General features: G+C 39.9%; 1 protein-coding gene across 3 annotated transcripts; it reads left to right on the top strand.

The window, feature by feature from the left end:
* Positions 1-28,273: 28,273 nt before the first annotated feature.
* Positions 28,274-58,302, top strand: SPTSSB (serine palmitoyltransferase small subunit B). 3 transcript variants are annotated; one of them, XR_007155631.1, is made up of 3 exons: positions 28,274-29,171; positions 39,380-39,475; positions 45,393-50,767. XR_007155631.1 is itself a non-coding variant. In XM_047875218.1 (3 exons), the coding sequence occupies exon 3, from the start codon at positions 56,746-56,748 to the stop codon at positions 56,974-56,976; it is 231 nt and encodes a 76-aa protein (XP_047731174.1). In that variant the 5' UTR covers positions 28,279-29,171; positions 39,380-39,471; positions 56,713-56,745; the 3' UTR covers positions 56,977-58,302. The 3 variants fall into 3 exon arrangements, 2 of the variants coding, with proteins under 2 accessions (XP_047731174.1, XP_047731173.1); XM_047875218.1 differs by lacking the exon at positions 45,393-50,767 and adding an exon at positions 56,713-58,302 and having other exon boundaries at positions 28,279-29,171; positions 39,380-39,471; XM_047875217.1 differs by lacking the exon at positions 45,393-50,767 and adding an exon at positions 56,713-58,302 and having other exon boundaries at positions 28,286-29,171.
* Positions 58,303-72,089: the final 13,787 nt, after the last annotated feature.

The raw sequence follows: 72,089 nt of genomic DNA, 5'->3' as shown, positions 1-72,089 counted from the left end.
GAAGAAGCCCCTGGAACAGGACACAGAATGGTTAAATGCAGTAAAAACAAGACTTCAACCCCTGGTTCCAGGGAGAGGAGTGGTACCAGGAGCAGAAATCCTTTTTGAGTTACATAAATTTGTTCCCAAGAGACTGAGACCCTCTGGTTTTCCCACACAAAAATCATAGTGGCCAGAGATGTGAACCCTATTTTCCCCAGCTGTTCATTCAACAATCATTGATTTAGTACTCCTTATGTGCTAGGCATTAAAAAGTCAGAAATAGGGGCACCTGAGTGGCTCAGTCAGTTAAGCGTCCAACTTCGGTTCAGGTCATGATCTCACCTCCATGAGTACGAGCCCCATGTCAGGCTCTGTGCTGACAGTTCGAAGCCTGGAACCTGCTTCAGATTCTGTGTCTCCCTCTCACTCTGCCCCACCCCTGGTCCTGTTCTGTCTCTGTCTCTGTCTCTGTCTCTCTCTCTCTCTCAAAAAATAAACATTAAAAAAAATTTTTTTTTAATCAGACATCATTAAATGAGGTCCAGACCTCCTAGGAATTCATCAACCAGTTCCATGACTTACAAGTAATTATTTTGGTTTCCTCATCTCTCAAATATAGAACTGCCACTCAATTTACATTCATGATTCCCCCCATAACCAATTATTATGCAGCTATCATGATTTAAATGCATGCTCTCTTGGAGGTATCACTAGCCACTGCTAAGATGTGAATAATTTATTATGCTCCCCTTTCTAGTTGCATTGTCAAGGAGAACACAGAGCTTAAAGAACACCATTTCAAATGGAATTTCAAACATCACAGAGGACCAGAGGCAATGGTCCTTCACAGCTTTTAGCAAAAAGTATCCTTCTCTGCTCTTTCTCAAATGGAATTTTGTGCTCCAGCAGGAGCATGGGCAGTACACTAGGCTGTACTTGGAGCCACGGGTAACAGGGCACGTTATTCTGGAACATCTATTTTACTTGAAGCTTTGGGGCAATTTTATTGACTGGAAGTAGCTTATATGGAAACACCAAAAGCACTATGCAATTCAATATAAATTTTGCACAAATTTTTCATTGTAAACAGGAGAGACTTAAAATAAATTTAATGCTGGGGCACCTGGTTGGTTGGGGCGCCTAAGCATCCAACTCTTGGTTTCGCCCCAGGTCATGATCTTAAGGCTCGTGACATCGAGTCCCCCATCAGGCTCTGTGCTGACAGTGCAAAGCCTGCTTGGGAGTCTCTCTCTCTCCCTCTCTCTGCCCCTTCCCACTCATGTTTCCTACCCCACCCCCTCAAAAGTAAATAAACATTTTTTAAAAAAATAAAAATAAATTTAATGCTGGGCTGTTGGGAGCATGTGAAAGAGACCTAGGGGAAGGGAGAGGAAGGTAAATAAATTGACTCTTGGATACAGTCCAGGGTAAAGCTTGGGAATCCTGGCTTATGCACCCTAGGATGAAAAAAAAAACAATTCAGGACCACTCAATGAGACCCAAAACTCAGTCTTCCTAGGCATCAGTACATTACTAAAATGTCCTTCCTTTTCCCCTATTTTCACTTTCAGTAGAACTTACATGTGCTTTATAATTCTGAGGCTATAGAGGCTAGAAGTCACAAACTCAGTAACCGAAACGAAGGAGCAAGCTGTGAACCAATGACAGCGTCAGAGCTGATACTGGTGTGTGTGGGGTGAAAACAATTGTGAATATGGACACCATTGTCTGCAGACCATAGCCAACCCCCCTCTCCCAACCAGTGATGGTTCACTGGCGTGTACCAGTCAAAATGTCAAATTCAAGGTTTGTACACTCTGTCTGCTTTTGGTCTCCCCCCACCTTGCATGGCCTTTTAAGAACTCAGGAGCCCAAATTCCTTGCCCTTCTAGGTTGTCTATGTAAATCTTGACACAAGGGAGCCATCTCCATAGTAACCCTAGATAAATCTAGACATCAGAGTGGCTTTGATCCCTTAGACAGAAATGAGAAAATTTGGTTCAAACTGCCTGACTTTTGATTCTAAAGATGATGAATTCAAAAGATAAGACAAAATTATTTAAGTCTGTCCTCTGTGGCATCTAAATAAAGTGGACAAGTGGACGTATGATTTTCCCAGAGTTTGTCAGCTCTTGTGACTGATGGCTGAGATCTTTTGTGGCTTGGATGCAGCACCCTGGGTGTCTTCAGCAGGCAACAGCTAAAACATCGCACAGGTGAGAAAGGACCCCCCTAGTGAGGCTTAGAGCAGAGCAAGCCTTAATCCTCCATTTAGAAACATTTGCAGGGTAGAGAAGAGAGCAACAGCCTTCAGTGCCCACAATGAACAGGAAGAGAAATGAGCGCTGGCAAAAGTAAGGGTCTCAGAAGACTGGTTTTCCCAGACGTCTGCACTCCTTCCTATCCCTCTACTAGAAGGCTAAATTTTAGAAGGTGCTTTAACTCCCTGGAAATCTTGAGTTGGAAAAGTAAGGTGTGGGGCAGTGTAACCTGATCCCTTGGCTCCCTGCGGAGCTTGCTCTCGTAGGTCTCCACATGGGTGCAGGGAGATCCAGTCTCAGAAGTTTCAGGTCTAGTCCCTGACTCCACCCTGTCCTGCCCCAGAGGATCCTGGCAGTCATTCCGGCAAGGCTGGTCTCTAGGAATGCAAATCTCCTTCTGCTCCCGAAAAAGAAGGACCATGGGTGGGAATGGCAGGCTGACTGTGGACACGGCTTAGTTTATAACTTTAAAATATTGAGATATATGCTATGCAGCCTGCTTTCATGCTGCTGAATCTGATCCGTAATCAATTTCTAAGAAATACCAAGTCAGGGAAACATGTTAAACCAAAGCCCAGTGATGCAAGCAGCAAAAATCCAAAAAATGGAAACTCTACAGGACTAATAACAAACAAATTGCAAGAGGGAGGGGGAAAAAAGGCCATAGAAACTATAGATTAAAAGAGACTTGAGAAACCATTCAACCAGGTACCCTGTGCAGCCCTTCAGAAACGGAGGGAGCTGTTACAGTCATTCATGAGCTGCTCGAGGTGATTTTAATACTGACTCGATATTTGGCAAATCTAAGGTATTATTGTTAATTTTTAAAATATGTGGTAATATCAAGGTGACATTTAAAAAATTATCTTTTAGAAATATATATTGAAATATGAATGGATGACATGATATGACATCTGGGATTTCAAATAATCTAGTGGCCGCGAGAGGAAGTGGGGGGATAGAGATGAACTCAGATTGGTCAGAAATTGACCCCTGTTGAGGCTGGATCATGGGATATGACAGTTCCTGATACGACTGTCTCTAGTTGTACATAGGTTTCCCTTCTTCCCTCCCTCCTTCCTTCCTTTCCTCCAGCCACGTCTATACATGAGACTAAAAGTAAAATAGGAGCACTTTGTGCGAATAAATGCAACGTCTTTTGATATTTGAGGAACTTAATCTTTCGAGTCAAATGCTTTCCACATGTTAAATGGAGGCATTACCTATATCAAAACATTTGCTGTATCAAGACAGTGAACGAGAGAAAGCAACTCTGAATCCAGAATGAGCTTTAATTTAAATCTCACCTTACCAGCTGGGCGACCTTGAGCAAATCATTAAACCTTGCAGAACCTCCCTGGCAGTTTTCTCACTTATCAACTGGTAATAAAACCACTTTGTTTGCTTTGTTGTGAAGATCAGCAAGAATGTTTGAAAAGTACCAGGAATGTGATAGGTTCTTAGCACACAGAGTTTACAATTGATTATAGACACTGTTGCTTTTATCATTTCTGTGAAGATTTAAATTCTTTGAAACAGAAGACAGAATTCTTGGTTTTAAAACTTCCACAGTTCACCATTTTATTAAAGGTTTTGTTGCATTTATATGTATGACTAACTCTTCCTTTTAGTCTGAGATAGCAGCTATAGAAAACAGCAAGCAGTTTAAAGTTCAATATTAAATGTTGATCTGATAATGAAATTGTCTTTGACCATCACATTTTGCCTTATTCTTACACCAGCTTCCGACTGAATATTTTCTGCGTATATACTTATCCATAAGAATAAATTTTGTCGGTTGGCATATGCAAAATTCATCAGCTCTTGGGAGTGTAAAGAACGAATGTAAAGGAGTATTTATCGTTAACCCCCCACACCCTGCCTCCCCTCCTGGAACATGGGAGAAGCGTCCCTTCTCCATGGAAGCCCCATCCCTCCACTGCAGCTCGGCTTCCCTCTCCTCTTTGTCTCCTCAAGGGCGTGACTCCATGATTTTCCCTTCTCTCCTCAGCGTCTTCTGTTTCTCCCTCACTACTGGATAAAATATAAATGATAACATCTATTTAAAGAACCCAACGCTCCCTTGACCCTAGGACCCCAGTCAGCCTCTGCCACATTCTTTGGCTTTCTTTAGAGCAAAATTCTAAAGTCCTCTCTCTCTCTCCACTCCCTGGCCAACCCCTCTAATCATCTTTCATCCCCACCACTCCCAAGAAACAAGTCTTGTCAAGGACTTTCAGTCACACTCAACCCAAAGACTGGGTTTTTGTCTTCGTCCAAACTGACCTCTCACTGCATTTTGATGCCGTTGTTCACATTCCTCTTCCTGATAAGCTTTTTTCTCTTAGGACCTGAAGCTCTTCACTCTTTCCCTATTCCAACCTCCTTTTCCTTCTTCTATACCCATCTGCTAATCGTAGATCCCAGGCCTAAGTCTCAGCCTTCTTCTCTTCCAGGCTTTCTGCTCCCACCAGCCCCCAACCCCAACCCCACCATAGATCTTTTCTAGGCCCATGATTTTAAATGTTATCTATTCACTAATGACAACCTTATTTTTATCTCCAGTCCTGACTTCTCTCCTCCTTAAGCTCTGATCCCATATATACATCTTTTTAAATTCAAGTATAATTAACATAGTGTTATATAAGTTTCAGGTGTACAATATAGTGATTCAACAATTCTATACATTTCTCAGTGCTCATCACAAATAAGCGTGCTCTTAATCCCTTTTACCTATTTCACCCATTCCCTGACCCCCCCCCCCAACCCCCCCCCCCCCAATGCAACCACTAGTTCTCTGTATTTAAGAGTCTGGGGTCTTTGTTTGTCTCTTTTTTTCTTTGTTCCTTTCCACAAATACAATTATTTGTATAACATCCACTCCACATTTGGGTGTCTAATTGGCATCTCAAAGCTAACATTTCCAAAAGAGACTCCAAATTTTACCTAAGCCCCACCTCTTGATTATGAGCATAGAGGGGAAAAAGATCTAAGGCACCAGTTGTTTTGCAAAAGTCACTATAAAAATAATTAGGTTTGGGGCACCTGGGTGGCTCAGTCGGTTAAACACCCAACTTCGGCTCAGGCCATGATCTCGCGGTTCGTGAGTTCAAGCCCTGCGTCAGGCTCTGTGCTGACAGCTCAGAGCCTGGAGCCTGCTTGGGATTCTGTCTCCCTCTCTCTCTACCCCTCCCCCGCTCACACTCTGTCTCTCTCTCTCTGTCTCTCTGTCTCTCTCTCTCAAAAATAAATAAACATTACAAACATTTTTTAAATAAATAAAGAAACAAAAACATTTAGGTTCTGTAACTCATTCAACAAATATTATATTTTAGACACGGAGCTGAGTGCTGAAGATCCAAGAGGGATGAGACAAGGATCTCCACCGTCGAGAAACTCAATATAGTATATAGCCATTGCTACTTACCAGTTGTCTAAACTTGGCAACTTCTTGCCTTGGGTTTTCCTCATCTGTAGCATAATAATAATAAAAATAATAATTATACTTTTTTCATATGATCATTACGTGAACCAAATAAAATACTACAAATAAAAGTGATTTTTCCAGTGTCTCACACATGAAAGGCACTCAATAAAGGATACCTTTTTAAAAAGTAACTAAAAGCATATATGTCCTGTTATCTCCTGAGATTCAAAGTGTCCTTCTCTTTATACCTCAAAGGGAGACAGACATATAAAAAATATGGAAATTATGTAATCCACTTGAGAGTAATACCTAACTGAGTATAAGTTCTGAAAGAAAATGTCCTCCAACAAAAAGCCCAAACCAAACAATTGCTACATAAACATCCACCGCATAGGACACCTTTTTCTCTATGCTTTTCCCTTTAACTTATTCATCTTTGTCTTCTGGTCATCTCTTCCCTCTCAAGTGTTTTTCATTTAAAAAGGCAGGCCAGGGGCACCCGGGTGGCTCAGTCGGTTAAGCGTCCGACTTCAGCTCAGGTCATGATCTCGCGGTCCGGGAGTTCGAGCCCCGCGTCGGGCTCTGTGCTGACAGCTCAGAGCCTGGAGCCTGTTTCAGATTCTGTGTCTCCTTCTCTCTCTGGCCCTCCCCCGTTCATGCTCTGTCTCTCTCTGTCTCAAAAATAAATAAAAAAGCGTTATAAAAAATAAAATAAAATAAAAAGGCAGCCCATATTGAGAGGCATGTTCTTTCTTCCTCCTACACGCAAGGGATCTGTTACGTTAAAAATCTGAGGCAACAGAGTGATGGTGTTCAAACAGCAATTATGGAGAACCATAAATGAACCATATCATTTCACTTCCTGCATAAGTACTTTGCAGGCACTCCAGTTTCCACACATTAGGATTGTTCTTGTTCCCCAACCGCAGGCACTGAGTCTTTAGAAGTGTGTCCTTTCCTTGGGAACACTGAGGGAGACATTACAGGTAAGTGCTGTGAAACAGGGTTGTTCTACAGAGCAGTGGTATGTGTTCAGTCACTTGAGATGAGCTATTTTCAATCCTGGTTGAAAAAAGCTCAGTAATGTCATGAGCTGTTTGAAAATTCCTTTAGACGCTCTTACCAACCAAGCTAATTATTCAACCGTAGTTTCTTCTATGCCTTATTCCAATTTTTGCTAGAGTTTAATGTATCCCATACTTAAGTCATCCACATCTCAGTCTTATAGGTTGTAAGGTTTTCTTGGAAGCACACTTAACCTTAAATTACATAGTACGCACATGAGTACTATTTTTTCTTTACCAAAATCTTTGCAGGCATGTAAATTATTGGCAAATTGAACTCCTCAAATTTCACATTAAATCCTGATGAGTGATAAAGAGTGCTATTTAAGGGTTACAGGAGAGAAACTGAAACCCAGAGACATTACTAAATCCATAACAGGGCAGGAATGGGATGATGGAAGCCGAAATAAAACGCTTTCTCCTTTTGCTTTTCCTACAGGCCTTCTTTAACCATATGCCTAGTCAGCACCCTAAACAAGGGGCAGCCTCCTGAAGATGTTCGCATTTTTCTTGAGAGGGGATGACAAAGTGTCTCCAAAGGCTACATTTAGCTTTATTCACTTTCCCAGCCCTCTTAAAGCAAATGAGTCCCTCTGTGCCCCTCCTTTGATTTATTTTGGTGAAGACCTTACTGACAAGTAAACTTTCTTGTCTCTGTTCAGAGTCTATAAATAATGAATTACTGTCTTCAGAGATAAAAGGAAGGATTAGTTCACAGCAAGGTCAACAGCACATTGTAATGCTCCCTTAAGCCCACCCTTGATAGAGCATAGAAAGGTCAGGTCATGTGTCAGAAACTTCTTCATCAGGACCTGGGGGAAAAGCACCAGACTACCTCCCTTATAGAAGGGAACAGACTCAGGGAGGTTGACTTGCCTGAGCACTCACAGCCAGCACGTGGCAGAGCTGAAGTGTAACCGAGGCCGGTCCTATTCCACATCCATCCCCCTTCCCCTCTGCACCATAGAAGACAAGGCTGCTCTCCTGGAGCATCTTTGGGAGGGACATCTGGAGATCTATAATCTAACCCATCCAGATCCCCTGTTCTGGTCCAACCCTTGGGCCGGCCTCGGAAATCCATTTGCTCCTTCTGAGACACTAAGGCTTTGCCAAGGGCTACCCCAGATTAGGCTGAATTCCTGAATTTTGATGTTTTGAGTCTTTCTCAATCAAATATGAGTCAGGGTCAAATCAAAGCAAACTGGTCTTCGAAAATGGAGGGCGGGGGCACCTGGATGGCTCAGTCAGTTAAGTGTCTGACTTCAACTCAGGTCATGATCTCACATTCATGACTTAGAGCCCCACATCGGGCTCTCTGCTGTCAGCACAGAGTCTGCTTCGGATCCTCTGTCTCCCTCTCTCTCTGCCCCTCCCCTGCTCAATCTCTCTCTCTCTCTCTCTCTCTCTCAAAAAAGATTAAATAAATAAACATTTTTTTTTAATGGGAGGGAAACAGAGGTCCTGGAAGCAGAAGGCCAAGTTTTCTGCCTGGAATCATCATTTGCTGGCAGTGAAAACATATTGCCCCACTGCTCTGAGTCCAAGTTTCCTAATCTGGAAAATGGAGATAGTAAAACCTCTGCCTATCCCACATTATTGCACTGAGAATCAAAAAAGTAATGGAAATAGCCCAGGTGTCCCTCAATAAGAAAAAGGATAAAAGAAAAAAAAAATGTGGTGTATCCACACAATAGAATATTACTCATTAACAGAAAGAAACAAATTACTGATACCTGCAACAACACAGATGACTGTCAAAAGCATTACACTAAGCGGGTGGGGGAGGGGGAAGCCAGACACAAAAGCCTGAATGACCCAATTTATATGAAGTTTTCTAGCAAGAAAAGCTAACAAGTGATGACAAAAATCAGGACAGTGGTTGCATGGGGCTGGGTGGGGGGAATTGACTGAGAAGGGACATGAGGAAACTTTCTGGGGTGATGGAAATGTTCTGTCCCTTAACAGAGTATATGTGTTTGTTAAGACTGATAGAATGCACACTTAAGACCCATGCATTTCACCATATGTAAATTGTGGCTCAATAAAAAGGATAATAGCATTTAAAATTCTATAAATAGAAAAGCTGTGTACAAATATAAAATGCCACAGTCCTCTTTACATCACTTCTTGGTCAAACAACCACATCTGAGTGACTTGTGGTTGCTCCCAACAAAAATGCATTTAATTGAGGTTGCTTTCTTTTAATACCCAAAGTTCATGATTGGATCAGAACACAGGGATTTCTGAGAAAAGCAAATAGCATACAAATAAAGGAACACTAAGTTTAGAAATAATGAGTCACATTCTAATAGCAACGTGGTGGCATATGGGCCATTCCACAGCATATACACATTTCCTCTAAATCAGACTCCTAGATTTCCATAGGAAAGGGAAGTCGCTGTTTAAAATTTAGTCAAGATAGCAAGCAGCAATGAAAAGAATAATAGCCATTTGTATTGAGTATACCACCAGCCTCCTTTAGAGTGTTACTGTTTCTGCTCACAACAGCCTTGCAAAGCAGATAGCATTGTCTCCATTTCACAACTAAGAAAATCAAGGCTCAAGAATGGCAGTTACTTACAGTAAGACACATACCAAGAAGTCAAATCTATGTGTGTCTAATTCCATAGCCTCTTCACTCTATCCTGACAGATTATCAGATTATATATATATATATATACATATATATATATATATATATGTGTGTGTGTGTGTGTGTGTGTGTGCGTGTGTGTATAATTTTATATCATTATGTAACAGTCAGAATAGGAGTACCTAATATTTATTAGGTAAATATATTACCTCACTAAATGTTTGTGTAAATCTTACATTTAACACTAAATGCTTGAAACAGAGTAAGAGGTAGACATTATTACTAGCTTGATTTTACAAATGAAAACAACTGACCATGGGAACTAAAGGAACTTTCTGAAGATCACATATGTAGCCAGGATTTGTGCCCAGACAGCCTGGGAAAGGGCTCATGCATATTCCGGCCATTGCATTATCTTTCCTCAATGCCAGTTAAAGGGTGGCTTACCTCTGAGAAACCCAAAGTGCAAGGCATAATACAGTAGGATTAAAACTTTTATTTTGGAAGAGAGTAACAAATTTTTCAAGTTTGCTAGGAAAGATCTGCAACCAGGTGCTAGTCCTAGACTATAAAACAATTGCACATCTCCTACTTCTAACTCCTAAGAGTAGTGGGGGCTATCAGTATTTCTATAGTAGATGCAATGACAACAGAACTTTATAAATCTTTATCAACAAGTATTGTAAAAAGCTCACCAGGATTGACCATCTCTTGGCAAATTACATTTATCCACTCTAATGGTTCACCCCAACACCTCCCAAAGTTGTGTTCAGATTCTCAGAGTAATGGCTCACTGTGCAGTAATGGAAGATAGAAGGAAGAGTATGAGAAAGGGAAGAGAGACTGTGAGCTTAAGAAGAAACCCAAATGTTTCTGATACTCTCCTTCCTCTTTCTCCTCCTGGAGAATTATTGACCTAAGTCTTCTATTCCTATCACAGGGCTGCCAAATGTTAGCATGCATCAGAACCACCCGGAGCAAGGGAAAGTTCTAACAAGTCCCCAGGTGAGGCTAATGCCACTGGGCCAAAGACCACACTCTGAGAACCACTGACCTATAATATTCATCGCTAACCACTGCCCTATAATATTCATTGTTATGGATCTTCTGTTTAAATATCTCCAACCACAATGGACACCGAAGTGAAATTAACACTGCCCACTCAGCAAAGCTTCAGGAAGTTAGAATTTTATTTACTTTTCAAAATATTAAATTGAAAAGCATTCTGTAGTAACAAATTCTAAACACATATACTTCTGAAGTAAAAACAACAGAAATTTCCATATTTCACCAAAAACTAAGAGGGCACACTTCTTCTTCTTTTTTTGTTTTACAAACACCAAAAGCCCAGTTCAAAACTGTTTACATATGAAACCTCTGCAGACACAGAAGCTAAGGTGCAGCTTCTGCATAAACATGGGCAGCCCGAGTCTCAGTTGAGCTCATTGAGCTTAACAAGTCTCTAGCTCCAGTTCACAGTCAGAAGCAGAGATCAATAAAGCTCCATAATGCTTGTCCGTTAGTCTCCAGACTTTCTTTGCACGAAATGATAAAAGATGAGCAAGGGTCAATAGTGCAATAGACATAACCCATCCTTGCAGACTCATTAGAGCTCACTACAGTTACATTGAGTCAAATAGCACTTTTTAAGGGGGTTTCTGTGTTTTTCTGGGGTCACTTTGGAGAGATCCCCTTCCCTTGGTTTATCAATTCACCAAATCCTAGGTAGGAAAGGGACCTTAGAAATCTTGTGGCTTAGGGGGCGCCCAGGTAGCTCAGTGGAGCCTGGGGCCTGCTTCAGATTCTGTGTGTCTCTCTCTTGCTCTCTGCACTTGCCCCATTCGCGTGTGCACACGTGATCGTTCTCTCTCTCTCTCTCTCTCTCTCTCAAAAATAAACACTAAAAAAAAAATTTAAATAAATAAATCTTTTGGCTTAACTTCCCATCAGCCTATATTGCAAGAAACTTTCCTACAAGCTTCTTAGGAGATGCAAATATTTGCAGTCTCCAAAAAGATGAAGACAGAGAGTGCCTGGGTGGCTCAGGCCATTGAGTATCTGACTTCAGCTCAAGTCATAATCTCATGGTTTGTGGGTCTGAGCCCCACATTGGGCTCACTGCTATCAGTGCAGAGCCCTCTTTGGATCCTCTGTCTCCCTCTCTCTGCCCCCCCCTCCTCTCAAAAACATTTTTTTTTTAAAGAGGAAGACCGAGATCTACATGAGTAACTTTCAGAGTAACTTTACCTCATCCCTGACCTATTCACATGATATGATTGTTGTTTAAAATAAATCCTCCAAAACCAAAACCTCCAGACTGCTCAGCTAATTTACAATCACAACAATGAAAAGCTCCATGAAAGGAGGAAGTCACCCTGTGTTTGTCACCACTGTAGGCTAGAATGGGCACAGCTGGACCTGGGTGCTCAATCAGTGTTCATTGGGTAAAGTAATGAATGAATGAAACCATCATAGGCACCCATAGCTGTAACAATACTTTGTAACTTTCCAGAATAACCCTAAATCACTTGTTCTATTGCTAAGATTCCTACAAGACTGCAAAGACACAAGTTTTAGCTTCATAGAAGAAGGAACTGTGTTTTATATCTAAAATCCTAGTTAGTGATACCAAAGAGACATGTTAAAATAGAGGAAATTTAGTGTGTTAAGCCATAAATGCAGATATGAAACATTAAATTAAATATTAGTGTTGTGAAATTTAAAAAATTTTTAATTTTAGTTTGATCCTAGCAAGGCTTTCTGTATATATGAACATGAAACCTACTCAAAAAAGGAAATTAAAGCTTTTATTAACCCATTTAATCCTAAATCATAATTTTGCTACTTAAAAAAAATCTTTCATAAACTTCACTATTAAGGAAGTAAGAAAAATAATAACCAAGGAGTACCTGCTATGTGCAAGGCAATGGGAAACTTTTTTTTAATATGAAATTTATTGTCAAATTGGTTTCCATACAACACCCAGTGCTCATCGCAACAGGTGCCCTACTCAATACCCATCACCCACCCTCCCCTCCCTCCCACCCCCCATCAACACTCAGTTTGTTTTCAGTTTTCACAAATATCATCTTATTGGGGCACCTGGGTGGCTCAGCCTACTAAGCGTCCAACTTTGGTTCAGGTCATGATCTCATGGTTCATGAGTTCAAGACCTGTGTCAGGCTCTGTGCTGATGGCTTGGAGCCTGGAGTGTGCTTCAGATTCTGTGTCTCCCTCTCTCTCTCTCTCTGCCCCTCCTCCCCTCCTCAAAAATGAATAAATTAAAAAAAAATTTTTAATATCATTTTATTCACCACATCAGTAGGTACTAACTTTCACATAGCCAGGTAATGTAGATATCTAGATATCCACTGAAACCAACAGTAAGCCAATCAGGCAACTTTTGTGTCAAATTTAAATTAAATGATCCAACAGCTAAGTTGAAAAGTAAATTTCTAACGCCTTACCCATGCATTAAATGACTAACTAGACTTGGAAAGAAGAAACATTAGCTTTAGTAAACAAGAGTAGGGAAGGTATTTCCCGATTAAGTCAGGAATACTATTTAATATCACTAGAAAGGACAGGCATTTCAAGGGACATTGATTATTTCCTCGTGAACAAAGAAATAAAGTCAGTCAAAAGGGCTCCAAGTGATATTTTTAAAAGGATACAGGGAGGGTAAAGACAATCATCCCGTCCTTCGTAAGAGGTATAGGAGGTCAAAAACCTAAGCAAAGGAGGGCTCAAAAGCAGATTATTTACTAAGATGGTGAGAAAGCAGAGTGTCCTCTCAGAGCATTTGCAGTAAATATCCCCTCCTGTCTCTCATTCTCTATCTGTCAATCTCTCTAGCTGAGCCACTTTTCATTCTCTTGTCATTTGGGGGAAGAACCGTCTGTGTGTGTCTCTCCCCATCTTGGTGACACCCCATCCTCATCGTCTTCCCTCCGTCTCTCCCCTAGTGGCCGTGGTATAGAATTGAAGTCTTCAATTTTATAGCCCTTGATTGGAAATTTTTATAGTTCTCCCTTAAGAATGGCTCAGCTTTTTTTAAATGAGCTCCAGTCTTATTTAAAACTTCAAGGTTTATAATTACTAAAATTGTCTTGAAATCTGCTAAATCCAGAAAACCTTGTTCTACGCCTCCATGAAAGATAATTTTAAGATGAATTCAGGAAAAGCAGCATTTCTGCAGATCCGGAGAAGGAATGCATACACACTGCAGGAGGGTATGTATCTACGAGTGCTCGACCTCTTATAAAGCCAACCATTGACTTAAAAACAAAAATAAAAGTCATCATAAAAAAAAATTCGAGTATAAAAGGCTTGAGGCAGATAAAATGTACCATCTCTGAGGTATACTGACTCAAACTATTACACTATTTCCGTGTAAAGAATGAAAACCTGAAACAGAAAAAAAAAATGATTTTAAAAGAAAAAACCAGTTTATCTTAATATAAGACAATTTTCTCAAATAGAGGGAAATTCCTAGTGCTCATTTTGTTTCAGCTATTGATCTACCTCTTAATTGCTCCTTCCTTTGCTATTATTGATTTCAAAATCAGAAGGAGGGCTTAGCCTATATATTCATTTGTTTATCCCTCAAATGCCTGTGGGGAGAAAAGCTGCTGACAGAAGAGATAGTATCTCCCTGCCCAGCAGCTTCTGAACTTAAGAGACCCCGCCTCGGAGCCCAATGTCTCAAAAAGGAGGACACAAAGGTTGATGTATTGTTGACTGAAACTTGTCCAGCTTGTAAAAAACAAAGAACAAAAATCTGTGCTCCAAGACTCCTTGCAGCTTCAGAGTCACTGTCAGGTCCTACCATGGGTCCAAATTCACAGCTCTGTTATTTCTTCCTCAAAAGCAGGTCTTTTGTTGTTGCTAAGTCCAATGAACCCAAGTCTGGCTCCCTTCTCCTGGGACTTGAAAGATCCTTAGTCCTTAGAAGGGCTTAAGTTTGAGTTCGTATTTTCCAAAGACCTGTCAAAGAGACTTCTGAGTAAGCCCTCCACAAAACTGTGTTGCATCTAAACAACGACCGCAGTAAAAATAACTTTACCCTTATAACCTGGAATTGATGGTGTATTATTCACACAACAGTTTGAGGAGAATGCCTAGGTAACCTCTTACTCAAAACTGTATCTCAACTTTCCTTAGCAATAATGGCAATATGAATCTTTTCTTTTTAAAAAACTATAAGCCTCCTTGAAATTAAGATGAAAAAATAAACTCTTGCAGTTTTTATTTAATATTCTCCTCACTTAAATTTGGATACTTACCATAGAAATGTAGCTTCATGATGAAAGCTTCATCTTCCTACTATTTGCCATGTCTGAGATTTTCTTTTTTTAAATTGTTTTGATGTTTATTTATTTTTGAGAGAGAGAGAGAGAGAGAGAGCAGGAAAGGAGAGAGAGAGAGAGGGGGAGACACAGAATCCAAAGCAGGCTCCAGGCTCCCAGCTGTCATCACAGAGCCCGATGGGGGGCTTGAAGTCATGAACCTTGAGATCATTACGTGAGCTGAAGTTGGACGCTTAACTGAGTCACCTAGGAGCCCCAGAAATTTTTTAATTTTTTTTTTCAACGTTTATTTATTTTTGGGACAGAGAGAGACAGAGCATGAACGGGGGAGGGGCAGAGAGAGAGGGAGACAGAGAATCGGAAACAAGCTCCAGGCTCTGAGCCATCAGCCCAGAGCCTGACGCGGGGCTCGAACTCACGGACCGTGAGATCGTGACCTGGCTGAAGTCGGACGCTTAACCGACTGCGCCACCCAGGCGCCCCAGAAATTTTTTAATAGAAATGCGGGACTGCCCTATCTCTTCTAAATAAACTCTATTATCTATGCTAATAGAAGATAGGGATATTGCAAAATAAGACTCCAGTAATTCAAATATTTTACTGTAAATATTCATGTTACCTCCCACCTGTTTTTTTTTTTAATTTTTTTAAATGTTTATTTATTTTTGAGACAACGAGAGACATAGCATGACGGGGGAGGGCCAGAGAGAGGGAGACACAGAATCTGAAACAGGCTGCAGGCTCCAAGCTGTCAGCACAGAGCCCGACGTGGGGCTTGAACTCACGGACCTCGAGATCATGACCTGAGCGAAGTCGGCTGCTCAACCGACTGAGCCACCCAGGTGCCCCTACCTCCCACCTGTTTTTACCAGAGCTGATGGCAAATTAAAAACAAAAACACAATAAAACAAAACAACTTTTTAAAGACTACCTCTTACTCACTAGCTAGGTCACTTCCCAACTAAGGAACTTGCTCTCTCATTCCAACCTCAAATTCAGAATTCAAGCTTGTGGCTCAGCAAAAGCACAAGTTTTAAAGACCTCTAAAATGATTTAAATATAGTGAAATTAAAAAAATGTTGCACCCACATGTTATGCCCAGGGTCTATTCTGTAGCCTTCATTAAAACGTTTACTTCTTTATTTCATTGGATAGACTCTCAAACAATCAATAAGATAATAAATATGTGGCCAACAGCAGTTCAACTTACTTCTTTATCTGCAAATTCTTTTTCAGGGAAAAATCTGAAAATCTACTTACATTTTTCTACAGAGAAGAAATATCACAGGTTTTAATGTGGCTTCCTTGGGGAATACCTCCTGAGGTATTACTTCCTTGGGGAAGTATTCCTTTGGGAATACTTCCTGAGGTCATTTCTTTTTGAACCACTTACAGTTGAAAATTTCTCCATCTTGGGTCTAGGCAGCCATCATCGTTCATCAAGTTTAGACCTGAAAGGCATCAGTCAATGATGGGAGTTCCTCCCTATGCCACAATGTCTGAGATCCTTGATGACAGGCATTTCTCTTAATTCACCTCCTGTTTCCAGCGTCGGAAACTCTAAGTGTAATGATCAGTAATATCTAGCCAGGTCTAACACTTTACTTTTTGTCCATTTGGTTGCCTCGCCTTGACAACGTCTTCCTGGTCTATAAATGCTAGATACCCTGCTCTCCTTTCAGTCACTGTAATTTATTTTTATCCTTTTGTTATTATTTTACTTTTGTTTCAAGTTTTTATTTAAAGTCTATTTGGTTAACATATAGTGTAAAGTTAGTTTCTGAAGTAGAATTCAGTGATTCATCACTTACATAACACTCAGCACTCATCACAAGTGCCCTCCTTAATATACCCATCACTCATTTAGTCATAATAATTTAATACCTGTTTTATCTCATGCACTTCTCTATTGGATGCTCAACCAAACGCTTAACTGGATGCACAAGTCTAATGAAGAGACACAACATTCTAGGAGATGTCAACTGGTAATAGAGATCCCTCCACTCTGAAACACAAGTAGAAAAGAGTGTCTAGAAGGTTTGCTGTATGTTTAACTCCATCTCTGGTAGTCAGACTTTAATTAAGTCAAGAGACTTATATCTTCACATCAATGAGTCACTGAAATGTGACGTGGTGATAACTGTAAGCCTTTTCTCCACTTTGCTAATTGAAAAGCTCAAAAAAGAAATACATCTTCTGAATGCAACCCTTCTTTTAGCCCTAAAGGATCTGGATGATATGACAATATACATTTTTTATGTAATTCAGTAAAAGTCACATACTGCCATCCTCTTTTTCCCCCTGATCTTTTCCATGTGCTTCCTGGTTTAAAAGCTTTCAGGGGTACCTGGGCGGCTTATTTGGTTAAGTATCGGGCTTCGGCTCAGGTCACGATCTCATGGTTCGTGAGTTTGAGCCTCGTGTCAGGCTCTGTGCTGACAGCTCAGGGCCTGGAGCCTGCTTTGGATTCTGTGTCTTTCTCTCTGCCCCTCCCCTGCTTGTGCTCTGACTCTATCAGTCTCAAAAATAAGTCAACATTAAAAAAAATTGTTTTAATAAAAAAATAAAAACGTTCAGTATTAATACAATAGTGGGGGGAAATGTTGAATGTTGCTCTAATTTTATATTTGACATGGTCCAAGTATGTTTGGCCATGCCAATTAATCTTCTTGGCCTTCATATATTATCTATTAGTTAACTTTCTTATTAAATAGGGTTAATACTTATTCTTTTTTTTAAATGAGATGCTATAATAAAAAAGAACCAATATTCATAAAGTTTTTAAAAATATAAAATATATTTTCTCAATTCACTTCAATAAGCACAGGGATTGCCAACCACAATTCAAGACACTAAGCCAGGAAGGAGGGATACAGAGCAGAGTTGACCAAGACATAGTTCCCAAACATTGCTAAACATCATTCATACTTGGGGTTTAATATCAAGAGTTTAACAACAACAATAAAAGTACAATACTCATACACTGAAAACTACAAAACACTGTTGAAAAAAATTAACAAAGATCTAAATAAATGGAAAGACGTCCCATGTTCATGGATCAGAAAACTTAATATTGTTAGGACGGCATAATCTCCAAACTGATCTACAGATTCAATCTGTAGAAAGGGATAGAAATCCCTGTCAAAATTGCAGTTGTTGTTTTCAAGATGTTGGCAAGCTGATTCTAAAATTCATATGAAAGGGGAACCTGGGTGGCTCAGTCAGTTGAGCATCCAACTCTTGATTTCAGCTCAGGTCAGGATCTCAGAGTTATGGGATTGAGCTCCATGGTCAATCCACTACACTCTGGGCATGGAGCCTGCTTGGGGTTCTCTCTCTCTCTCTCTCTCTCTCTCTCTCTCTACCCCATCTCTCTTTCTCTCTCTCTCCTCTGCCCCTCTCCCACTCACATGCTCTCTCTCTCTCTAAAAAAATAAAAATTAAAAAATTAAATTACATGAATATAAAAATGCGAGGGATCCAGAATAGTCAAAACAATCTTAAAAGAGAAGAACAAAATTGGAAAAACATTTCAAATTTTCAAAACTTAGTACAGTAAAGCTATAGTAATCAAAAGAGTATGGTATGGCATAAGGCTCAATATATTGATTAATGAAATAGAATTGAGTGTCTAGAAATAATCCCTTACATTTATGGTTGTCAACTTGGGCTGCTATAACAAAATATCATAAACTAGATGGCATATAATTGACAGCAATTTATTTCTCACAATTCCAATGGCTGTAAGTCCAAGATCAGGGTGCCAGTATGGTGGAGTTTTAGTAAGAGTCCTCTTTCAGGTTATAGACTGATGACTTTTTGTGTTCTCAAAGGGTGGAAAGAGAGATACCTAGCTCTCTGGCCTCTGCTTAAAAAAGAACTAATCCTATCCATGGGGGCTCCACCCTCTTGACCCAATTACTTTCCAAAGACCTCAACTCCAAACACCACTATTTTGGGGATTAGATTTCAACATATGAATTTGGTGGGGATGGGGGGACACAAATATTAAGTCCATAACAATGGTCCATTGATTTTGACAAGAGTGCTATGAAAATTCAATGGGCAAAAAATACTCTATTCAACAAATGGTGCTGGACCAGCTTGATATCCATATGCAAATGAAAGAATGTGGATACCTACGTCACACCACACACAAAAATTAACATAAAACAGATCATACACCTAAATGTAAAATCTAAAACTCCTAGAAGAAAATATGAATAAATCTGCATGACCTTGGATTAGCAATGGTTTCTTACTTACACACCAAAAGTATAAGAGATCAAAGAAAAAAGATAAATGAGACTTCATAAAAATTTGTTTAAAAATGTTATGCTTCAGGGGCACCTGGGTGGTTCAGTCGGTTAAGGGTCCAACTCTTGATTTTGGCTCAGGTCATGATCTCATGGTTTGTGGGATGGAGCCCTGCATCAGGCTCTGTGCTGACACCACAGAGCCTGCTTAAGATTCTCTCTCTCCCTGTCTCTCTGCACCTCCTCCCCTCATGCTCTCTGTCTGTCTGTCTCTCTCAAAATAAATAAATAAATATTTAAAAAACACAAACTTTTGTGCTTCAAAGAACACCATCAAGAAAGTGAAAAGATAACCCATAGGATGGGAGAAAATGTTTGCAAATCATGTATCTGATAAGGGACTTGTGTACAGAATACATAAAGAGCTCTTACGACTCAACAATACAAATACCTAATTAAAAAAAAATTAAAAATGGGCAAAGAAATTGAATAGACATTTCTCCAAAGATGTACAAATAACCAGTAAGTACATGAAAAGATGTGCAACATCATGATCCATTAAAGAAATGCAAATCAAAACCAAAATGAGATACCACTTGACACCTCCCAGAATGGCTAAAATCACAAAGACAAACAATAACAAGTATTGGCCAGGATGTGAAGAAATCGGAACCCTCATATATTCCTGGTCAGAATGCAAAATGGTGCAACTACCTCAGAAATCACTTTGTGATTCTGGCAGTACCGTGATGGAGGCAGTACCTCAAAAGTTAAACACAGAATTGGTATATGACCCAGCCATTCCACTCTAGGTATGTACCCAAGAGAAATGAAAACACGTGTTGATACAAAGAATGTACACAAATGTTTATAGCAGCATTATACATAAAAATTCAAAAGGGGAAGCAACTGAAATGCCCATCAAATGATGAATGAATAAAATGTGGTATGGCCACACAATAGAATATTATTCAACAATAAAAATGAATGGATAACTGACACATACTACAGCATGAATGAACACTGAAAAAGCTATGCTAAACTGAGGGTTGATGGGGGGTGGGAGGGAGGGGAGGGTGGGTGATGGGTATTGAGGAGGGCACCTTTTGGGATGAGCACTGGGTGTTGTATGGAAACCAATTTGACAATAAATTTCATATATTGAAAATAATTAATTAATTTAAAAATTAAAAAAAAGAAAAAGCTATGCTAAATAAAAGAAACCAATCATAAAAGACCACATATTGTATGATTTCATTTATATGAAATTTCAAGAATAGGCAAATCCATAGAGATAGAGTGCTGGTTAGTGGTTGGCTAGGGAGGAGGTGGGTGTAAGAGAATAGAAAGTGACTGCTAGGGGAGCCTGGATGGCTCAGTTAAGCCACCGACATTGGCTCAGGTCATGATCTCACAGTTGGTGGGTTCAAGTCCTACGTCAGGCTCTGTGCTGACCGCTTGGAGCTTGGAGCCTGCTTTGGATTCTGTATCTCCCTCTCTCTCTGCCCCTCCCCTGCTCATTCTCTCTCTCTCTCTCTCTCTCTCTCTCTCTCTCTCAAAAAATAAAATGAACTTTAAAAAAAGTGCTAATGAATATGAGATTTATTTGGGGGGTCATGAAAATATTCCAGAATTAGATAGCGATGATGGTTGCACAACTCTGTGAACATACTAAAAACCACTGACGTGTACCTTATAAATGAGTGAGTTATACGGTATGTGAATTATATCTCAATAATGCTGTTTTTTAAAAACAAAAGATAGAAGAGTAGGACAGCCATTTAAAAAATAAAATGATGGACATCAATATAAACTTTTGGTTCCTATTTATGGTAAGATTCTGTTTTAATTTACACAGGCAATAGCATGTTGTGACCTGCCTGATTTTAAAAAGTCTAGTCTTGCTGGGAAGAATTTCTTAGGTGATTATTACATGGTTTGTGAGATGCTTCACCAAATTCCCCCAATGCCTCCCATAAAGCTGTCATATAAATTTAAAATACAGGTCACTAGGTCACTAGACCAAATACTGAAGAGTGGGACAAACTGCCCACAAAAGGACCTTGGCTTCATTTTCAGTTGCCATTATGTTTGCATGAGCTTCTTTGCCTATTGTTGTTTACTCTTGACACCTGAATTTTCTTATTGCCTTAGTTTCTTTTTTCTTATTTTCACTCTGGGTTTGTTCTTTTTATACTTAACAGCAACCCTGACCCCAAAATTAAATTTGATGGTAACTAAAATAATATCTTTACAATGAATGCCAAATTCGCCACAGAAAAATCTCACAACCCTAGAGCAGCTATGAATTTTCATAGTACATAAAAGTCAGAGAAAGATGTTTTGTTGAAGAAGGGTGACAATTCACTCAGTGGGGAATGGGGCAGTGATGGGGTTGGAGTTCTCCTTTTCTCATTACACAGCTATTAATTACAGCTGAAGAGTCTTACTCCAACTAATTAAGGATAAGTCTGAGAAGATTGATGTTAAATCAAAAGCCTTAAAAAAAAAAAAAAGGCGGCAATGAATCTCTTAGCAAAAGACAGGCAAAGTAAGTTTGTTCTGGGCAGAGTTGCAGTTACAGGTCAAAACCCAAAGTAAAACAGTTGGATCATTCAAACATTTTGGCCACTGTGCTGATTAATGGTCAACTTGACTGGGCCATGGGGTGCCCAGAAGTTTATGCAAACATTATTATGAATGTGTCTGTGAGAGTGTTTCCATAGGAAATTATCATTAGAATCTGTAGACTGAATAAACGTGATTGCCCTCCCCAATGTGAGTGGGCCTCATGAAATCAGTTGAATACCCACATAGAACAAAAAGGTGAGGTAACTCCTCCCGTCTGACTGCTTGAGCAGGATGTTGGTCTTTTCCTGCCTTAGATTCAAATCAAGAGGTCAACTCTTCTTGAGTCTGGAGACTGTCAGCTTTTGGACTGGAATTTACATCATTTGCTCTCCTGGGTCTCCAGATTTCCAACTGCAGAGCTTGAGACTTGTCAACCTCCATGTGAAAGTGAGCCAAATCCTTATAAACTTTCTCCCTCTCTCCTCCTCTCCCACCCCCACTCTCTCTCTCTTCTGTTCTCACTCTCTCTATAATTGGTTGTGTTTCCCTAGAGAACCCTAATACAGTCACTTTAGACCAATATGTATTTCAGACATTGAGAGTTACATCATTACCAGCCTTAACTGATGAATCAATCTCTCTCATAAAACAGGAAATTGTTCTAAGTTAATTTCTACTTTTGAAATCTGAATTATTTAATTTTTTTAATTAACTACTGTTTTACTAAAAGTCTTTTAAACAGATGAGGAAGTGAAGTGCTCTGTGTTTGAATATGTGATACTGAATTAAAATATGTCTTATGTTGGTCTGTTACATTAAGGTAAGCAATGGGTTTCCCTGAAAAAGTGGTTCATAGAAAACACAGTTGAGTAAGTCGTAGTTGGCACAAAAGGAGAGGAAGGGAAGAAGATAGGGAGGTAGGAGAGAAAAGGAGGGATGGAGGGAAGGAGAGAAGAAGGAGAAACCAATCATATTCCTAAAAGACTAGGTTCAAGCTGTATGTGTTATAAAAGAAAAGATTTTAATAAGTAAAATAGATGTATTAAGCATTTTCTAAGGTCCAGATACTTAGCTAACTGCTTTATATATGTATTATAATCTCATTAAGCTCTCAAAATAATGGTAGGGAACACTTATGAGACATTTACTCGGGGCCGGGCACAATTTTGAGTGCTTTCTGAGTGTTAACTTAAGTAATTGAATATGTTTATTATCCTTTATGGCAGATGAGGAAATTGAGGCTTTGAGGGTTAAGTAAGCTGTTCTCATTCACAAGTTACGTGGTCATGTTGGGATTTAAATATGGGAGGTCTGGCTCCAATATCTGTTCTCCTAACCACCACAACATGGCCACCTTCTCTGAGAAAAGTGATATACACAAAGTCATGGGAAGATTGTTTACACTGAGCCAACAGAGTATAGGACAAAAGACAGGTTTTGAAATCCAGCTCTTAAAGTTGTGTCACTTCCGAAGAGGCACAACCTCTCTGATTCTTGCTTTACCATCTATGAAAAGGAACTAAAACCTCCTATCCTGCAGACTCGTGGCAAGACAAAGATGATTTATGGAAACCTTGGTAATCATAGTTCAATAAATTATAGTCATTATCATCATTATTATTGTCTTTATCATTATTATTATTCTCTTGAAGCTTGACAGAGAGCTCAAAGACCCAAGCCATACAACTTTCCTGGTTGGTTGGTTGTTGGTTGGTTGGTTTGCAACCTAAAAGTTCTAATTAATGAAGAAAATAAAATTCTATGTAGATAGAGGGAAACACAAGAATTGATAGTAATGGAGGATAGCAGGTACATCTTTATAATCACATAGCCAGGATGGGAAAAAATGTTTTCATTTAACAGAAAAACAGAATTACCCACTTGTTCTGAGAACACAAGGATAACTATACAATCACTAATGACGTTCCTTATACTAAGCAGACGGAAACGGAGATCGTTCCTTTAATTGATTAATATATTCCAGTAATTTATCCAAGCACCTGGGTTTAACCATGATATGGTTCTGGAAACAGTAGCTGGCTTAGCCAAAAGTGCAGAGTCGGTACAAAGCTAGTTGGTGACTCTATGCAAGCTTCACAAACCTTTAGAATTCTACTAAGTGTTACAAAGAGTTCTACTCTGGGACAGTAAGTGCATTTTATGTCATCATAAAAATAAGTGATGCTAATCTAACACTGTTTTTAAAAAATAAGGGTTAACCTGCACACTGTGAAAGCAAACCAGAAATAAGTCAATAAAATTTGTCTCAAATTTCTGTTTTTGCATTTATTTATTTATTTATTTATTCTTATTTATTTTTGAGACACAGAAAGAAAGAGTGCACGCAGGGAGGGACAGAGAGACAGCAGACAGAATCGCAGTGCAGAGCCCTATGTGGGGCTCAATCTCACAACCATGAGATCATGACCTGAACCAAAATCAAGAGTCAGACACTTAAGTGACTGAGCCACCCATGTGCACCCATTTTTTGCTTTTAAATACCCACATCTGTTACTGGGTTTCCTACTTATTCTCCTCCTGATAATAAGATGAATATAAGAGAATAGGGGTTAATAGTTAAAGGGAGATGTTGCTGATGTAGTTGGCTGGAACTTTGTTTTTTTTGGTCTTAATTTCATTGGCTTTCCGTTGTCCTCTTTGTCTTGTCCACATGGTTGTAGATACACATTGGATAGTGTTATGTAAAGACAGTGTTTGAAATTGCTTTAGAATAGATCCTGTAGGAAATCTTTTGTTAAGCTGGTCTTACAGCAGCTCTGGGGGTTTATGTATTGTTCTTCTGGGGTCTCTTTATTGCTAAGAAGTATCCTTTTAAGGGCAAGCATGGTGCCTATTATGATACATTTCATATGTTTGTGACAATTAATGGGACAGCCACATTCATTCCTTAATGAAATACTCTGTTTCCAGTTTTTAGAACAAACTACTGACTCTCATTATTAATATGACTTTTATTCTAATATTAAAATTGAGAATGTTTAAGGGTTAGGATCTTCTGACAATGAAAGACTTCAGCTTAAGCATATACATATCTGTAAACTTGGAATCAGTAAGCTGGAGCAGCGTCGCTCATGCTGCTAGAACATAGCTCCATAGGTACTCAGAAAATGCATTAAATTAAGAAGAAAGTAAAGGAAGGAAGGAGGGGAGGGAGGAAAGGCAGGCATGGAGGCAATCCTGCTTTTGACATGCACCTTATAAGAGAGCAGCTCGTTTTTAATTCAGGGGGCTCTTTCTAAAGTATTCCAAAGGTTCTCAGTCATGATGCTTGGATTTCTGAATGCTAAAGAGTCATGAAGGAGGTGGCTGAGTCACTGAAAGGAAGGGAAGGAACATACAGTCCCACTAACAAAATAGGAGAAATGTCATAGCACATAAGAGAAGTTCTGAAAGATGAGTATTTAGAGAAGGCAGAATGGAGGAAGGAAGCCAAGAGGAGAAGGGGGGGAGGGAGAGATGGAGAACTATATGAGTACTTTGTAAATGGTGGTTCATTTTATTCTTCAGAAGAACCCTATGAAGCTAGTACTATTCCCACGTCACAGATAAGAAAACTAAAATATAGAGATACTAGATCATTTGTCTCAGAATATAGTCTGTTGGTAGAAAAGATGGAATTTGAACCCAGGAGTATTTGGTCCCAAAGTCCATAACCCTTTCCACCATGCCACGGTGGTTAAGTTTGGAAGCCTGAGAAAACTCACATTTCAAACTGTTAATCTTGCTCCCCCAGAAGTAAGACTATCCTCAGCAGATGCACACCAGATCTCGCACCTGACAGCTGGCTGTTTTAAGTAAAATCTCACAGAGAGGTCCTCTCTCCTCCCTGGTATGCTGAACTCCAGATATATTCCAAACAACCTTTCTGGATCAATCAGTACAGCTTTTACCAAGTGATCCCATTCCCTTCCCTGTAATATTTGTCCCCAAACCTCCCAGGTTACCAAAGGGAATATACTCTTATATTACTTTTAACTTTTATTGCCTCTAAAAGATTTCTACCTCAGCAAACATGGGCTCTTCAGTTATGCAACAGTTGCTTTATGATAATGATGACAAAAGGCCTGGTTCAAAATGTTCAGTTGATACAATTATCATTACTTCAGATTCTTCTACTATTATATTCTAACAATTCTTACTGGTTCTTTAAATTTTATTCCCCTTTCTGTAAGCTGTGGGGTGTCTTAACCATTTCTTATCTCACAATTTGTATTATCAGCATAAAGGGAGAATCCTCTTCGTGGGGAAAGAACATCATTTGAGATTTTGTTTTTTAATATCCTCCTTGTCTGTGGCTATATTTCATCTTCCCTTCCTAATGTTACTTGTGTCTTTGTCTCTTGATTTTCTCAGTGAATAAGTTTTTCTTTTATTGATCAATTCTCCTGGATTTTTAGTTTTCTATTTCATTAATTTCTGCTCTAATCTTTACTAGTTAACATAATTCTTTTGTAATTTTTTCCTAAGTTTCTTGGTTTGTACATTGTTTTGCAAAAAAATACACTTAAGGTTCATGATTTCTGCTTATCTATACTCTCATGACTTTGTTACGTATGATTTTTTTTCTTCTGTTTTTAAAGATTTTGTGGGAGCCTGGATGGCTTAGTCGGTTAAGCGCCCTACTCTTGATTTCAGCTCAGGACATAATCTCACAATTCGTGGGGTTGAGCCCCAGGTGAGCTGTGCACCGACAGCACGGAGCCTGCTTGTAATTCTCTCTCTCTTTCTCTCTCTGCCCCTCTCCTGCTTGGGCATGTGCAGCTCTCTCTCTCTCTCTCTCAAAATAAATAAACTTTAAAAAAAGATTTTGTAATCTCATTTGTTCTTCTCTTTAATCTATATTTAAAGTATTTTTAAATGTCTAGTTGTATATCAACGAGGGGGAATTTTTCTTGTTAATTTTATCCTCATTGTGCTTTGATAGATGATGTGATCTGTATTATTTCTGCCTTTTAAAATGTGTTGATTTTGAGAGCACCTGGGTGGCTCAGACGGTGAAGCCTGTGACTTTGACTTGGGTCATGAGCTCAGTTTGTGGGTTTGAACCCTGCATCTGGCTCTGTGCTGACAGCTCAGAGCCTGGAGCCTGCTTTGATTCTGTGGCTCCCTCTCTCTCTGCCCCTTCCCTGCTCCTGCTGTCTCTCTCTCTCTCTCTCTCAAAAATAAATAAATATTAAATAATATAAAATGTATTGATTTTTCTTTTTTTTAATTTTTTTTAATGTTTATTTATTTTTGAGACACAGACAGAGCATGAGCAGGGAAGGGGCAGAGAGAGAGAGGGAGACACAGGATGTGAAGCAGGCTCCAGGCTCTGAGCTGTCAGCACAGAGCCCGACGCGGGGCTCGGGCTCTAACTCACGGACCGCGAGATCATGACCTGAGCCGCAGTCGACCGCTTAACTGACTGAGCCACCCAGGCGCCCCAAGATTATTTTTAATGGTCTGGACGCTTCTGCCAACTGTACCAGTTTCTCCCCAACTGCAGTTGAAGTAATCACAAGGTCTCGTATCCATTTCACAAACCTTTGGCAGGGAGAAGTGAGACCTGTTTCTATGCTTCCACAAAGGTATAATCACATGGGGGGGCGGGCGGGGGGGGGGGGGGTGAGTCAAGATCTAGGAAGAAAACTAGATAATGAATAATGAGACCTAAAAACTAGTATAAATAGTATTGGCTGTACTATACAACAGGCTTGGTGACCCTGGACAAGTCACTTTTCAGGTTTTCTCTTTCCTCATTACCCCAATGGTGGAGTCTTACTTGCTCTGCCCAAATTACGAGGTTTGTCAGGAGAAGCAGGGAGGTTAGGAATGCGAACAACACACAGTGATGATGAAATAAAAAATACTAGCAACGGGTGCAAATATTTAGATGCCGTACAGGAGAAGGACAAGGTAACATGTAAAAACGGCCAATACAGGCTCCAAAGTGCTCAGTTCCTCCTAGTGGTTTCCTTCCCCAGGTCCCAACCACCTCCAGCTTCCTTTGGGGACACACTCCCTCCTGCGTGGAGAAAATCCCGCCCGATAACGTTAAGTCTCCCTCTTCGCGGCACCCGCAGCTTGGAACCTGCTGGAAGTGTGTTGTGAGATGAGCAGAAACCTGCCAGCAGCTGAAATTCGCGCTCCAGCACAACCAGCCCGGGCCGAGCATGTGCAGTGCCTCCTCAAGCCCTGGGGGCTGACTGACAGATGTTGCCCAAATGCTCATCAGTCAAAGGAGGCTCTGGGCCCCGGACGCCCCTGGGTCTTGGGCAGATCGTCTCAGGTGCGGAGTTATCAGGGCTGGGAGCCTCTAGGGCCTCGGCGCTCTCGGCAAAGCAGCCGCCACGTTAAATCTAAGCACCTTGCTCTCGGTAGAGAAGGGATCGATGGTGTTCTGGATGCTGGCTCCCAGGGAAGATGCCTTTCGCCGGTCCCGCGCCTCCTCGGGAAGATAATTGAGAGCGGAGCGCGAGCGCTGGGCACGCGGGCCCCGGATCCGCGGGAGCCCGCGCCGCGCGTGTCTGCACCGGCGAGCCACCTCCCAAGCCCTCTTTCCCCAGTTTGATTTCCTGCCGCAGTCCGGGCCCACATTAATTCTCTTCACTTGTGAGTGAGCACACACAAGTTCCCCGGGCACGATCCTTCCATCTGTTTCCCCGGGGGAGTCCAGTTTTTCAACGATTAACCTCCCAGCCAAGGGGCGGAGGGAAGGTGGCGGGATGGAGGGAGTGGGGCGGGGAGAGGCGTTTTGCACGTTCAAAGGCACCAAAATTAGCTGCCGACGCTAAAGGGTTTACTTTCCTCGGTTTTTGACAAACAAATGCAGTGGGATGCCTGCTCGGCCGACTGCCGCCCGGCCCCGAGCCCTGGGCTCACTCCTCAGCCTGCTGCCGAGTTTCGCTCCGCAGTCCTGCGCGGCATACGCCGAGCTTCGCCCCCTTGCCCAGGTCTGCAGATGGATGGATGCTGGGCAGGCTTCCTTCCCCTGGTCGGGTTAACGCCGGCTTAGGATAAAGCCCCAAAGCTCCCACGTTGGGCCTCCTGTTTATCAGCCCGCCCCACCACCACTACCAAAGGACGTGCCCCTTTGGTAGTGTCGGGGCTCCCAGCCCAAGCGAGGGGGAGGACACCTCCCTATCCCCTCCTCCCCATCCGCGCGGCGGCTCGGGGTTTTACTGCAGCAGCCGGAGGTGACAGCGACGCCTTAGCCTCCTCCGTTGCTCTCAGAGCCCCGGCTTCCCCTGCATCCGGAAAGCGCCCCCTCCAGAGAGGCTGGTCCCCGGAGAAGTGCTAACGAGCTGCAGAAAACCAAATTTAAAAATGTAGAAGTCGCTGGGCTGCATTCCTCCGAGGACGAGCCTGATCGCCCAGGACTGAGAGTGGCAGCGTGTGGGAAGTTGGGACCGTAGAGCAAGGGGGGAGGGGAGTGGTGCAGCCGGCATTCTCTTCTGGAAGGAATCGCTGGGAGCAGTGCTGTTGGACACAAGTTTGCGTGGGAGTGTTTTCCTTTTGTCAATAATTAATCACCGGAATCAGCCTGGCAGAATTGGAGTTTTAGCAATAGTGCAGAGGGCGGGGCCGAACACCTAACTCCAGGACGCTCCGAACCACCCGGCGCAGTGGGAAGCTGGCAGCAGCTGGGGAGGAGCCAAAGCCTGGGTGCTCACCTAAGCCGCAGGGAGATACACCCAACCGGGAGGTAAGCATCTTCCAAAATATATGCTTGAACGCTAAAGCAGATTTAGTAAGATAGAATTCCTGCCTTTGCAGGGGAAAAATTAATCCTAGCTTTAATGCAATTTATCAGTTTATTATTTAACTGCATTAAAAAATTAAGGATTGAATGGGTTTTTCCATTTGCCTTGAACTGTGTTAGAAACTAAGAGGTTTCAACTCAACAGAAGCCAAACTTTATTACTGAAACTTTCCCAGCCAAAAGAAGAGAAAATTACTTCGTTAATTACTTTCAGGATTCATCTTTGTGTAGTTCAGTAACTGTTCAGGGAAATATCATTGGGAGATGCTTGGTTTCATTCTTAAATATTCTAGTTTTATGTTCTTATACAATACTTTTTTTGCCCATAAAGCTACTTTAGGCAGTAATACACACAAGCCAACTGGCCAAAAAGTGACGAATTTCCAATAAGGAATACATTTTAACGTTTTCTCACGATTATTAAGCAATACGTATTCTCTCAAAGATGCTGATGTGATTATTTATAACTAACCAGACTTCTAAACCCCAAGAGAAAGGAATAGTCAACTTCACCATGGAGGTGGGGGTGTGAGGAATAGGAAGAAAAGGGTTTTAGATATGAGCAGAGTCTCAACTAAAGTGATATTCAACTGGTTGGCGATTAATATATAAGAGATCAGCCCTTGATTCAATAAAGAATTTGAAGAATTATTAAATGTAAATCTTAGCCCTAAAACTACAAATAAATTCATCAGGGAAATTGGGAAAGTTGTTTTTCAAAAAGACATAGAGTGGTGTGGTAGTTCTTTTGAATTAATGAAGAAATGTATGGTCATTTTTGCCTATGAACTTTTCAGATTAATGCATAGAACTAATGAGGTTTTCATAACTTGATTTGCACATTGTAACTATTCCTATGCTTTTAAAAACAGGCATCATTTTGATAAATTTCAATGGTGGTGATGGCCTTCTACACAGATTACTAGAGCAACAATAAGCTCTCATCTGAAATGCACTATCACCCTCATTGTTCAAATATTTCCATTCAACTATTTAATAACAATAAATTAAAAGTGGTTTGTCAGACCAAATACATTTGGATACAAAGTTAAAAGTCAATCAGTCCTCAACTTCAATCAGTTTTCTTAATCCACTGTTTATAAACTTGCAAATACTTTTATAAAAACTGCCCTTCATAATTCTGTATCTACTATGTCAGCATAAACTATTTTACCACCAAGTATACAAGGTGAAACACTTTCTCTAAAAAATTATCCAAATGGAACTCAACTTCCAGAATGGTGTGTAAGGAGCTCCATGAACCCACTCCTTAGCAAAACATCAATTGGTAAAGAGTATACATCAGCAACTAGTTAGTCTCTAGAAATTGTCCTGAGGAAATATAACGGATGAAGAAAACTTTATTCAAGACAGTCTACTAAAATTCAGTAAGAGCAGCAAGAGTGTGAGGCATTTGAGCCACAACCCAGTCCCCGCCCACCTCCAGCTATGGGACCATGTTCCACTCTGGATGGTGCCGCTGAGAACACAGGACTCCCTCTCAACTTGGATCCTAGTCTAGGGCTATGGTATATCCCTGAGAAAAGCAGGCTGCCAGCATCTTACCACCCCAGCTTTGTGTTCTAGACTGGAGCAGGCAAGAGGTCTGAGGCTCTTCCTCCAACTATCCCCGATTCTTAAGGCCTGTGAGGAAAAACCCAACATCTAAAAGACAAATAAGCCATTTAAAAATGGGCAAGGGAATTGAATAGACATTTCTCCAAAGAAGACGTACAAACAGCCAATCGACACGTGAAAAAGTGCTTACTATCAGTAGTCATTAGGGAAATGAAGATCAAAAGCATAAGATACCATTTCACGCCAACCAAAGTGCCATAATAAGAAACAAACAAACAAACAAAAAACAGATAATAACAGTTGTTGGAAAGGAGGTAGAGAAATTGGAATCATCATACACAGCTGGTGGGAATGTAAAATGGTGAGCTGCTACGGCAGGTAGTTTGGTAGCTCCTCAGAAAGTTCAACATAGAGTAACCATATAATCCAGCCCCATTCCACTTTTAGCTGTATATCCAAGAGAATTAGAATGTGTGTCCACGTAAGAACGTATACACAAATGTTTGCAGCACCATGACTCAAAATAGCCCAAAATGAAAACAATCTAAGTGTTCATTGACTGAAAAATGGATAAAGTATGGTACAGAATGGAACAACGGAATATTATCCAGCAATAAAAAGGAATGAAGTACTGATACTTGTTACAGCATGGGTGAACATTGAAAAGATTACGCTAAGTGGAAGAAGACCATATATTGTATGATTCCATCTGTGTTCCATATCCGCAATAGGCAATCCTGTAGCCAGAAAGAAAGGGTGGAATTGGAAAAGAATAGAGGACAACTGGGGCGCCTGGGTGGCTCAATTGGTTAAGTGTCCGACTTCGGCTCAGGTCATGATCTCGCAGTTTGTGAGTTCAAGCCCTGTGTCAGGCTCTGTGCTGACAGCTTTCTCAGAGCCTGGAGGCTGCTCTGGATTCTGTCTCCCTTTCTCTCTGCCCCTCCCCCGCTTACACCCTGTCTCTGTCTCTCTCAAAAATAAATAAACATTAAAAAAAATTTTTTTAAAGAATAGGGGACAGCTGCTAAAGGATACAGGTATCTTGTTGGGGTGATGAAAATGGTCTAAAATTGACTGGTGATGTTTATATAACTGTGAGCATACTAAAAACCATTGAATTATATACATTAAATGGGTGAATTACATGTTAATAAGACTTTTTTTTTTAATAAACTAGCCAAGATATTAAAAGAACAGATGGATTTAGAATTTGGACTTCATGAATCCCCACGTACCAGTAGATGTATAGTTTATATGAGGCTTTCTCCCAAGGACCACACTGAAATAGATGACATAATTAAGAGTGGCACAGGTGTTACACGGCTATGTGATTTGCATATGTTTGCAAACCCACCAAGCTTTCCTCTGTTTAGAAATAAGTCAAATGTCATTAAGGCAGGCCTGGAGAGAATTGGCTTGCAAATCCCCTACCTTTTTGGACTCACCAACCTACTCTATTAATTTAAGCCCAGTGAAGCCAGTTGTTCCTCCCACTTCTAGATAAATCTAGTCCTTTATCAGTTCTTCAGGCCACTTATTGAAAGAGGCCACACTAAGTGAGAGGAGGTTACTAAATCTCAGTCAAAAGTGAACTTTGTTACTCAGATTAGCCCAGCCTCGCTTACACTAGATTGGGCCTGGAAGTAGGAGTCTTGGGAGGAAAGGATGAGCTGGGGCAGCCACTAGGGACCTCAAAGCACACTGACATGTCACTGCTGGGAAGCATCTCCTGTGATTGGGACAGTCTCAAATACAGGAGAAGCTCTCAAATAATTAATGGACTGCCTGATCTGGTCCTAAGAACCATGGAATTGGATGACCGTGTTTTGTCCAGAAATAAGAATATAAAATTGGTGAGTCTGAGTTTCGTGTGGCTGGTAAGCAGCACCTCAACTTGCTGCTAGAAACAGTTATAAGTACACTCAGACAAACCACACACTTACCCTTAGCTGTAGGGACTCAAGTAAGTCTGCCTGCTTCAGGAAAACTCAAGATTTTCCATTCTCACCAGCACAGACTGATCCTTCCATGTATGTTTTTTTTTTTTTTAACTTTTTTAAGTGTTTATTTATTTGAGAGAGAGAGAGTGCGCATGCACAGGAGACGGGCAGAGAGAGAAGGAAACAGAGAATCCCAAGTAGGCTTCGCCCTGTCAGTGCACAGCCTGACACAGGGCTCGATCTCATGAAACATGAGATCATGACCTGAGCTGAAATCAAAAGTCAGACGCTTAACCACATGAGCCACCCAGGCGCCCCATGCCATGTATGTTTAGAAGAGCCTATCATGCTGATAAAAATGGGTTCTATGTGACTTTTGACCATCAAAGTTTTGTAGAGGTCCTTTTGTCATATTTTAGCCAATTAGAATTAAAAAAAAAATTTTTTTTAATGTTTATTTGCTTCTGAGAAACAGAGAGAGACAGAGCATGCGCAGGGGAGGAGGAAAGAGAGAGAGGGAGACACAGAATCCAAAGCAGGCTCCAGGCTCTGAGCTGTCAGCACAGAGCCCAACGCAGGGCTCAAACTCACAAACCATGAGATCATGACCTGAGCCGCAGTCGACCGCTTAACTGACTGAGCCACCCAGGCACCCTGCCAATTAGAAGATTTATATAAAATAATTGTAATTGTAAATGTCCAACCAGTTGTCTATAAATTAAATATATGTAAAAAAAAAACCCTTGATCACAGTTATTATTTATTAATATTACTTTGATCAGGATTAATAATTCATTTATCCAACAGATATTTATCGTGCACCTATCCTGTGCCAGAACAACTCTAGGCCCTGAATGAGTAATAAACTAAGCTCCCTTGAGGAGCTTAAATTCTAGAGGGGACATCAGCCATTTAAAGAATTATTTAAAAATAATAATTATTATAATAAGTGAATTTTATAGCATATGAGCGGAGAAAAGGGCTCTGGAGAAAAATTAACCAGGGAAGGGAATGAGGTGCAGTTTTAAACTGTGGCATCAAGCTAGGAAGTAAAATTATATAATTAGATAACATAAAGATTGTGTACAAACTTGGCCACATGTCTCTGAGATAGACCATGAAGATTCCCCCTGGGAGTCTTGGTTTCCCCTTCCCATCAGCATTATTTTGCTACCTTAGATTTGCTGCTGTTTCGATAAGGAAAATATTAGCCTCAACAAATTCCAAGCAGGTACAAGGAAGACATAGCTAATACCTGCTCTAAAGAACTATAACCTAAATAAAACACCGCCTTATGATAACAAAAATTCTCGTTGAAGGAAATCATTAGCCCGGGCTTTCGGTTTTCTTTTGCCTTTCTCTTTTGCTTTGCCCTGGATTCTTGTAGTCTGCCAGAGGACTGTGTGGTAAATAATTAAGAACTGCTCTCCCAAAGTTAACATCTTTTTGAAGAGTGAGAGGGTAGGGGAGAGGTTGAGGGGAAGAAAATTTTCAGGCCAACTTGGAAAGGTGAAAGGAGAACAGATCTTTCAAAATTAGAGAACAGAGCATGGAATCCCACAGATCACTTGATAAAAGGTGGGGGAAAGTAACCAGAGTGTCCACTTAGCTGGACTGTCCCAGAATCTCTACTCAAGTCACCTGTTTTAAAAGATACCTGAGGACACATTGTTCAGTAAAATACAATGGGTGTGGCAGCTTTCCTGGAATAGAGCTTTTGGAAAATGGCTTAAAAGAGAGCAGGAACTTGATTTTTTTTTAAGTCAAAAAAAGAGCATTTATTTCAGGCTTACAGGAGAAGAATTTAAGCATGTTCAGAGTCAAGTTAGAAATAAGTCAAAAGAAACCCTGTTGGGGTGCATGGGTGGTTCAGTCGGTTGAATGGCCAACTCTTGATTTCAGCTCAGGTCATGATCCCCGGGTCTCAAGCCCCGAGTCGGGCTCCTTGCTGACCATGGAGTCTGCTTCATCCCTCTCCCTCTGCCCCTCTCCCTCACTTGCACGCTCTCTCTCTGTAGAAAGTGGCCAGAGGAGAGTGACCGTGTCAGTCTTATTCATAGTTTATATCTCCAGCATACTCTTGATGAACAGTTGATTGGATGGACGGATATGTAGATTAATGATCTGCCAGGTTAAGATCAAAGGTGTTTGCACAAAGAGACAGTATAGCAAGAGTGGTTAAGAGTTGTGTTCTCTACATTAGTTGTGAGACTTTGCACCAGCTTTTAAATTTCCCAGTGTCTCAGTTTCCTCATTTGTGAAACAGTTATAGAAATAGTGCCTCCATTATAGTGTTATTAGGCGAACTACATAAGGCAATACATATAAAGTGGTTAGCAAAGTTCTGGGACATAAGTTGTTCAATAAATACTCTCTGCGATTGTTACCAAAATAGAATGGTAGTTTCCTGAGTGACAGTTTGCTATTTAAACATTGCATCCCTGCCTTTTCAGCTCCATTAGAAGATCAAAGGTTGTCAAGTAGGAATTCCAAGCTAATGTGATCATTTTGAGTTCCAGATCTCTGAAAAGATACAAAAGAGAATTTGGGAATTAATAGAAGTAGAATATTGAACAAATAAATTAAAAGGACTAGCAGAAGAAAGAAGGAAACAAGCTCAAAATGTTACTTCCATGGCAATTTTTCTGGAGCAATACTAACTCTACTGTCCTCACACCCAGACCTCTTCTTTAAGTGACCAAAGTGCCAGCTCATCCCTGTTCTGCAACATGCTTGTGCCTCATAGAATGTCATGCCCCACAGGCATCAATAAATGTTTGCTCATGCAGAAGAAAGAAAAGTGAAAACAAAATTTGAAGTTGAGTCTTATCTAAACCTAGAGAATGTGGGGTACCTGGGTGGCTCAATTGGTTAAGCATCTGTCTTCGGCTTAGATCATGATCTCACAGTTCGTGGGTTCAAGCCCCGCATCAGGCTCTGTGCTGATAGCTCAGAGCGTGGAGCCTGCTTCTGATTCTGCATCTCCCTCTCTCCCCCCCTCCCCAGCTTGTGCTCACTCATGCTCTCTATCAGAAATAATAAATGAATAACTTTTAAAAAATAAATAAATAAACCTAAAGAGTGGTATAGTATCTTTTTCATTTCTTTTGAAAATCGAATAATCCGCTTTTTGTGTGAGATCTTTAGTCAGAATTATCATAGTATCTCCTCATAGACAGTTCCCTCTTACCTTCTAACTGAGGCCAAAGGCCGGCCTATGACCAACCTATGGAAACCCAGCGTCTTTACTGCCTCCTTCTACTTCTGTCAGAGAGAATTCACACGGTCTCTTTCCTAACCATGGAGGAATGTCATGTTTTTCATCTTCTGTTAAGAATAGTAAACTGCTTGCCCCTTACTAACTCATCAACTGGGGAGTCATTTTTAAGTAAAATCAGCTTAGAATTGCTTTATTGATGGAAAAAAATAGGCATAGAAAGAATACATAACTGACCCAAATACTTCAGTTACCAACTCTTTATTCCTCGAGGTTGCAGATACTTTGCTCCACAAGGGAGATCTTGGTCCTTAAATTTTTAATAAGATATTTTATTGACTAAAATTTTAAACAAAGAAAATAAATCAATCAGGTTGCCCTAGTTCTGGTTTCGAAGGGCAGGAAAATCAGGTTATAATTTAGGACAAAGGAGTTGTTCCACAGGTTTCCTCCATTTAGGAGAAAACAAACATTGATGCAAACACAAAAGAGGTGATATGGTACCCCTGTGAACTTCCGGAGTGAAGTCTTTCTCCTAGACTCATGGGAGTCACCATTTGACCCACCTAGCTCGTATGTCTCTGAAGGGTCCAGTAGAGTCACTTGAAAGGAATCTCTTCGGACTGGAAATAAGATACATGTAGAAAGTAAGAGGAACAGGTAATAAATGTGATAAAAGTTATTCTCTCTGAGCCCTTACTCTCTGAGCTCCCTGAGGCATCATCCTTTACCAATGTTGTGTTTGTTGTATCACCTTCACAGCAACGCAGAGATAATCATCTTTGTGCTACTGACAACCTAACCGATGTTCCCAGAGGTTAAACAACATTCTGAATATCGCACAATAGCAAACTCCAGTTTGCCAATTTCAAAACCCACACTTTTGTTATGGCAAAAAAACAATTTAATGAAGCAAATCATTCTCTAGTGGGATATTGAATTCTGTTGTAGAAATAAGATCTTAGATTTGATGAAATCTTAGTAATTTCTTCTTAAAACCTTCCTGCTGATTGGTAACAACCCTCAGAAGGTGTGGTTCAGTCTCTGCTTGAACAGTTTCCCTAATGGAAATCTCACTCCTTCAACCAGGCAATCGTTTCCCCTTTAGATAGCTCTTATTGTTTAAAGTTTTTCCTGAGATTCACCTCTGAAAACAATAAAACAATTCCAAACCTTCACCTCCGTGATAGCCTGTAACACATTTAAAACACAAGTTTCTCTCTCCAAATCTTCTCTCAATGTTGCCCTTGAAAACCTTCCAGACGTTCTCTATCTAACTTTCTTTGGCTGTGCTCAACCTGCCGCAGTAACCACTCATACCAGCTGGAAAAAAGATGCTAATCAAAGCAAAGAGTTGCAGCCCCCTCTTGTCATCCATGGCACAGTACTTCTGTAGATACAGAAGAATATTGGCACTGCAGTCTGAATGTATCCCCCCAAAATCCATGTTGAGTCAGAACCCCCAAAGTGATTAGGAGGTAGGGGCCCTTCAGAGGTGCTAAGGTCATAAGAATGGAGCCCCCTCATGAATGGGATTACTGATCATATAAAAGAGGCTCCAGAGAGATCTCTTGCCCCTTCCACCATGTAAGGACATGTTAGAAAGTGCCAGCTATGAACCGGGAAGAGGGCCTTCACCAGAAAGACAGTGATGTTGGCACCTTGATCTTGGACTCAGTCTCCAGAACTATAAGAAATAAATCATTATTGTTTATAAGCTACCCAGATTGTGGCATTCTATAAAAGCCCAAATGGACTGAGACAATTAGATCACTTTTATTTGCCAACCTTTCCACAACACTAATGGCTCATAATGAACTTGAAGTCAATTTAAATTCTTTAGTGTTTTTTACTTGAACTGATCATAGGCCACATTTCCCTCCATCCTACCCTTGGACAAGTAACTATTTTTTTCAGGTTTTTTTTTAAGTTTATTTATTTATTTTGAGAGCAAGAACTCCTGTACATGAGCAGGGGGAGGAGGCAGAGAGAGAAGAGAGAGAGAATCCCCAGCAGGCTCTGAACTGTCAGCATGGAGACTGACATGGGGCTTGATCCCACGAACTGTGAGATCATGATCTGAGCTGAAAGCAAGAATCAGATGCTTAACTGACTGAGCCACCCAGGTACCCCCAACTGACTTTTCGAACTGAAGAACACGACTTTATATTTCCCCCAAAGTTTGACCATACTTGGAACTCTGTAATCTGCTGTATTTTACAACTCCACCCCATAACTTGGACTTATCTGCAAATTGTCTTTTTCTTCCTTTCTTTCTCTCTCTCTCTTTCTTTCTTTTGCTTTCTTGCTTTCATGTCTATTTATTTTTGGGAGACAGACAGAGCACGAGTGGGGGAGGGGGGGAGAGAGAGAGAGAGAGAGAGAGAGAGAGAGAGAGAATCCCAAGCAGGCTCCAGGCTCTAAGCTGTCAGCATAGAGCCCAACACAGGGCTTGAACTCCAAATTTATGTTACTTTAGCAATTATGAAGCTCTTTCACAAACATTTCATATGATTCTTACAACTACCCTGTAAATGAGATACTTTTGTCATTCTATATGTGAGGACAAAGATTCAGAAAGACTGTCTGACTTGCCAAATGTGACACAGCTAATAAATAAGAAATTAAGAAACAAGCCTTAGGCCTTCTGACTCTGTTTCCAGTGACTTTTCAAAACCTGATTTTAAATACAATAATTAACTTCACCTCTTTCCTTTTTCTACAACCTCCCTGCCCTCCACATGGATATCAACAGAGACTAATTAAAATCAAAAAACATTCTCTACAAACAAAATCTCGCTCAGAAACCCACTACATAAAGCAGATTACAAGCTGGTTGCTCTGATAGAAGAGAGGTATAAGCCTCTTAGCCTCTAACTCTGTCCCAGTTGGGACCTCCCCTAAACCCTACTATGGGTGGTAATGTGGCACCTTATAGTCCTCCAAGTACATTCAGATGTCACTAGCCAATGGCATGTTCTCAAACTGTAACCTTCTCTAAGAATAATTTTTAAAGTATGGCTAACTTTTCATGCCTTGTTTTTATAATACAATCTAGAATTTTGTGGGAAATCATTTAGCAGGATGGAACAGAATTGTTTTGACATGGAACAGAATTGTCTTGTTTATTTATTTTTAGATTTTATTCATTTTTTTTTATTTATTTTAAAGAGAGAGAGAGCATGCGCATGTGGAGGAGAGGGGCAGAGGGAGGGAGAGAGAAAATCTCAAGCAGGCTCCATGCTCAGTGCAGAGCCTTTTGCAGGGCTTGACCCCATGACCCTGGGATCATGGACTGAGCCAAAATTAAGAGTTGGACACACAACTAACTGAGCCACCCAGGCACACCAACATGGAACAGAATTGTTTTAAAGTTTGAAGGCAACTTTGGGTTAATTCCCATCTTTATTTCACAGATGAAGAAACAGCAACCCAGAGAAGAGAAGTAACCCACACAGGATCATTCCACAGAGGCACAAGGGCAAGAACCCAATCTGGACCCTCCCTGGCAGGTAAATTCTTCCAATAGAGCATGGAATCGCCCTTTTAGAAATCTGACCCTTTTGAAACAATATGACATCTTTAATAACATGGAGCTTCTGGTTCTCACATAAGCAACCAACAAACATTTATTATACACTTGACATTACAATGGCATTTAAGATAATATAAAGGAATAAATTGTGGCAATTAGCTTTAGTAATGAGGCCTTGAAGCAGCCGTTCTCAGCTTACAGATATCAAGGCCCCTTTGAAGTGTAGGTAGAAAATGTTTATGCAAAATTTGCAAACATTTTAAGGGGTTTATAGATGCACCCCACCACCGAGTGCTTAACCTCCAGGTGAGGAACCTCTCGCCAGCTCAGTACAAGTGCCAGGGTCAGGACTGTATAGCTCCAACTACTTTCTTATTTATGGGTCTGCTGGTTAAAGGCTGCTTCTGTTTCAGTATCCTTCATCTTTTATTTAAATGGAGCCGCATCCCATCCTGAAGACCTTTGATACAAGAGAGGAGTAAATGTCTTAGTATCTAATTAACTAGATGGGACAAATTGAGAAATATAAAATGAAAACATTTTCTTTCCAAAATGTTAACTGTGAAAGTGAGGATGATCCGTGCTTATAATAGGACATTCATTTCCCTTCTGTTTCTTTAATTTTTAAGAAAGTAAGAAAAGAAAAATAAACCTAGATTTCGACTAGTTGCCTGGCCACTTTTATGAAATCTATGGTAAACGGGAAAAAGAGTAGGGGTGGGGACAAAAAGAAATAGATTTATCTTCTAAATTGATTGTTTCTTAATCCTTCCCTTTGCCATAATGTTTTCAGAGATTGGTGATCCTGAAATGGTTGGCCACAATTTCTTCATTTCAAAATAATTTGGGAAGTTCCAATATTACTTTAAAGTTATTGATAATGAGAACTGAGGGTTGATGGGGGGTGGAAGGGAGGGGAGGGTGGGTGATGGGCATTGAGGAGGGCACCTTTTCGGATGAGCACTGGGTGTTGTATGGAAACCAATTTGTCAATAAATTTCATATAAAAAAAAAATAAAGTTATTGATAATGAGGCCTGATTTCAAAATTCAAAAAACACTCCTTGGACATTAGCATGTGCAGAGCGTTGTCACAGGAAGCAAGTGCAGTGTGACAGAAAGACCACTTTGGGGGCGCCTGGGTGGCGCAGTCGGTTAAGCGTCCGACTTCAGCCAGGTCACGATCTCGCGGTCCGTGAGTTCGAGCCCCGCGTCGGGCTCTGGGCTGATGGCTCAGAGCCTGGAGCCTGTTTCCGATTCTGTGTCTCCCTCTCTCTCTGCCCCTCCCCCGTTCATGCTCTGTCTCTCTCTGTTCCAAAAATAAATAAACGTTGAAAAAAAAAAAATTAAAAAAAAAAAAAAAAAAAAAAAGAAAGACCACTTTGGAGTGAGAGAATCCTAGGACTGAATCCCATTGTCATTTCCTCTTGGCTTTAGACCATGAGCAAGGTACAAAAAGATAACGAACTTCAGTTTTCTTTTTTTTTCTTTTTTTTTTTTTAACGTTTATTTATTTTTGAGAGACAGAGAAAGACAGAGAACAAGCAGGGGAGGAACAGAGAGAGAGGGAGACCCAGAATCTGAAGCAGGCTCCAGGCTCTGACCTGTCAGTACAGAGCCTGACGCGGGGCTCAAACCCATGAACCGTGCCATCATGACCTGACCGGAAGTCAGTTGCTTAACCGACTGAGCCACCCAGGCACCCCTCAGTTTTTGTATCTTTAAAATGAGGTGATATATTTTTTATCTCCTTTTGGCAGCCACACCAGAACTGAATAAATGTACTAGAGAAGAATCTCTCTAAAAGTGGCCTCTAATGTGATAACTGATAAAGTTCAGATGATTTGTCTTACAGATGAGCTCATTCTCTTTTCATCTATGCCTGGTGTCCATAGCTAAGGCTATGATTAGTAGGATTAGTATAGTGTATAGTGTGTAGAATATACTGTGTAGTCTAGTGTGTAGTAATCTTAACAGTTAATGTTCATTTAGCCCTTCTTATGTATTATTCTAATACCTTACACGTTTCATCTAATACCTTACACGTTACATGATGTTCTGTTATGATTTCTAATTTCCAGTTGAGGAAACTGAGTTGGAGTGGGTAACTTAGCCAGGATCAAAGCCAGACATGATCCAGAGCCAGAGCTCCATACTCACCACACTGCCTCTCAGTAAGATTCTCACCCAGCTCCCCGTGTGGTCACTGTGAGACTTTTGCCCTCAGTTTCTTCATCCTTCATCACTTAAGTTAAACATCGAGCCAGTGCCTGCTGCAGTGGTACTTAATAAATGTTTCTGTTCCCTGAAGAGAGTTCCACATTATAAAATTCTAGGGTTTTTAAAGAGCTCTTAATTTGTTTCCCAGGGCTGTAGTAACAAAGTACTACAACGTTGGTGGCTTAAAATAAGAGAAATGTATTCTCTGATAGCTCTGGAGGCTAGGAGTCTGAAATCAATGTGTCAGCAGAGCCACACTCCCTCCAACGGCTTTAGGGAACATTTTTCCTCTGTACCTCCCTTGCTGGAATTTTAGCTACAAAGACCCTTTTCCCAAATAAGATCACATTCACAAGTTCCAAGATGTGGACATATCTTTTTGGGGATCCACCACTCTTAGGGGATTCCCTCTGGTATTCTTGACCAACAAGCCCTCATTTATACAAAGAGGGAAAAGAACATTTCATCTCACCCAGTTTAGGTGTATAGTTAAATTGGTTATAAAATCTGCCAGTTGAAAATATTTTTCTTAATGTACCCACTTGCCGCTAACCTTCTCACATTTACTTGAACATCAGCAAAGTTCTTAGGAAACAAATAAGTGTTACCCATTTAAAAGAACAAGCGTGGAGCTCAGCGCTTCTCCACTTTTCACTGGAATCACACAAGGCATCCGTGCACCTGGAGAATAAAGCCAGCAATAATATGTCCACATACTAGGAGAATGAGAAATCCGCTTGGCTCAATTGTCAACGAGAATTTTTTCTTTTAGTATGTCATTTAAGTAACTCAATTCTAAGTACAAGATCATAAGATCTAATTAGAGTAATTTAATTTACTAAAAGCAACAACATTTTTTGACATAACTCTATAAACACCTGCCTTTCCTTTCTCCCCTTCTCATTTTACCCCTCCAATTCCTATCCCAGAAACTAGCTGACCTAGAATCCCAACCAACTCAGTAGCGAAATGCCCCTGGATCTGGGGGTTGGCAGAGAAGATAGCTCAACAATGCTATGTCAATCTCCATGACCCTTGGAGTCAGCCTGGCTTTCCACTCATTTGCCTAAAAGCAGTAATAACTGAGACACAGAAGTAGCTCAGTTGAGGGCAGTGAAAAGGCAGCAGACCATATTACTACTGTCACAAAAATTACACCTGTGGAAATTCAGTGTTAGTGGTCACCAAAATAAGAAAAATACCGAACTCATCACCAGGAGCATTCCAGACAGTATGATAAGAAGTAAAAAATAAGCCAGAAGAATGAGAAGGAGGAGGAAGCAGAGGAGGAAGAACAGAAAAATAAACAAAAACAAAGTTTTATGAGCAAATATTCAGTGTTATCAAAAAAAATAAATAAATTTGCAAAGAAAACTACAGTTAGGAAACACTGTCGGAAGTATCTTGGTTGCCCAGCTGCCTATGCAAACAGATTTCCTTTGACAGAACTCTGGGAGCAAGTGCTCAGCAGGTATGATTTTGACACATCAGTATTGCAGTAACTCGCCTTCTTTGGCCTCAAATTGTTCCTTGGAAATAAGCTTTCTGTTTCTGATGAAACATCAATTATAATGAGGATAGGTGGGGCTGGATAAAGGCTTCATGGTCAGACTTCTAGCTCCTAAGAAAACAGAGTCCTTTGAAACAAACAGTAAGCAAGTAGTTCCTTTACCAAATTGTGGGTTTTATGGCTAAGAGCTGGGGAAGAAAAGAGAAAGGCAGAACAGTTATGATGTGCATGGAACACAGTTGCCTAGAAAGGGGTTTATAATGATAGTAGAAAAGTTTCAATCAAACAATTTAACCACTTTTCCACTCTTACTCCTTTGTAAGTGCTCATTGTCAAAAACGAATCAGCATATCATAATTACAGTTCCTACAAGTACTATATTCTGTATATTGTATGCCTAATTTCACTGATGCCAAGAATACACCTAAATATGTCAATCCTCCTCTCAGAAGCTTCTTTGTAGTTTGGCAGTTCCCAATTTTCCTCTTAAACCCTGCAAGTCAAGAAAAAGGGAACCCCGTTGGGACCTTGCAATTATTATTTGAAGACATCTGGGGTTATTCACTTACTCAGCTTTGGATAGTACATCTATGTGATTTTGCTCAACTTGTCATGCCCCACTATGAATGGAGAACCTCAATGACTTTTAATGACAAAAAACATATATTGTTCAGACTGTTTCCAAGTGTATTTTTAAATTTCAGTTCTCCATAATGTTTAGTTATTCATTGACATTTAAAATTTTTTTAAGTTTATTTTTGGTGGGGGAGAGACAGAGAGAGAGAGGGAGAGAAAGAATCCTAAGCATGCTCCACACTTCAGTACAGACCCTGACACAGGGCTCAAGCTCATGAACCATGAGATCATGACCTGAGCCAAAACCAAGAGTCAGAAACTCAACAAAATGAGCCATCCAGGTGCCCCTGACATTTAAAATTAGTTGCAATAAGATACACTACACGTAACATAAAAATTTACTATCTTAACTATTTTTAAATGTACAGCTCAGTAGTGTTAGGTATATTTGCATTGCTGTGCAACCAGTTTCTGAAATGTTTTCATCTTGCAAAACTGAACATAACCATACCCATTGAACAACTCTGTTTCCCCCTTCCTCTAGCCCCTGGTAAGACCACCATTCTACTTTGTTTCTATGAGTTTGACTACTTTAGATATCTTCTATAAGAGAAATTATACAACATTTGTCTTGCTGTGACTGGCTTATTTCACTTGGCATAATGTCCTCAAGTTTCATCCATGTGGTAGCATGTGCCAGAATTTCCTTACTTTTTAGGGATGAATAATATTCCATTATACGTATATACTGCATTTTATTCATCCATTAATCTGCCAGTGGACATTTGAGTTGCTTCTACCTTTTGGCTCTTGCAAATAATATGGGTGTACATTTAATGACTTAATTATTTTTAATGACTTTAAGGCCACTGTTTGTGTGGCAACTCTGTTTACTTTTTACCTCTGAAAACAACTTGGCAGACCTTGGGAATAGTATCTTCAGAAGGAAAGGGCCACCCAAAAGCTATAGTCTTTCCTCTTTCCTTCTTTATAGGATAACAGGGTTTCTTCTTTAATAAAATAGTAATACAGAGGTTCATCTTAAGAAATGACATTATAGTTAAAAACTTGGCTTAGAAGCCCTACTCTCCACTCCAGTATTGGCAGAAATAAATAGGCATACTTGCTCTTTTTCTTTTTGTTATTATTTATTTTTTAATGTTTATTTATTTTTGAGAGGGGAGGGGAGGGAGAGAGAGAGGGAGAGGAAGAGAATCCCAGGCAGGCTCCATGCTGTCAGGGCAGAGCCCAACGTGGGGCTCAATCCCATGAACCATGAGATCATGACCTGAGCCAAAACCAGGAGTCAGACATTTAACCGATTAACCCACCCAGGTGCCCCACTTGCTCTTTTTCTATATGAGTAAATGAAAGAACAGGAATAAGACAAGATATATCATCTCCCCTAGTACAAATTTCTCTTCTTATTGATCTACTCAACATTAATGTACTTCCTGCTCTTTTTAAGTTTTGAAATATTTATCTTCTTTTTGATAGCTACTATCTTCATTTTGATAAAATGAATAGTTTATTTCTTAAATTATTTTGAAATTTTCTGTTAAAGTCAAATTCCAAATTTTCTTTCCCAGGCAGATGTCCTTAATTCACAAATCCCTCTGGAATCTGTCAGCAAATGCCAAACAACAAGGATTACTTTGAAATTACAGTTACTCAATACATGCCATGCTGCCCAGTGGTCTCAGTTGAGAGTTGGACTGGAAACACATGTTTTCTATTGTTCTGCTTTTATTTAGTGTCAGTTAAATTTGGAGGTAATAAAGTTGGTCCAGATAGCCACAAAAACACTCTGCTTTTGTGTATGATTCAAACCAACACTGTACCAACAACAACTTGGCTAAACTGTTAGTGAGACTTTTTCCTTTTAGTACTATTTCAGTAACTCACTTCTAAGTACGAGAGTAGAAAACTTAGAGTAACTTTTGCCCAAAGCGGTAACATCCTTTGACTTATAATTGTTTGTTTCTTCCTCTCTGAGGAATCTAGAGAATTGTCCAAATCCATCACTTCTGGTCTGACTTCCAATATTAACCCTGGTATCAGCATAAAGAATTGGTTGCCAAAGGACGGCTGGAGCGTATTCTAAGATGGAAGGGAAATTCACATGAAAATGTTAAGCAAGGATGGAACTTTCTATGAGGCACAGAAAACATTGGCGTCATCCACAGAAAACTTAGAGCAAGATATCTGGAAAAGTGGGAAGCCAATAAACTGCTATTATGCCTGATTCTTACATAGACATGATAGGAGGTTTTGCCATTAATCATAGGAACTCTGTGTCTTTGTGAATCAAATCATGTTCATATAAAGAAGCAGCTTTTGATTAGGTCCCCAAGACAAAAACTATTACTTAAGGTTGGGCAGGGCACAGCCCACACAGTGGTATGTGGTAACCCTGCCCAAGATATTTGAAAATGTGCTTGGAGATTGTGGTGCCTTTCAAGTAGTGGTTTGTGGTCATCGCTATATATGTGTGTTGTTGTATTTTTTATTTTTTCAAAAACATTACTAGGCAATCCAACTAGCAAACACAAATAAGGGCTGAGGTTTTCTTTTCCCCATAAAATATACAAAGCACTCCGTTATAGATAACCGTTATTTCACAAAGACTCTTTGACTTTATAACTTAAGAAAATCTTGCAAATAGTTTAAAGCGGTACCAATTCATAAGAAACAACAACAAATACTACTATGACTATGACTTCTAAAGAGCTCACAACCCATCCCTACATTCTTTACATCAGTGAGACAGACTTAGAGACAATTATGAATTATCTTTATTTTACACAGAGAAGCTGTGACCCAGAAGATTTTGGAACTTGTTCAAGGACACAAAGTAAAATGAATGAATTAATGAATGAATGATGACAAAACAGTAAAGCTGAAACAGAATTCAGGTCTTCAGATGTTCTCTCATCCTGTGATTTTTTTCTATTAGAACAATTTTTCTACCTACCAATCTTAAATTATTACTCACCTAGAGTAAGCACTTGTAAAAGCCATTTTAATGGGCTTTAAAACCACTTCACAAGTAGTTTTTTGTTCCCCACAGAGTCTGTGAACTTTTAACAGTATGAGAAGGAAAGAAAAAAAAGCATTTGTTACACTGAAAAAAATTTAGTACCAGCTTCTTCTTTCCTTCCTACAAAAAGACAGATTGTACTGAATTTATAAAAAACAATCTGCCTAAACCTCATTGCCTGAAAGTAGACAATGAGAATTCATAACTACCTTTTATGTACCCCACATTGTGCTGTGGAAATATTAAATAAGTACAGGTGTGATCCCTTCCCTCACCCCACTTACAATCCAGTCAGCCATCCATCCAGCCATCCAGCTCATGAGCCAGCATACAAGTATCCCTCATTGCAGACAGCGGAGATAAAGAGCTGACTGGGGCATATTCACAGTTCTCAAAGACCTCGTAGTCTAGGGGAGAAACAGACTGTACATGGCTAATTATAATATGGTGTAAGTGCTAAAACACTGCTCTAGTAGTAACACATAAAAGAAAGCAATATATTTCCCTTGGGAAGGGTAGTCTCTTGGGAATGTTTCATAGAAGGGAGAATATAGGAGCTAGGATTATGAAAGTAATCAGGATTATGTCTAGAAGAGAAAGGGCACAAGAGCATTTCCAGAAAAAAAAAAAAGATGAACAAAAGCATAGAAGCTTAAGAGTAAATGGAATTTAGCAGGAGAGTTCAGAGATGCTACTGGAGAGGTAGAGAAATCAAACTCTGAAGGGCCTCAGAGGAATGTTTCATATCATAGGAAATGGAGAGCCACTGAAGGGTTTCAAGCAGAGAAATTAATCTGTGATTTTAGAAAGTTAATTCCAGCAGCAGGATGGAAGATTTTAAGGTGAAAAGGAGATAAGTTGGTAGGCTATTTCATTAGTTCAAGCAAGAGATGGAGAGAATCCATAGCACTGCCCAATAAAATTTGCTGCAATGATGAAAATGTTCTACATCCATGCTGTCCCATATGGTAGCCATGAGCCACATGTGGCTACAGAGCACTAAACATTTAAATTGCCACATGTGACTAGTAGCTGCCATATTGGACAGTGCAGAGGCATCTTAGAGAAGCTGGCACTTGAGTTAAGCCTTAAAGGAGGATTTTTCCAATTGGTGTAGCTCACAATTGGGATATTTTTCAATCACCAAAGAGAATAACATAGAATACACTAGAGCTAATCAAAGAGAATAGAATAAAAAAAAAAGCATGCACTGCAGAGTAATATTGTTGAGAGATGTTTGTTTCGGTTATGTAGCTGGGTTTGTGTGTGTGTGTGTGTGTGTGTGTGTGTGTGTGTGTGTACCCTGGATCACAATGTAAATGTACTTTCCCTCTCCATTCTGCTTAAAAATGTTTGAAAGCCATTCCTTTATGAAAGGGTATGATTTAACTATGTTCAGAGTTATTAGGAAAACGTTTCCAGAAACGCAGAGTTTAAGTTCATTGGAGTTTAGAATAGGGAATAGGGATAACTCTGGACCTTTCAAGACTTTCTTAATTACTATTTTGCCTTCCAAAAATTAATAGACTTTATTATTTAGAACAGCTTTAGACTTACAGAAAAGTTGAGAAGATAGTACAGAGTCTCCACATGCCCTGTACCCAGTTTCCCCTACTAATATCTTACATTAGTATGACACATGTGTTACAATTAATGAGCCAATGTTGATATGCTATTCAGTAAAGCTAGTATGTTACTCGTATTTCCTTGGCTTTTACCTAGTATCCTTTTTTCCTTTCCAGGATTCCACCCGGAATAACACGTTGCATCTAGTTGTTGTGTTTCCATAGGCTGCTTTGAGCTATGACAGTTTTTCACACTTAGCTTGTTTCTGATGACCTTGAGAGTTTAAGGGGTACATATTCTACAGCATGCTACTCTGTTGGAATTTTGTCTGGTGTTTTTTCTCATGATTAGACTGAGGTTGTCAGTTATTTGGGATAAAAACACAGAGGTAAAGTGCCATTTTCATGCCATGATATCATAGATACCTACCATTAACATCATTTATCACTATTGATGTTGGCCTTGATCCACTGGCTGAGGTAGTGCTTAATCAGTCTTCTCCACTGTAAATTTACTTTTTTATCTCCCTTTTCAAATAGTACTCTTTGGAAGGAAATCACTCTGCTCCTTTTAAAAATGAATTACTTAATTAAAGGGAGGCTTGAACTTGGAGTAAATCATATTGAGTTCCTTCCAAAAGGAAACCTACTTCTGAGAACAGACACAGTCTCTTTTTAGATTCAGTGTCTCTTTCTGTAGCAGGCAGAATAATTTTTTCACATCTCAGATTTTCAGGTTCCTAATATGAAGCACACACACAAAAGCTGAGTGACTGACATAGAGTTCCAAAGTAAGTCAGAAAGGAATTAACCCAAAATCAATTGCAAATCCTTCTGACTTTTCTCCTCAGCCCCAGATTCTGATGTTTTAGAAGTAAATTTAACCCAAAATGTGTTGGAGGGTGCTTTTTTTAATCCCCCAAGAGAGAAGATTCATTTTTAGCTAATGTTTAGAAAGGAAGATCTCATACTGAGAAAATCCAGGTATTTGGAGTACCTTCTTTAGGTGCAGGATCACGTGTTCTGTGATATTAGCAAGGTAAATTCCACCCTGCCAAACCACCTGCTACTTACCTCTCACTGCAGTTGCCTAACTTTCGGCCACTCCTATTCCCATGGACAGAAAACAACACAGAACTTCTGAGCAAGCCCCACCTCCACATTTGTTACATCCCTGCACGTTCCCTTTACAGTATTCTCATTTCATGACTCAAACATGGGTTCATGGGAACACATGTTGTTGTTTGTTTTTCATTGTTGATGTTGCTCTATTTATCCTTTCTTGTCCATTCAGGCCGGAACAAAGTCCTGCTCCTGAGTAATGTGTGTCATAAGTCCCAGGTCCTCCCTGTTCATTCTGGGAAAAGAGGTGAAACTTTATCTCCTTCCTCACTGGACACAACTCTAGTGAGAGAAAAAAATCATCATCTGTTGATAAAAAAAGGGCAGTGACATTCAGAAATAAAATATAGTCACTTACTCTCCAATCAATTGTAGGATAACTTCTTAGGGGACTTCCAAGCCCTTACTGTTTTCCACTGCCCCAGTGTCCCTGTTCATTTGCTGGATTCTCTGTAGGATTCAGTCTCTTCCTGTGGTTCCCAGGACTCTAATAATCCTTCTCCCTCTTCCTCCCCTGAACTTGGTAAAACTCTGCTTTGGGTCTTTTAACCATACTAAGATGTACATCACTAACAAGAACCTTAATTTTTGCCAGTTCCAGGTAACATTTGCATTAAATAGGCATCAGGATCCACATTTGGTTAGAGGAGCATATGAACTGTGGGATTCAGGAAAGAGTCCTGAGTAAGGCAAGAAGAGTAGAGACTGGGGAAACAGGGTAGGGCTGAAGTCTTCCAGATACCCTACATACCTGGCTCCATTGTCCTTGCTCAAGACTGAGTCTTCTAAGACCACAGAAAACCTTCACTGGACTTTTCACTTCTTTCATCCAATGTTAATTCCCAAAACACAGGGTGTTCCCTGCCTGGTCCAGTCACTTCCATTCAGTTTGACAAACCAATTTAAATGTCAACAAATTCAATATCAATTTGGTGTTAGCCCCATAGACTTGGCCCTTTTCTTTAAACTGAGTGATTTGGTCTAGGGGATCTCAGTTCCATTAACATTCTAGATTTCATTTTAACATTCTAGATTTCACTTTAGCTGCCCAACACATGTGGCAAATATTGTCCATAATGTATATGGGTGGAATATACTCAACTGAATTAGAATCCTCAAGGGTGCCTGGGTGGCTCAGTTTGTTGAGCCTCCGACTTTGGCTCAGGTCACGATCTCACAGTTTGTGGGTTTGAGCCCCACGTCAGGCTCTGTGCTGACTGCTTGCTCAGAGCCTGGAGCCTGCTTCAGATTCTGTGTCTCCTTCTCTCTCTGCCCCTCCCCCGCTCACGCTTTGTCTCACTCTGTTTCTCAAAAATAAATAAATGTAAAAAAAAAAATTTAAAAAAAAAAAGAATCCTCAAAGATGATGGTGACTATCTCTGTCACCATGGAATCTCCAGTTCCTAGCGCAATTTCCAGCATGTCAATAATTATTTTCAGTAAATAAAAGGGAGGGAGGGAGGGAGGGAGGGAGGGAGGGAGGGAAAGAGGAAAGGCTTTTTCCAGTTAGATTCTAACTTCCTATCTATATGCTTCTCCATGTACAAATCCTTTGAATTGATGCTACAGTTTCATTTTTACTAATCCTTACAGCAAACTTAAACACTAGGGATTATTATCTCCAGTTTACAACTGAGGACATTAAAGCCCAAAACAGTTAAGTACTGGGCCAAGGTCACACAGCCAGTATGTGGACGAGTCAGGACTTGAACCAACATCTATCTTTATTCCCAAATCCATACTCTGCATTATGCAAATGTAATAAAAGCATTTCCCAAACTATAAATAATCCAAATTGTTTTGTTATTATTATTAAAGAAACTCTGGTAAATCAAATCCATTAGGCACCTTAGAATGTAGCACCACACTGGTCCCCATGTTTTTAAAACAATGGCCCAGAGAAAGCCTTTCCTTATGCTTCACAGTCCATTCCTCCAAGTAACACTGCTGCCCTTTGCTTCACCTCCTACCTCTTACAGGGAGCCTCAATTGCTTTGTGTTCCATAGGGGCTTCCAGCCCTCCCAATTCACCCAAGGGTATCATCACTCAGCTTCAGCTGTCGGTCACACCCATCTAGGCCCCTGCAGCCACATCACTATCTGCTTAAGCAATGCTACCCCTAAAAGTACAGCCTCCTTAAAGATCTAGGAAGGTTTTTAAAATCATCAAGTTTAGAGGAACAAAATTGTTTTAATGTATGTTTATTTTTGAAAGAGAGAGAGAGAGAGGGAGAGAGAGAGAGAGAGAGAGAGAGAATGCAAACTGGGGAGAGGTAGAGAGTGAGGGGGAGGGGCAGAGAGAGAGAGGGGGACAGCAAATCCAAAGTGGGTTCTGTGCTGACAGCAGCCAGCCAGATGCAGGGCTCAAACTCACAAATTAACGGAGTCATGACCCGAGCCAAGCCGAAGTCAGATGCTTAACCAACTGAGCCACCCAGGAGCCCCGAGGGAAAAATTATTTTAAAGGTAACAAACTACTGCCTCCCTCTTTTCCATATATGGAAATCATCTTTCAAAAGCTCTTAACCAAAAACAAGGAGATTCACTGTGTGCTTGAGCAGAGTTACCATTTTAAGTTCTTTGTTTAGCTTTACTGGGATAGGGCATTAGGTCGTTAAGGAAGTGAGCAAACTAATTCCACCCTTCATTGTGAGAAATTAAGACTTCAAGATGTTTCCTCTCATCTAGTTCTATGTTACCTATGGGTAATTCGTTTCATTGCATTTCTGCCATCTTATTTCCCCAAATTCAGCCTATTCTCCTAGTTTCCTTCTTAGCATCTTTCCATGTCCTTTCCCCCATGTGGTACTCATTCCTGGCCCCTCAGCCATTGTGTGTTTGTTACATGGTCCAGCGTGCTGCCTGTAAGAGCATCTCCTGTCTGCAGGTCCATTTTGGGGAAAGATTCCTTCTGAAGCCATTACTATTCAGAAGAAATCACACAGTAGTACTCAAAATGCATTTGTTGATGAATGAGTGAATTCTTCTACCCACATTACTCATCTTAAAAAGTGGGTTTTTTAAATCTTGGATGCAGTCCCATAGGAAATTTAAAAATGGAATCAAAAGGAAGTAGACATATATTACTTAAGCAAATCTAGAACCTAAATATAGTGATATTCCAACAATAGATTGTAGCAGATGGTTTACCAATAATAACCCACTCTCTCTTCTCACCTTTTCTTTTTTTAAATGTTTTACACAATTTTATCCCATTTTATTCTGTAAAAATGCACACAGATTCTAGAATATACTATAATGCCATTTTTTTTCAACTGCATTAGTAATTTTTTAAAATTATAGTTGGTTCAGTATCCAACTGGGTAGCTCAGTTGGTTCAGTATCCAACTCTCGATTTAAGCTCAGGTCATGATCTCACAGTCGTGGGATCAAGCCCCGTGTCAGGCTCTGTGCTGACAGCACACAAGCTTGGGGTTCTCTTTCTCCTCTCCCCCTACCCCTCCCTTGCACACACTCAAACTCCCTCTCTCTCAAAATAAATAAATATTTTAAAAAATAACATATAGGTGACATACAATGTTATATTAATTTCAGATGTACAACATGGTGATTCAGCACACTAACAGCACTCACTACATAAGTGTAGTCACCATACAGTTATTGCAATTATTATTGACCATTTTTCCTATGCTGTACTTTTCATCCCCGTGACTAATTTACATAGTTATCTTTCTACCTAAGAAACAATAAACAATCTTTAAAATTGCTTTTCATCAATAAGGGAAAAAATAATCCAAGTGGGGGGAGAAATCAATGCCTTTTATTGACTTTTAGAACTTCAGGAGACCAAAGTGACATATGACAATAAAAGCATTTTTTACATGTCAGAATGGCTACCGAGAGGGTTAGAAAATTATACAGAGGACTGGAAAAACTAGCAAGACAAGAAAAACTTCTAAAATCTTAATTCTCTAAATTGTTAGCAATGTGTAATCAATGTCCTACCAGGTGTCCACCTTTGGTGTAATGCATTTGGTATGCTTTAGATCTATTGTTTGATTGACTGGTTGATTGATTTTTTACAGCTTAAAATAATAAACATTGACTGTCTCACAGTTTCTGTGGCTCTGGAATCTGAGCACATCTTAGCTGAGCAACTCTGGCTCAGGGTCTCTCACAAGACTGCAGTCAAGGTATCCGTCGGGGCTGCTCAAGCAAGAAATTTAATTTTAGAAAACAAAGCTATGGCTTGTGTGTATTTTTAAAAGCTAAAATGTAGAGAGAAAAAGTCAATGATATGTCTATAAATAATTTGTAAATGAGTAATTTATCTCATTTATAAAAGTGAAAAGAGTATTAAGAATATTTTAACCAGATTTTTAGTACAAGGTTGATCCTGAATGAGTAACGCCCATGGGAGAACAGAGACAGGTTTTCTGAAATCACTGGGCTTCAAATTCATTTCAACTTGGCTTTAGAATGCAGGGAAGGCCATGTGTCCATATGAAATTAACTCCTCATTCTCTCAAACCTACCACAGCAATCCCCTGTTAACCCTTAGAGACCCCTTCACTCATAGGATAAAGACAAAATGTTTAACTTATCCACCTAGGCCCTGCAGTGGTTGCCTAACTCTGGCCATTCCCTTCTCTTCAGTTTTCTCCTACTCCCATCCTCCATCCCCAGATCTCTATGGCTCCATTCCCTGCCTCCCACAAACATCCATCAACCCTCTTCCCACCTTAACTTTGGCACAAACACAACTTGATCCCTATCTTGGCCATTCTCCCACCTGACTACCCATTTTATCTGTATGACTTATAGTCATCCCTTGAATCTCATCTCAAATATCTCTTCCTCCAAGACATGCTGAGACTGGATCAGGTTTCCCACAGCCCCTTATACACTGCTGTTTTCCTTTAGGGCATAATGTAGTTGGAAATTACATATTTGTGTATATTATTTGATTGCTACCTGTCTCCTCAACCGGACCAAGTTTCCTAAGGGATCTATGCCATAGGTCTATGCCTATGTCTGAGTCATTGTTCTCCCACCTTCTCCTAGTACAACCTGGAACATGATACCTGATGAAGGTATTCTCACACTCCCCAACAGTTACCTGGTGCCACCCTGAATCCTATCTAGGTAATGAAGAGGAAGCAAGTATGGGTAGTCATGAATAGAGTTTTAAATATAATATATACAGTTGTCTAGTGGGACACCCTAACAGCTCAAATGGTGATACCTCCTCATTTTCTCCATTTCAGCCTATCAGTGAAAAATGTTGGTTGTTTGGATAATATCACTCACTGAAATTACCACTTCTTCGGTCATTCATTTCCTCCAAGACCTAATTCTATTGGCCTTTGCTCTTTCTCTGCAACCAAAGCTAGGAATGAAAAATAATGTGGAAGTCAGCTCTTACCAAGGTCCACCTACCAGGACAAGGCATTTAAATCCAATTACTTAGTTCTTACTTTGGCTTTTAGGAAAGATGGGAGGCTGACTTTTCATAAGTGCAATGACTTCAGTTTGTATCATCCATTTATTTGGATTACCCTGGCCATTATTACAGATAATTGCAACCTGGTAACACAAAGACTTCATTTTCAGGTGTTTTTTGTTTTTTGTTTTTTGGTTTTGTTTTTTTTTTTTTTTTTTGTAGAAATTACACTTATCAGAAAGAGTTACTTATTATCAAAGCCAAACTGTTGAAAGTCAATAATAGCTAACTATATCCTACTTAGGTTGGGACTCTGAGTGATCTATAACTATTATTTTTCTTTAAGTTGGTTGCTTGTCATTCATTTATTCACTCATTCAGCGCATATTTACTTATGACCATAGCCTGAGGAGTCCACAGTCCTATGGAGCAAATACATCATACTTTCACGAAAAAGAATCAAAGAAAAGAGACATTTTCAGGTCAGAAGATAGAAATGATCTTTAAAAAATTTAACTGTGATTTGAATAGGAAGCGTTCCCAAAGTGGAATTAGATGATGTGGCACCGTTATATTCTTAGGAGTAAGCAGAAGAGGCACAAAGGTCAGCTTGTATTACCATAGACACCTATCATGTCTATGAAACTTTATAGAATCTTCCCAAGAATCTTTTTTAGAAATGATAGATGCCCTTCTTTCTAGGAGGTTTTAGATGCATATAGTTGTAACTGTGATCCATCTAATCACAGTGAGACCAAGAAAACATTTTTATGTGGTTTTCATAAGTTCTCTACCCAAAAATCAAATGACCATCCAACTTTGGGCTTCCCGTTTGTTTTAGAGATCCCCAAGACCACCCACCTGTTCAGTGACCTACCAGAAAGACTCACAGAAGTCAATATATATTTATACTCACAGATAAGGATTATTACAGTGAACAGATGTACAACAGTATCAGCAAGGAATAAAGATACAGGTAGTATCCCAAAAAATTCATTTAGAGGCTTCTGATGCTCTCTCTCTCCCATGAGTGGACAGACCAAATGCTCTTCTTTCTCCACTAGCAAAAAGTGCAGTGATACACATGCAATATTTCTGCCCAGAGGAGCCCATTAGAGACACAGCACTGAAGTCTTCACTGGGGCTTGTTCCATGGACATCCTTTGCCTGACAATTACCAAAACTCCAGACTTCCAGAATAAAGTAGGTGTTCACCATGAATTATGTCATTTGCACAGTTTAGGCGTAGTGAATCATCCTTATCCATTAGGGAATGGAGAGAACATTCCAAAAGCCAAGTTCCCAGATGCCAGCCCAGGGCCAAACTTGCAAGCAGATCCTTCTAAAGATAGCAGCCTCAGGCTTGCTATATTAACTCTTTTCTGCACACCATTCTTTAAATCTTCTTCCAGAATACATACTGTAGGAAATAGAAAGTTCACACTTCTCACTCTTTGTACACATGGCTAAAGAAAATGTGGTTAGCCTCAATTTTTAGATATTTTCACTAGACTATTACTAGCAATTATCATTTTTAGATAAATATTATCATTACTAATATTGTTGCCATTAATCCTAGTACTAATTATTATTCATAATGGCAAAATTATGAATTCCTATGATTAACATATTGGGTATTATTTCTATATAATACTCATATTAATCCATTCAGTGATCATTAACATGTTTTTAAAGGTGTTAACGTGTGGAGACCATGAAAACCTAAGGAGTTTCTGTGTTTGGTTCCTTATTTTATTTCTCTTCCCATCTGTTAACAGGACAGACTTTCTGCAGCTTGAAAGGAGCCGACCATGGATTTCAGACGTGTGAAGGACTATTTCTCCTGGCTCTACTATCAGTACCAAATCATTAGCTGCTGTGCTGTCTTGGAACCCTGGGAGCGATCCATGTTCAATACGATCTTACTAACCATTTTTGCTATGGTGGTATACACCGCCTATGTTTTTATCCCAATCCACATTCGTCTGGCTTGGGAATTTTTCTCCAAAATGTGTGGCTATCACAGTTCAATTTCTAATTGATCTTAGTTGCATTCTGTGAATTGGCATTGCCTCTGTAAATGTTGCTTACAACTTACCAACTTAACATGAATACTGTGTCTTCTTCCACTCTCTGATCTGAAAAGCTCCCTTCTCTATGCACTCTTGTATCTTGCCTGAAATGTGAGATAGGTGTCTCTTTAGGTTCTTCTGTACATTCTGCATTGAGCATCGGACCATGGATAACACAAAGACCTTACCTCACATACCAGCCGTATTCTCTCAACTTAAATCTACAACTTCAGATTTTTTTTTTTAATCAGAAATTTCATATAAAATTTTTCTGGGAAGTTGGCTCCTAAGAGACCTACCAGAATCATATTTAAAATGCTCCCTTGATACTTGTTCTGTACTAAAGGGTCTATTTTTAAAAATCTGTTCATAAGCTCCTGTCAAAAGTATCCTATCCTTGTTTACAACATATGAAAAGATATGAATAAATTATATGGGCCCCCTAAAGTCTTATTTTCTAGTAAACTGCTGATAACTAAAATTCTTTTACTTCAAGTGCAAAAGAATAGGCTGGAGGCAATTATCTCTTTTCAGACACGGTTCATGAATTATTTCAAATGCCTTCTAAAAGTCTGGATTTATAACAGGTTAAAATCAACAATGTTGATTTTAGATAACCCAGTAAGTATTATGACACAAAAATGTTAAGTGTAAGGAACAAAACATAATCAAAGTAAATTTAGATATTGTGACTTGCGATGCTGCCTGGCCTTGCGTGATGCTGGGGAGCCAGGGGGAGAAGGGGGAGGGAAAAGAAACTGCTTTCTTTCTGTGATTTCACTCAGTGGAGGGCTGGGGGGAAGCACGTATTGGGCTACAGGAAGAAACGCTAATAAATAGACTGGAAGTAATATTCTACCAGCAGGAACTTGACAGCTCCAGTTAAATGCTTTGATATAGTGACTCCTTTGCAGAGCAAAAACAAGATTTATTCAATTTCCTTCAAAGTGTTTATCTCAAAAACAAATACAAGTTTTTAAGTCTACTGCTGAATCAGATGTGAATGCCAAAGGCCAAACCTTATAGTTTGTCTTTCCTTCCAATAACCAGTAAGGTTAGTAATTCTGGAGGGTAAAAATGGAAATAGTTTTTGGACAATATTTGCACCTATGTTTGTATTATGGGGGAAAAAAAAAAGAAAACATTCCCAGGAAGCCCAGAGAGAAAGACGTTTGGCATGCCAAATTAACATGCATGTTTGTTAAAAAACAAAAACGTGTTTTGAAGATAAACCAGATCTGAACATGTACTGTTGATTTTTGCAAAATAAAATTAGGTTTAATTTTGTAAATAAAATATTCACCTCCAGATTTGCTTTTTCCTCATATTACACTAAATATCCAGGTGCTTCTGTCCTCATTTGTTCCCAGACTTCCTGTTTCTTACTAATCCATTGTGGCAACTGATCTTAAAACAGTAGGATAAAACTAACATCTATCAAGAGCCTTCTCCATAGTGAACACATTTTACATGTTGAAGTAGGTACTAAGGTCTCCCAGTTACAGGTAAGGAAAGTAGAACTTGGCAAAGATGAGATTCATGTTTAAGATCCTTTATCTACTAGTGGCAAAGCAAGAAAGCAAATCCAGGACCGCACAGGGCCCTGAAATATTTGCCACATGCAAGCCCATGGGAGGATAATGTGAGCAAATGAAAGTTGATGGGATAGGGTCACCAACATGTCAGAAAGCAAAACCACATCAATTTAAAGGGGCAAGGGTATGAGGAGACAGCTGAGGTCAGAGGAACAACAGGCCCAAGTCCCAGCTTCCACCTTTGCTGTTACCCAAGTGCTGTGTTCACCCATTTCTATGCTGTCCAGGCCCATCTGCCTATTTTGAAAGATTGCTTTCACTTTTAAATATTTAACAGAGGATTCTCAGTTAAGCATGAACTTGGACACATTCCCAGTTCACAATGATTTAACACCCTTATATACATGGACCCCTACTAAGTACTCTTGGAATTCAATTACAAAGATACTGCATTGACCTTCTTAAAATCCTCCTTCTAAAAATAAGAGTTAAAATAATTGTGAATAGACACAGCAAAGCTTAATAAAAGATATTGCAAAGCACTGCCCCAGGATGTCACTTTGAAGGTAAGCATTTCCTCTGAGCATCAAAATGATAAACACAGAGTCCAACAAATACAATCAAACAGTTTGGATAAAAACCTATCTGCATGCAGAAGGCAAGAAAGCCCTACCTGCCGTGTCTGCTTTGTCAATTTTCTAGACTAGACAGAGATGCTCTTTACCATGACTACCGTTAACCTAGTTTACAAACACTGTTTATATGCTTTTTCTTTATTTCTTTTATATGTATGTTTCAATGGCGGTCACAGAACTGTAAAAAAAAAAAAAATAGCCAAAAGCTTCATGGTTAAAATGGGCTTATGTTTGTCACTCACTAAACTTGGAATCATAAAATGTTCCTGCACTGATATTGGCCAAGTCAACAATTGCTTTTACCTACTTGAGCAACAAAAAAAATATGAAATGCTAAGAAATCAGGCAGTTTTAACAGCAAGATAATACTGGTCAGTCTTTGTTAGTAAGTTGTGTGTACAAAAAAAAAAATCTCTAGTTCACATTTTCTACTTCTTTCTTCTTCCATCATTACCATATTTAGATTATCTCACTAGTAGAGCATGTGTCCCCTGGAAGGCAGGAAATTTATTCTTTCTGAATGCCCAGTATCTAGCCCAGTGTGTAATACAGAGCTTAGCAGATACACCTCCTAGAGAACATTACACAGTTTCCCATATCCTGTATCCACATAGAAACAAGGAAACTCAGTATTTGTATTGGGCCAACCTCAGAATGGACAATTTCCTTCTATCAACCAAAAGAGTAACACTCATTCATTTATTTCTTCATTCAACAAGTGTATTAAAAGCCAACCATGTACTGATAGAGAAATGGCAAGATGGATAGATATTCTATGAAGAAAGCATCGTAGAAACTAGGTGGTAGGTATTCACATGTTTGTTGTAAAATTCTCTCAACTTTACTGCATGTTTGAAAGTTTTTATTGAGAAAACATTGGAGGACAAGTCTACCATGTGCTAGTTGTTGAGCTTGCCACTAGGAAACAAAGATAAATGAGACAGAAACAGTAACATCCCCAAATTCATGAATCATACAATCTGGTAGGCAAGATGACACAAAGACAAAAATAAGCAAACAAAATATTTACGAGTTGTGGTAAGGTCTTATGAAAGGAACAGCAGAGTGCTAGAGAGGAAGAAAACAGAGGGTTGAGGCAGGTAGAGCAATTGGGGGACCCAGTGAGACTTAAATCCAAACTTCTCTTACTGTAGGAGGTTAAGCAGGGGGACGATGTGGGAAAGAGGTGATCTTACCTTGTAAGATGGGGACACCTGGCTGCTGTGTGAGGGCAGATGGGATGGGCAGGGGTCAGAGCCGGGATACCCCATGCAGGAGAGAGCTGGACTAGGTGGAAGCATCAGAAGCAGAGAGACAGATGGTCTGATTTCACATGTATTTTGTAGCTAAAAAGCCAACATGCCTTGATTATAGGTTGGATCAAAGGAGTAATTCCATGAAATACTCATGACATTTTTCTTCCTTTTTTAAAAAATTTTTTAAATGTTTAATTTTACTTTTTGAGAGACAGAGACAGAGCATGAGCAGGGGAGGGGCAGAGATACAGAGACACAGAATCCAAAGCAGGCTCCAGGATCTGAGCTGTCAGCACAGAGCCCCTTACAGGGCTTGAACCCACCAATGTGAGATCATGACCTGAGCCAAAGTTGGACGCTCAACCAACCTGAGCCACCCAGGTGCCCCTCAAGACCTTTTTCTTTAAACATCTAACCTATCCAACAGAAACTTCCTTCTCATTTTGGTAATTTCCGGAAATGATAAACTGTCCTAAGAGAGACTGAAGGAAACCAAGTTCATGTATTTTTACTATTTTTTCCAGCTTTTAAAGTTTCACTATATCTCATCAAGAATCCTTATCCTTTTTATTTTTAAGTTTATTTATTTTGAGACAGAGAGAGAGACCATGAACAGGGGAGAGGGGCAGAAAGAGGGACAGAGAATCTCAAGCAGGCTCCACGCTGTTGACATGGAGCCCAACACGGGGCTCAATCACACAAGCCATGAGATCATGACGTCCGCCGAAGCCAAGAGTCAGATGCTTAACCAACTGAACGACCCAGGCACACCAAGAGTCTATACTTCTGATTGGAAGAAAGGACTCCTATTTTCCACCATGAAACAGAATGTTATTCTCTAGGTACTTTGCATCATCAGACTAAAACCAAAAAATCAGTAGCATGGTCTTCCAAGGGATTAAATTATCCCAACACTAATTCTAGAGCTTGAAAAGGCTTTGAAAGAAAACTTCAGGGCTTGGGGTCTCTTTGATTCATTCCTGAATTATTATGCTGACAACAGTGAAAGTAATAGTACTGAGAAGATTTAATGGCGGTCTTATCATACTGGGCTGACCAATTTTTAATTTTAGCTATTTGGTTGGAAATTATAAAGAAATAGGGTACAGAAGGAGTTCCAAAATAAAATGACAGTTGCCTTTACTATTATGGCAAAGCCTATTTCTGTAGCTTTTTTGTGAACAAAATGATGATGTATTCCATTAACAATATTCACACTTCTCATCATTTCCAGATGGAATTCAAAATTCAAATTGCTGCTTTTTATTATTGTACTTTTGTTCCTAAAAGAGGCAGCATTTAACCCAGATGTCTGATTATGGGGGAGGGGAGATTGCAAAACAGAAGAGAGCACCCCAGGTTCCACCCTCCCAGCCTCCACCTGCCAAAGCCACACCCACACCGAGCAGCCAGTAAAGTCCCTGGATGACACCGACCTGATCAAAACGGACAAAGAGGAAGGAGAGAGAGAGACATTGGGGGGAGGGAAGGGGAGGCAAGAAGGTTTATCCTTTTGTTCTTTAAGTTTATACTGGGAAAGTCTCACTTCCAAGCAAAGTGCAATCCTTCTCTGTCCTCATTCCTCAAAGAACTTCCCTGATCTCATATTTTTTCCTAACATGAGCAATATCCAAATGTTTTACATCTTGTTCATATTAATATTTGTTTCTTTTGTCACAATAATTCTCCTTTTCCCTCAGTTAAAATAAGTCTTCTGAATAATCAGGCAATTGATCCTCTCTCCATCCTCCAGTGGGACTTATGTCTTCCCTCCTCTATCGCCTGGCTTCTAAGTTTCACTCTGCCTCACCCTATCCCAGGCCTATTGTGTCACTATTTTTCAAAGTTCAATAACCTCCTTAGAAAATTAGAGAATGGAGTTGGGTCTCTCCAGGGATTCTTCAAATTAAAGTCTATAGTCCATGAAATTCTAGTGACTCAATATTTCTGCTTCTTGAAGCTTCCCCTGGTTATTTTTTAAATTTTTTAAATATTTATTTTTTGAGAGAGACAGAGACAGAATACAAGCAGGGGAGGGGCATAGAAAGGGAGAGACACAGAATCAAAAGCAGGCTCCATGCCCCAAGTTGTCAGCACAGAGCCCAATGTGGGGCTTGAACCCACAAACTGTGAGATCACGGCCTGAGCCAAAGTCGGACACTAAACTGAGCCGCCCAGGCACCCCATCCCCTGGTTGTTGATAGGAAATTCAGAATTTCCCTGAAATTCTATGGTCTCTGTAACCTTAGCACTGACCATCATTGTTGTGGGAGAAAGGTAATATAATCCATACATAAAAACAAACAAGCAAACAAACACACAAAATCCCAAAGAGTAATCGGGCAGTCCTTTACCTTAGATTCAATTGAGAAAATCTAGTTCATTGAATGGATGGTGGGTTTATAGGAGAGGCCTTCCTGGGGGATTCAGCTTGCATCTTGCATTTCAGTAGCCACCCCTACTGCACAGACCTTCCCCATCACCTCCCAGACCTTCTCAAGGTCCTCCTGCCTACGCCTACTTGGAGCCCCAGGAAGGTTTACTGTCATTCTCAGCAACCTCCATTTTCACCACTGGATGAACACAACGGACTGGGGATGGGCAGGGCGGCTCTGAGGAGAATCCAAAAAGAGAGAAGCGGTTCATGTCTATTGGTCTAGCCAATAGACAAAGTGTCCAAAAAATCAGCTGTCAATGTAACCTCTGGTAGCTTATCTTGTGCACCTTATTATGCAAAGGCACTACCAACCTCCTAGCCCTGAATTGTATTTCTTCGAGCCAGAGAAAGTAAATGGCTCCAAAGGAGAGGGGAAAAAGGAAAGTCCATTACTCACATATGCATATTCCATGCCTCTCCTATGTCAGTTCCCACAGAGGTATGTGGGTGTTGCTTCTGGAGAGCACAGACCACGTGTTTTGCGTGTGTGTTTGGTTTTTGTTGATGTTGTTGTGGTTTTCCTCATGTAATTTTGTAAAAGCTCATTGAATGAACTGATGAATAAATAAGTCCTTTTTACAATTCCAGGTTGAAAGGCATAGAGTAATATTCCAGATATGATTTGTCATTAGAGTTTGTATTGAGTGATTCACATATAAAGAGAGTTTCTTTTTTAAAAAAAATTTTTTTTTGAGAGAGAACATGCATGTGCACTTGAGCAGGAGAGAAGGGCAGAGGGAGAGAAAGAAAGAATCCCAAACAGGCTCCATCCCAGGCTGGATCCCATGACTCCAGCTAGATCCCATGACCTGGGGGATCATGTCCCCAGCAGAAACCAAGAGTCGGATGCTCAACCGACTGAACCACCCCAGGTGCCCCTATAAGGGAGAGTTTTTTTTTTTTTTTTTTTGTTTTTGTTTTTTTATGAAATTTATTGACAAATTGGTTTCCATACAACACCCAGTGCTCATCCCAAAAGGTGCCCTCCTCGATACCCATCACCCACCCTCTTCTCCCTCCCACCCCCCATCAACCCACAGTTTGTTCTCAGTTTTTAACAGTCTCTTATGCTTTGGCTCTCTCCCATTCTAACCTCTTTTTTTTTTTTTCCTTCCCCTCCCCCATGGGTTCCTGTTAAGTTTCTCAGGATCCACATAAGAGTGAAACCATATGGTATCTGTCTTTCTCTGTATGGCTTATTTCACTTAGCATCACACTCTCCAGTTCCATCCACGTTGCTACAAAAGGCCATATTTCATTTTTTCTCATTGCCACATAATATTCCATTGTGTATATAAACCACAATTTCTTTATCCATTCATCAGTTGATGGACATTTAGGCTCTTTCCATAATTTGGCTATTGTTGAGAGTGCTGCTATGAACATTGGGGTACAAGTGGCCCTATGCATCAGTACTCCTGTATCCCTTGGATAAATTCCTAGCAGTGCTACTGCTGGGTCATAGGGTAAGGGAGAGTTTTAAACTCTGAATAAGGAGGTGAAGGTTTTGAGGAATTACTGACCCTTCCTTATATTCTCCTACCTGTTGCTCATCTTCTGCTCCTACATTTCCTCTCGTGGCAATCCCCGCATGCGCATTGCTAAAAGATAGAGGGTTTTTAAAGGTTAATTGATGAATTTCCTCCTCAAGTACTACACCATTGGTTCTCATCTGTGGCTATACATTAGAATCATTTGGGAACTCTAAAAACCACCGGTGTCTGGCCCCACCCCCAAAATTAAATCAAAATCCCTGGAAGGAGCCCCAGCCTGAGAGTTTAAAAAGCTCCCCAGGTGATTCTCATATGCAGCCCAGACTAAGGACCACTTTACCAGGTCATCATGAAGTGCTAATTAAGTCACTAAAATCCAATTTAGATCCGGATTCTCCATTACTCTCTCCCACTTGCCGGGTTCCTGAATATGTCTGTGATAGGGTCAAGGCTCCACTGTTTCTCTAGATACAGCTTGAATCGCAACAAATACTACTTCCCTACAGTTTTTCTGTAAAAGTACTTAACACTCCCTTTAGAGCTCGAAGTGCGAAATAGTTAAGAACATCACACTCCCCACCGGGTTTGGTTCCACATAATGATGTCTTCAATCATTTCATCATGCATAATTTAGAAGCAGTAAAAGATCACAATTTATGCTTAGAGGCTTGAAGCTCTAAGTACACTCAATCTGCCACTGATGGGCTTGGTGGAGCTTTTTCATTTGCAACCTGAGTACAGGATCATGTCACAAGAATTTGGTTAAGCCAGATAGATAGTGCCATCAACACTGCAGCAGAGGGTGGAGCAAGGCTTAGACATTTCACCAGAACGTTGGAAGGCATCAAGGCATCATGTGGATGAATGATGGTACCTTGGCTTCCTTTTGTTTTCAATTACTTGTAGTTACCCGTCTTTCATGTAATATACACATAATATAAGATGTTGTTAAACATCAAAAACAAACAGAGACCAGCCTTGAAAATTCTCTGAGCAGACAAAACCAGTTGAGTAATATAAGCAAAGCTCAATTTAGCTTTTTTTTGGCAAGACTAACTTGACCAGGTCATTTCTTGCTTATGCCTGTGGAAATCATAAACAAGTTTCCCAAAGTTGATATGAGGTAACCACTAACCAATTCCTTATCATTTAAGAAAATTATAATATTATAAACCAATCACTGTTGAAGAATAAATAGTCACTGCCTTTCTACAATATAAATTGCTTTATAACGATACACGTCTGAGTCTCATTCCATATTTTGGTTTGAGGGTTCTCAGTTTGAGGACTGTCTTTCTGGTGTGTGCACAATAAACTTTTACTGGTTACTACTTAGGTGATTCCTGGTTTTACTTCTGCTATTTACGAGCTCTTGACAATTATACACACACACATTTTTAAACCACCTAAAGCTATAGCAGTGTGGGTGGTAACAGAAGCCATTTTAATTAGAAACTAAGTTAACCAAGTGAAAATGTGTAATTGAAAAATAAATACGAGTCGTGGATGGTGAAAAGATAAATACCAACCAGAGAGTAGAAAAGCCCAAGTTCTAGTCCTTGCTCTGGTAGCTGTGTGTCACCTTAGGCAGGTCACTTTCCTCTATGCTCCAGGTTTCTCTGCTGTGAAATGAGGGACTCACCTGGGGATGGCATATATGTTTTTTGTCTTTTTTGGTTCTTCAGGCACTGGCAGGGCCTTCCTGGAGAGGGCATTGAGAAGCATTCTGAGGCTGTATCAGCTCACTGGAAAGAAATCCATTATCAACATATCAGTGTCTATCACGAGGTCAGAAGAAGGAAAGTGAAGCTAAAGTTCCACTGGGCCAAACACCAGAGAATTACTTTCCCAACTCTACAATGGATGGAGGGGCGCCTGGGTGGCTCAGTCAATTAAGCATCCGACTTCGGCTCAGGTCATGATCCCACGGTTCGTGAGTTCAAGCCCCACGTAGGGCTCTGTGCTGACAGCTCAGAGTCTGGCACCTGCTTCAGATTCTGTGTCTCCCTCTCTCTCTACCCCTCTCCCACTCACACTCTGTCTCTTTCTCTGTCAAAAATAAATAAACATTAAAAAAATACACTGGATGGAAACCAGTGGAAATAAAATGAAAACAGCTATTTACACCACCTTACTGCTAATCTTTATAGCCATATAAAAATGCGTACACACATACTGGCACATAGTTGTCTTTACCCAGTCACACTTACCCTTCAGCTCCAGTTCAAATCTATCTCTTCTACTAGAAGAGGTCAACCGCATGCCATAATAATAAATGATAACGTTTGTGCAGCATGTACTATGTGTCAGGCACTTAATTCACTTACTCCTCCCAGCAATCCATTTAGGTAGATATTATTATTATCCCCATTCTACAGATGGATGAAACTGGGGCACAGGCTGTTTAAGTGACTTGTTTAAGGTTACACAGTCAATGAGAGAGCTGGAATTTGAATTGAGGCAGTCTGCAGCGGAGAAAATGTGGTTAACCATTGGATGAAATGGTATCTTCTTCTGAACATCTGTATCAACCATCCCCATTCACCATATTGCATTCTATTATTTATTGATTCTGTGTGATTACCAGAGATCAATCAATGTGGTAAGCACTTTGAGATTTAGACAGAATTTTATAGAGGGTAATCATACATCCTGGTTTGTCCAGCCAGTGTCTTCGGGTGGAGGTGGGAAAATTCAGAGGCTTTCTACCTGAGATCATATCTGAGTTACATATTAAAGAATAAATAGCAATTGGGCCACATTAAAATCAGCAATTAAAATCAGCTTATTTTCTAATATAAAAATTCTTCCATTCTAGTTGGCTATATTGCTTGGACCCCAAAATACATTATTTTATAAATGGAGTGACAACCCCTCCCCAAAACTCAAAAAGAAGAAAACCCACACCATTAAGTTACATGCAAGACTAAAGTGCATTCCTATCATAATTGTGGTAATTTGCTTTACATACAAAAGGCTTAAAATGTCATTTCCAGGTGATGTTCTGGGTTCTTAGAGTAGAGAGGGAGGGAAAGATTTAATAAAATTCTTGATTCAGAAAGGAGAAAATATTTCAGGGCACCAGAAAGTGAGGAAAATTGTTCCGCTTACAGCCAAGAGCTTCAGAATCTCCAATAAATCAAAGGTAATGAGCCGGTAACTCCATGAAGACGTGAAGGAAAAGATGCTGTAGTTTGGTGAGTTTCAGACAAATAAAGATTGGTTCCACGTATACACTCTGAGCCCCAGTTTAGGGATGGTTGGGCCGATAGGAAAGCACGCTGATCAGAGAGAATAAAAAGGGACTTCACTGTAATCCTGTTTTTACTTATTTCTGGTTTAGTGATCATGCCTTTTATTTAACAGCCATATTTTTCAGATTAATAATAATAATGAATAACTTTCAACCTGACCATGACGGTGACTTTATTCCACAGACATGCAAAGATACAAGCCTTATAAGATACATTTACCTGTAGCACCTGAAAGCATCGAGAAGCTCAGGGAAGAAATGTCAAGGAGGACATGGTTGCTTCTCACCTCTTCAAAGCCTGGGTTGACTCTGGGTTAATTATCATAATGGGACACTCAAACGGAGCTAAAAAGTTGATTTAAAGATGGTCATATATCCTCTAAATTCCCAGATGGGAAGCAGGAGAAAAAAGGATGCAATCTATCAGGGTGGTGGGAGCCGGACTCTTCCAGAGACAGAAACCAACTTAGAAAAGACAAGAAATCAGTCAGAGGTGATCTCAGTCTACTGGGCCAGAGTGAAAAACCAAGATCAAGATCTGGGCAAAAACAAATAATAATCAGGAACCAGGAGAACAGAAATAGGGTGTCAAGACCCAGTGAGAAACACCAGAAGCTGGAGGGGGAATGCTGTCTGGAAACCCCATGGTCTCCACTCTTGGTGAGGCATGTCTGGGGTTCTAAATTTCACACTGCCCCTGGGAGGCTGGGGTGGAGGGGACATTTGGTCAACCTGATCCCGGTTCCCAGGCTCAATGCTAAACACCAGCTCCACTCTTTCAGAGCACACACAGAGCATAATTCTTGACTTTGATACGTTGCCTCAGATGAGTCAGAAGATTCAGGAGGGCAGCAGAACAAGTTTCCACTTGAATTCACCTAACATCAGTGCCCACAATCAGAGTTACAGCAAACCCAGTGTGCTCATTTGCACACTTCTCTGCAAGTTAGAGCATTTTTCATAAAGATGTGTCATGGCCTTTCCTTTATTAATTTGTTTAGCAAAATTTCTGTTCACAGTACAAAGGTGAACTGGAACACAGCCCTGTTTGATTACAAGTCCCATAGCAAGTACACCTTGTTTCTTTTTCAACTTTTCATACCATGTGACATGATTTATTTAATGTCAGTTCCCCCCTTAGACAGTAAGTGCCAAGGGGGCAGGAACTCTGTCTACTTTTGTCCACTATTATATCCGTGTCACAGGAAACACTACCTGGCACCAAGTAGCCCTCATTAAATGTTTGCTGAAGAGACACTACCCACTCAAGAAGTTGTGAGGACTAAAAGAGAAAATATATATGAAGCACCCATCACTGTGCCTGGCAACCAAATCAACATTTTTTTTTTAATGGAGTGAACGGAGGAGTTTTTACTTCACTCTCTCTTTGTGCTCTTTCTGGTTATCTCCCTATTTTTTAGGTTTCTTTTATTACCATACTTTTCACATAAGTGCTTAATGCTTTCACTTCCTCTCTAGTTCCTCTCCAACTTCTGCTATTTGAGCTCTGCTGAAACTATCCCCTCAAAGCTCAAAGCTGTTTCAAAATCTGAACAACTGGAAAACTCCTTGAAACTCTCTCTTTAGTGTCTGTGACACCACTACATATTCTCAGGAACTTTTCCAGTACTCTCTCCCTGTCACTGACACTCAACTTTCTCTTATTTTCTCTGTGTCACAGCAGGACTCACACTTTGACCTCATTAAAATTGGATCTAGCCAATCAAGGCTTCTACTTATCACTTCTTGCAGATGACTTTAACATTTTCAGATCCTCCATATTTTGTCTGACCTGTCGTCCCGTATTCCCAACACCTTGAGAAACTTGCCCTTCCTTGATGCCCCTAGAGCCTTTTCATCCTCTCTACAATCACAGCATGTATATCTGTCTCTACCAGACTCCCTTAGAATAAAATGTCCAGCACCTAACATAAATCCTGGCACAAAGCACATGATAGTTTTTTTAATGAATGAATGAGTTTATAAAACTATTACCAAAACATTTTCATTTGACTCTCTTACAATATGTCAGACTTTACACCAAAATGATGTCCTTTGCCCTCTGAATTATTTGCCTCCTGAATTTCCTGTTGTCAATAGTACTGACATCCACCTACCTGAGCCTAATTTTCAAGTCTTCTATGACTCCTCTCCATTTCCCTCACATTTATCAAATCTTGAATGTTTCCTATGATATTCTAGGTCCATTCTCCATCCCCACTATCGACATGCAAACCTAGCGAGGCCTCAGGTCCCATCTGGATCGTTACGACAGACTCTGTGTTCCCAAATGTGCAAAGATTCTCTATTATCTTCTATAGGCTTGTAATCTAATATTCTTGACCTGGTTTTCGAGAATCTACATAATCCAGTCCTCCTCCTTCCCCTACTGTTGGCTACTGACCAAACCTCAGGTCAACATCCACTGCCCACTCCAGACAGGCTGTGCTTGTCATTGATCACTCAAGTGGTGGCTTGCTGGCTTATTCTCTCCCTGTCTGAAATCCTTCCCTTCTCTACCATCTATGGAATTCTGCCCACAATTCAAGACTGAGATCAAATCATGCCTTTTTATTAACAGCTCTATTGAGATATCTTTGACATATAAAAATTGTATATACTTGATCTGTACGAATTGATGTTTGGATATTGAAATAATTTCTTCTGTAGGAAAGTTATTGTGACCATTCCAACCCTCTGACCACCTCTCCTCACACAGCACTTAAATTCTCTACTACAACCTTACTCAGGGCTTCATTGAGGGTTTTTCCCTGCTTTCTCTGTGTTCACCTTGTTTCTCCAAGGAGATTGTGAACTTACTGAGGACTGCAGCTATGTTCTGAGTTATCAGCAAGTGGTAAGTGGGCATTTGCTGATTGATTAATTTTATCAGATTTGGATGCAACTGTGACTCATTTAAAAGATGAGATATAGTCACTAAAAGCAGACTACCACAGATAACTGTGGGAAGCAAAACTCATTTTATTTCCCTATAAAAGTTTGAGATGAGTTCCCAACGGGAAAAATTGTGTGTTCAGAATTTTATAATGACAACTGTAAAATACAACACAATTTTCAAATCACACTTATCAAGGAAAAACAGGCTATTTTGGCAGAAAAACGGGAAAGGGAGGACAAAATCAAATCAGTACAATTCCTCACACATCTTCACACAAACTAAATATACAAGTGTTCTCAAAGATCTTTATCTCCTCAACCTGCCTGACACTTTAAAGATGGTCCTAAAGATTGAATTTTTTCTTCCCTTCTCAAGAAAGACTCTCTGTTCTGAGTATTTTTTTTCTTTTGTTTTTAACTTTTTATTTTGAAATAATTTTAGATTTACCAGAAAGTTGCAAAAACAGTACAGAGAATTTCCATATACCCTTCACCCACCTTCTTTTACTGTTAATATGGTGTATAACCATTGCACAATAATCAAAACCAGAAAGTGAATAGTTGTACAATACTATTGACTGAACTATAGATTTTTGTTGAATTTATTTAGTTTTTCTCTTACTGTCCTTTTGCTGCTCCAGGTTCGATTCAGGATCCCGTATGCATTTGGTTGTCTCCTTAGTTTCCGCCAACTGTGACCGTTGTTCAGGCTATCCTTATCTTTCATGACCTTGACTTTTTAAATGAGTACTAGGTATTTTGTAAAATGTTCCTCAATTTGGATTTATTGGGTGTTTTCTCATGATTAAACAGAGGTTTTTAAGCCTTTTTGACTTAAAATTGAAAAATTGATGTGTCCTTCTCAGTGCATCATAACAAGAGGTATATGATATTGGTATGTCTCCGTGCCAGTGGCATTAATCTTGGCCACTTGGTTACTGTGGCATCTATTGGGTTCCTCCATTGCAAGTTACTATCTTTTCTTTATAATTGAAAAATAGAATGGGGGACATACTTTCAGATTTTACTAATAACCTGCTTCTATTCCAACTTTCACCCACCAATTTTATCCATCAATGGATCTTGCCTGCAACAGTTATTACTGTGGTATTTGCCTAATGGTGGCTTTATATTTCCCTCATTCACTCTATATTTATTAATTGGAATTCTTTAAGGCTCAGTGTTTATTAATATATTACTGATTTAAGCTTCTTAGCAGATGTCTAGTATGGCGAGCACAGTTCTGGGAGTCTTGCAGATCCTTGTCTAGCAACAGCTCTGCCCAGTGAGATTTATTGACCTGGAAATGTCTGTTTTATACTTCCAAGTTAAAGGAGGTAACCTAAAGGGTATCTTTCAGAAAAATGAAGAAGGAAGAAAAAGGAGGACTAGGAGAGGAGAGGGGAAAGAAAGAAAGGAGGGAAGGAGAGAAAAAAGGGAAAATTAACCTTTTGTAATTTTCCTTAACTATTGGTTACTCTGAAAAAGTAGTATTTTAAGAGGACACTTTTTTTTCCCCCAATGGAATAAACCCATATTGAATCCCAAGAAAAGGTCTAGAAACAAAACACGTTTC

The sequence above is a fragment of the Prionailurus viverrinus genome, chromosome C2, assembly GCF_022837055.1.
Source record: "Prionailurus viverrinus isolate Anna chromosome C2, UM_Priviv_1.0, whole genome shotgun sequence".
NCBI lineage: Eukaryota > Metazoa > Chordata > Mammalia > Carnivora > Felidae > Prionailurus > Prionailurus viverrinus.
This window is presented reverse-complemented; position numbering and strand designations above follow the sequence as displayed.

Excerpts from the sequence above, each read along its gene's own strand:
- SPTSSB (XM_047875218.1), top strand. The coding sequence starts at position 56,746 with ATGGATTTCAGACGTGTGAAGGACTATTTCTCCTGGCTCTACTATCAG.